Source organism: Panicum virgatum, chromosome 6K (assembly GCF_016808335.1).
Source record: "Panicum virgatum strain AP13 chromosome 6K, P.virgatum_v5, whole genome shotgun sequence".
Classification (NCBI taxonomy): domain Eukaryota; kingdom Viridiplantae; phylum Streptophyta; class Magnoliopsida; order Poales; family Poaceae; genus Panicum; species Panicum virgatum.
The window spans coordinates 1,830,545-1,900,261 of NC_053141.1; the positions used below are offsets into that span (position 1 = coordinate 1,830,545).

General features: G+C 50.6%; 6 protein-coding genes and 1 pseudogene across 7 annotated transcripts; all 7 read right to left on the minus strand.

Moving 5' to 3' along the window:
* Positions 1–9,935: 9,935 nt before the first annotated feature.
* LOC120713850 lies at positions 9,936–10,989 on the minus strand. The gene has a single exon (XM_039999828.1). The coding sequence runs from the start codon at positions 10,633–10,635 to the stop codon at positions 10,108–10,110; it is 528 nt and encodes a 175-aa protein (XP_039855762.1). The 5' UTR covers positions 10,636–10,989; the 3' UTR covers positions 9,936–10,107.
* Positions 10,990–14,500: 3,511 nt separating this feature from the next.
* Positions 14,501–15,173, minus strand: LOC120713852. Its single transcript, XM_039999829.1, has one exon. The coding sequence runs from the start codon at positions 15,115–15,117 to the stop codon at positions 14,713–14,715; it is 405 nt and encodes a 134-aa protein (XP_039855763.1). The 5' UTR covers positions 15,118–15,173; the 3' UTR covers positions 14,501–14,712.
* A 1,931-nt stretch (positions 15,174–17,104) lies between these two features.
* Positions 17,105–18,170, minus strand: LOC120713853. The gene is made up of 2 exons (XM_039999830.1): positions 17,728–18,170; positions 17,105–17,693 (listed from the first exon to the last, which is right to left on the minus strand). The coding sequence occupies exons 1-2, from the start codon at positions 17,791–17,793 to the stop codon at positions 17,232–17,234; spliced, it is 528 nt and encodes a 175-aa protein (XP_039855764.1). The 5' UTR covers positions 17,794–18,170; the 3' UTR covers positions 17,105–17,231.
* Positions 18,171–36,682: 18,512 nt separating this feature from the next.
* LOC120639299 (molybdate-anion transporter-like) lies at positions 36,683–39,491 on the minus strand. The gene is made up of 5 exons (XM_039915268.1): positions 39,488–39,491; positions 39,044–39,351; positions 38,702–38,957; positions 38,072–38,160; positions 36,683–37,938 (listed from the first exon to the last, which is right to left on the minus strand). Exons 1-5 carry the CDS (start codon positions 39,489–39,491, stop codon positions 37,702–37,704), a joined length of 894 nt encoding a protein of 297 aa, XP_039771202.1. The 3' UTR covers positions 36,683–37,701.
* A 9,893-nt stretch (positions 39,492–49,384) lies between these two features.
* On the minus strand, positions 49,385–53,458 carry LOC120711187 (molybdate-anion transporter-like). Of its 2 annotated transcripts, XM_039996643.1 has the most exons (10): positions 53,101–53,458; positions 52,868–53,012; positions 51,926–52,094; positions 51,584–51,839; positions 50,954–51,042; positions 50,638–50,820; positions 50,145–50,230; positions 49,981–50,065; positions 49,735–49,895; positions 49,385–49,618 (listed from the first exon to the last, which is right to left on the minus strand). In XM_039996643.1, exons 1-9 carry the CDS (start codon positions 53,315–53,317, stop codon positions 49,761–49,763), a joined length of 1,365 nt encoding a protein of 454 aa, XP_039852577.1. In that variant the 5' UTR covers positions 53,318–53,458; the 3' UTR covers positions 49,385–49,618; positions 49,735–49,760. The 2 variants fall into 2 exon arrangements, with proteins under 2 accessions (XP_039852577.1, XP_039852576.1); XM_039996642.1 differs by having other exon boundaries at positions 49,385–49,895.
* Positions 53,459–63,110: 9,652 nt separating this feature from the next.
* Positions 63,111–65,041, minus strand: LOC120711191 (beta-carotene isomerase D27, chloroplastic-like). The gene is made up of 5 exons (XM_039996646.1): positions 64,236–65,041; positions 64,048–64,154; positions 63,723–63,818; positions 63,465–63,619; positions 63,111–63,391 (listed from the first exon to the last, which is right to left on the minus strand). The coding sequence occupies exons 1-4, from the start codon at positions 64,808–64,810 to the stop codon at positions 63,573–63,575; spliced, it is 825 nt and encodes a 274-aa protein (XP_039852580.1). The 5' UTR covers positions 64,811–65,041; the 3' UTR covers positions 63,111–63,391; positions 63,465–63,572.
* A 243-nt stretch (positions 65,042–65,284) lies between these two features.
* The window catches only part of LOC120711189, a 4,578-nt pseudogene continuing 145 nt past the window's right edge, over positions 65,285–69,717 (minus strand).

Below are 69,717 nucleotides of genomic sequence, written 5' to 3' on the forward strand. Positions count from 1 at the left end.
CATCGGTTGGCGTAACATCACCGCCATTGCAACTAGCAGCTCCCTACTTCTTCTCCTGGATAGACGTTTTTTCCCCGTCCGGGTGAAGATACCACACATCTCCCTCTTGGTGGTGGCCGCCGCATGCAGCTTAAAATTAAAAGTGCCGACTTGCCGCAACTAGCAGTTGTGACGAATTATGGTTTCACTTGTCTCTTCATAACTCAACTTGGTATTTATATGTACTCCAGATCTTAGATTGCCTAAATTTTAAGATCTTTGCTACCCCTAGACACAACAAATGGGTTGGTGACGCGTTCGTGCTGCAAACTCGGCGGATCCAATAACCCATGCAGCATCTTCTTCTATGGTAGCTTGTGAGTGTGTGTGCGTTGTGAATGTCTGAGTTGTAAGTGTAATCTAAAAAAGATGTGCCCTTTAATTTGCACGTATTTTACAAGTGTCAAACCTGACCAAGTTTTGACCATTCAAAATCCTATATGCAGAAAGTAGGACTACGAGACGGTCAACACACTAAAAGCGAGCCATATATATGTACACCGGCCCTTCCGCAGCTGGCTGGCCTCTCCCAGTAAACCAGGAGACGGGGCTGTAGGTTCAGAAGGTGTCTGCAATGATAAACTAATCCGCAAGTGACGAGCTAGTTTACTAAGATTATCAGGAGCGAGAATCTGGGTAGCTTGGCGTCACGCGAAGAGCTAGCCACTGGCACTTCTTAATCAGGCAACTATACAAGCATGCATGCATCAGATGCAGCATGCAGTAGCTGTCAAGAACATCATGCAATGCAAATCGTCAGTCAGATGCATCTGTCCCATGCAGCAGCAGATCGTCGCGTTCTCCGAACCCATAAAAATACACGCAACAAGTTGGCCACGGGGTCATCATGCATGCATGATCAGCAGGGGCATGGGCTCTCCTCCCATGCATGCTCTAATAATCCTATCGCTAAGGCTAGTCTCAGTCGGAGTATCATCCATACAGTTATATAGATTGAAACCTTAAGAACCGTGCCAGTGAAGTGTCATGGTGATGATCTTCCCTTCATACTCCTCTCTTCTCTCTCCTCATATTATTGGTATATATTAGTAAATTTAATGTTCATGATAATTTTATGACACTCCCACTGAAATTGGCCTAATACAAGCAAAGCTAGTGGACTAGGCTACTGGCCGGGCGGCGGCACAAGAGCCGATGCAAACTCGATTCCGCGTAGGCGGCATTATGTAGAATTACCTTCAGTTGAAACCATGGATGCCGTTAAGAAGTCCTTACTGATAATACATATACTCAATTTGTTTTATTTACATATGGTTGTCTTAATAATATTTGACAAACTTTGACCAATTTTATACAAAGAATACTCCCTTTGTCCCATAATATAGCTACTTCTATAGTTTTTCAGACAGATTAATTAAGAATGGGGAGTAAAAGTCTATATTACCCTTCTTTAGTTAACATACATACACTAATTAAGAGAAAAATTAAGACTTTCCCTATTTAATTAGTTTGCATGCCGATGTGGATGCCATAATTAATTTGCATGTAAGGAGGCGCATTTTAGACCTCGCGTACGAGAAAATTCACTTGGGAACTTAAAAGTAGCTATATTATTAGTGTATAAGATAAAATTTGAATGCTAGAAATAGCTATATTTTGGAACAGAGGGAGTAACAACATTTACAGTACCAAATTTATTTCATTGGACACGCCCTGAAATATATGTTGTTAGTGTATATATTGGATAGTATAGTTGGTGCTATATTTTTCTACAAAATTGGTCAAAGTTAGTCAAGTTTGACTTAAGATAAACATAATACGATATGTAAACAAAAACAATAGGTATATTCAAATCTTTTTTCATAATAAAAACAAATATTCTTCCTAGTTTCCCCAGTAGTCCACAATTTTATTTCTAAATAAGAGCTACGCCATACTACTTCTCTTCTACTACTGTATAACATGGATCGTTTAAGTCTTGTCTAAGAGAAACTTGTTTTTCTTTATCACAAAATAAAGAATGTTGTTAGTAATAATTTTTTAGAACGAACTGACTACCCACACGCCACACCCGTCAGAAGAGTCGAACCCGAATAAGTAGCTTACCTAAATCAAAATCTGACTAGCTATCAAGTTTGTAGAAAAATTGCTCCAGCATCAAATTAGTTTTGTCACATTGGTCATCAAATTAGCTTTGTTACACCCGTATCCTTTATGAAATATATTTTGACAGTGCATTTATTCGTTGTGTCCTTTTTTTTTCCTACATGCACGCTTTGTCAAAATCAAACAACTATTTTTGCTAGGAAAATCAAAGAAAACTAGTAATTAATTAACTAGGACTACGAGCCTCCTCTATCCGCGCCATGCGACGCATGTTATTCTAACAAACGTAGGTGAACGACGATCGTGGAAACGAACGACTTGAAGCTGTGTTTTGGCCGGCCAGCAGCGTCAGATCAGGCGGCACGTAGCCCTGTTTAGTTGGTGAAAAGTTTTGAATTTTGGTACTGTGGCACATTTCATTGTTACTTGACAAATAATGTCTAATCGTAGACTAATTAGGCTTAAAAGATTCATCTCGTGATAATTAATTAGACTATGTAATTAGTTATTTTTTGAACTGTATTTAATCCTTCATGTATGTGTTCAAAGATTCGATGTGATGGGTACATTATAATTTTTTTTGAAACTAAACAGAGTGTGGATGCCTTCTGCAATCTGCACGGCCGTACGGTCTTGGCTGGCGCTGGTGGTTGGTTGCGTTGCATGCATCTGCTTCGTATAGATAGATAGATAGATATGGTGGTGCATCATGCACGGATGATGCATACTACAGGCTACAGCATACGCATGCGTCTAGCGTGCGCCGCCGCGTTGCACGTTCGTCGTGCATCCACGTCGCGATCGCCGCCGACGATCGAGAGCCTAGCGGATATCTACCGTTACATTGTACGTGGTCGTGCTACTCTGCGAGGCGTGAGAGGGTTTTTCTTCTTTTTTCTTTGCTGGCGTGCGTGCGTGCGTGAGACCGATGAAGAGCGGTGTTGATCCGTGGAGCGAGCAACGAGGACACCGCCCCACTTTCCTGGCCGGCCGGCGCAGGCAGCAGCTACAGCGGTTGGTTGGAACGGTCAGGTTCAGCTCACTTGGCCTGCATGCCTAGGAAACCCAAGTCTAGCACCCTAACTTGATCGTGATCCCTGGACCATGCTTCCCCGTGCGGCAGGCCTTAAAAATCAATTCCACACATCCAGTGCCCGGCTTTCTTTCCAAAAAAAAAAAAACATCGAGTGCCCGGCCGGCAACCCGACACGTAAACCGTCCCCGTGCCACACGTACGCGGGTCACGGCCGGACAATGGCGGCCGCTGATAGTCAATTACTGCACAGTGGTGCGGTTAAACGTCTCGTCGTCGTCGGGACCTGTTCGACTGTTTCCCTCACGGTCAATTACTGTACGTTTCTCTGTCGACGATCGATGACCTTGGAGGGGATGGCGATCGAGGAGATACGGACCGGATTTGCGGGCACTTAAACAACGCTCGACGTGCGTGACAGTATCTGTTTAGGGGTAGCCGAGGAGATTCTGCTGCTCGCTCATAAAATTCTTTTTAATTTGCAGGCCCGGCCAACAACGCAAGCAATCCTCTTAGGAAGGCAAACAACAAATAAATATCATCCCTAATCAAAAACTACTTTGGGGGTGTTTAGATGCCCCCAAAACTCCCCCAAAATTCAAACTTTCCATCACATCTCCATCACATTGAAACATTAAATATAGCAAATGACTCATGCATGGAGTACTAAATGTAGGTAAATAAAAAAAACTAATTGCATAGTTTTGATGTACGTTGCGAGACGAATCTTTTGAGCCTAGTTAGGTCATGATAGGACAAAATTTATCACAAACAAACGAAAAGTGCTACAGTGTCCGATGCGCCATTTTCTCCCACTTTTCCAGAGATGTAAACACAGCCTTTGAGGCTTAGCTTTAGTATGCAATAAAACGTCCCTCGTGCTCACTACGCTGGTGGTTCGGTTACCAAGTGGACGTGAGAGGCATCAACGGTCAGACTCGGGCACAGAGTAGTCCTTATGATTCTCCTCAACTATTGGTATAGACCGATTTACCTCCTCCAACTAGAAAACCGGGTGTTTATACTCCTCGAACTATTGAAACCGACCGATGTACCTCTCTAGGTGGTTTTCCATGCGGTTATTAGCTTACAGTATCAGCTGTCCTACGGGACACGACGTCAGCCATGCGAGAGGTAAATTGAATTTTCTCGATAATTTAGGGAGGTCGATTAGGCTTTATAAAAAGTTGTAGAAATATTCAAAATATTTTTTCTACAATAAATATATATTTAAAAATACTAAAATATTATTCAATATTATAAAAATGACAGAAAAAATCTTTTAAGTTAAAAACGATTATAGATATTCCTTTCTTCATTCCCTATGCAACTACTATTAACATAAGTCACAGATTTGTATTGGGAACCTTAGAAAAACTTCTATTCCTTTCTTCCTTCCTTGTACGTAGAGCAGAGCAGAGCACATGCCGAGATACGCGATTCCAGCAGTGGGGGCTCTCACCTGCGGCTGCAGGGTGGCGACCCGTGGTTTGCTGGCAATAGGAGGTAGGGTTTTTTCCCGACCGGTTAGCGGTAACCGCCGGCCTCCGGTTCTGATTTACCGGACCGGTTGGACTGGTAACCGGTTTATACCGGACAAACCCAAATTTAAATTCAAAATTCCCCGCTGCAACGGTTGTAACCGGTATACCAGCCGGTCGGTTTGGCCGGTATACCGGTGACTTGGATGATCCGGTTCGTATCGGCATCCCGGCCGATTACTCCGGTTTACCGGCCGGTTTTGCCGGTTTACCGGCCGGTTTTGCCGGTTTACCGGTTGTTTCGAGCAATTTTCCGACGCTTAAAAAATGGATCCCCGGTGTGAAATAAAAGGAAATTTCGGCATTAGCTATGCACATTTTAATGTAAATGACCCTACCAAAGCAATAATATATAATCATGCATACAAATACAATAATAGTAATAAGCGGGTATACAAATACGGAGTCATACACCTATACACATGAAATGAAAGTTCAACGTAGGAATGGGAAGACCCCCATTTGGGACGCGGTTTGGTATTCGGCGATGGATATCAAAGCGATACCTCGCACTCTAAGCAGCTCAGCCTTGTAGTGTTGCCAAGTTTGGCCCGTCCACGCCGATGTTGTCTGCCATTTCTGAACTAACATAGTATAAAAATGGGGTCTTCCCATTCGTACACCCATCTCGTCGGTGGCTGCATGCTGATGTCAGGAATAGGGTAGTGAAAAGAGTGCCTGGAATTGTTGTGGGAGGAAGAAGAGTGTTGTGGACTGTCATAGTCCGTCGGTCCACCTGTTCTCCTCTGCGAGTGCGGTACTCCATGGTCGGTGTCCTGAGTAGCATGTGTGAACTGAGTCTCCCCTGCAATCAACCAAATTTCATAATTAGTAGTCAATACTCATAGTCAGAAATATGTGTCTATTTATATGTGCAATGTATACCTGTGAAACGAACACCAAGAGCACCACCACTACCAGCAGCAGCAGCATGAGCACCACTACCACCACCTCCAGCATCAGGATTAGCACCGTCACCATCATCACCATCATCGGCCGAGCTGCTATCCTCGGACTCTTGATACGGAGGACTACGCTCACCTTCGCCATCGTCAGTCTCGGTGTCGCTGCTCACTGGTTTTGCTGTTTCTTTGCCTTTTCGACGCTTCGGGTCACCCTTCTTAGGCCCCTTCTGCAACTTTCTCTTCCCTAGGTGAGTGTCACCTATATTTTGATGCGCCCAATCGCTGATGGAATCATTCCCTGTAGCCTCACGTAGATCTGACACGTTTATTTGATCTCTGACAATATGGGACGGGAGAGGGATGTCGTCGTCGTCATCATCCTCGTCCAGAACTGGAGCCCGGTTAGATCTACCATATTCCATCCATTCCCGCACCGGATTTTTTTCATCATAGAAAGAAAGATGGGCTAGCTGGTCAATGAAATCAACTTCTTCACGCATCAGTGGGCCGGAAACCTCCTCAAGTCGGAGACGGAGGTTGTAGTTGACATAGACAAGCTTATTAAGTTTCTTGTGCGACAACCGATTGCGAACCTTTGTATGCAGCAAGGCAAAAGTACTCCAGTTCCGCTCGCATCCACTGGACGAACAATATTGTGAAACAAGCCTCATGGCAAGGTACTGCAGTTTTGGAGTACTTGATCTGAACATCATCCACTAGGACGCTGCACCTGAGCCTCCTCATCTTCTTCATCACCGGGATAGTTTCCCTCCGCTGCAGCCTTCTCCCGTCTCAACCTCTCTCGGGCCCGGTCATCAGTTGCCTTCTTTGCCCTATCCAACTCACGCTGAAAGAAGTCCCACACATCAGGTGGCACATTCCTGCAATGGACCACCTCCGCCCCGCGGTGAGCTAAATGTTGCTTCAATCTTGTTGCACCACCTCCTCCTTTCTGCGTACAACAATAATTGCATCGCCATCCGGGATAAAGATTTTCACCATGTTCCCATACAACATCTCTATCTCTCCCAGACATTTTCTACCTGCATAAATGGACAACAAAAACATCTCAATCAGATAAATAGAATCCTAAATCCTACACCTAAATCCTAAATTAGTACACCTAAATCTTACCTAAAACCAATAACTTTTCAGCCATACACCTAAATGTAACCTAAATCCTAAAACAAATCATCTAATATTCTAAATCATACACCTGAATCTACTCAAAAATTTTGAGCTCTTACCTTCTCTCCCGGTCGGGTCGGTAACCGGCGACACCAACCGGTAAACCGCTCCGACCGGCCGGTAAGCCGGCCGCGCGCACCGGTACGCGCCGGATCCGGGGGGGGGCCGGTAAGCCGGCCAAACTGGGCGGCCAACCGGGCTCGGAGGACGGCTAACCGGCCGCGGGCGTCGGTCGCCTCCTGGGGGACGGCGGGGTGGCGGACAGAGAGCTTCTGCGGGCGGATAGGGAGCGACTGTGGAGCGCGAACCCCCCCGTGACAATGAACCCTATCTAAGCATGCAGACCACCATGGGCCTTAATGAGCCTTCGTATTTTTTCTTTTTCTTTTTTGAAATTACTTCAAAATTCCTCAAACTAGGCTAAATGAACGAATTTTTGAGAAAACTTTACATCATTAGATTCTTCACACCGTGTAGTATTTTTAGGAATTTTCTGGGATTTTTTCATTTTTTTGAATTCAAATTTGAATTTTAAATTATGGCCGGTTTTATACCGGCCGGTTCACAAACCGGGCCGGTCCGGTCCGGTCCGGTTTGACCGGACCGGTTACCGATGGTTTCGAAAACCATGATCGGAGCAGGCGACAGACAGGGGCAACCGAGACTCTCGATAGCCATGGCGCGGAAATGACAAGGATGGCTGTTTGCAGTGAGGGGAGGGGTGCTGAAGCTCGCCTGTTTATTGCAGAGATTGTGGACATAAATAAATTCATCGACAATGGATGGCTGTCGAACTGGCCATAGATTGATTAGACAGAAATTTGCACGGTGATTCATATTCTTTTTGACTTAAAACAAACTTTCTAGGACTTTTGTAATGTTAAATAACATTTTTGTATTTTTAAATGTACATTTATTCCATGAAAAATATTTAGTTTTTTTAAAAAAATTATTTCTACAGCTTTTCTTAAAGTATAGAGGATCTTCCTAAACTACCGTGAAAATTCAATTTATCTTGTTTATAGATGACATGGTGCCATGTAGGACAGTTGATGTGGCGCCACATCAGCCAAAACCACTTTGAAAACTGCCCAAGGAGGTAAATCGGATGGTAGTTCGAGGAGCACAAACATCCGGTTTCCTTGTTGAATGAGGTAAATCAAACTATGGCAACAGCTGAGGGAGGTGGGTAAGACTTTTGGCCATGCCCGTCTTCAGCAGTGCAAATTGGAGAAACTAAAGAGGATTCAAGTTTTTCTTTCTCAAATATTTTTTATATTAAGAAAGAAGAAAAAATTTCGACACGATTTCGTGCGCTGGCTCCCTTTTTGCTAGATTACATGAAGAAGCCCGGGCCAGGTAAATCACAAACGTGATTACTTACAAATTAGACAACCTAATTTAACTGCACCAGCGTCAATCCAGGATTCAGCTCCCTTCCTGATGGCTGCGAGCAGTTGCTGAATCGAACAACGACGCCTCTGGGGACTTTTGCGTTTCTTTCCTTCCAGATTTTCCATTACACGAGAGCAAACAGCGAGTCGAATCCCTTCCTCTTGCATTGCGGTCTAAGCATTGCCCCCGAAGTTGTAGCCAGCGATCATTGGTGGTCAATCGAGCAGGAGGGACAAGCCAGTTGAGGTGCAGGGAACAAGAGAGAGGATGCAAGCTGATGCTGTGTAAGGACAGGACCGACGCATGCTGAGACCAAGGCCACCGACAAAAATGTTGAGCTCAGCCATCGGGAGGAGATCATATATTCACGTGGCAACAACGATAAAGAATTTTGTGGTTGACGGCCGGAGATAAGAACACTCGATTTTTTTTCACCTACGAGCTAGCCAACACATGAAGAAAAATAAGATACGAGGTAGCATATATAGAAACGCATCCATTGTTTCCAATGCAATTGCTAAACTAGTAGCTAGTTAAATAACACATGTAGCACTGCTATTTCGGTGTTACCCTGTTCGATCAATTACCACATCCTCATGTTTCTGAAACTTTCAGAATGTGAGTAGGTAGCTATACCTGCACGAATCAGGCTGCAAGACATACACCTCGAATTTCAGGCACGAATAAGGCTATAAAACATACACCTCGAATTTCAGGAAATGTCGCTGGGCTCAGAGTTCAGACGCTGTGAGCATCAGAGCTGGCTTACAGTTAGGAAAGCAATGGCAAGGCCTATCAAGAGAACAATGCTTCCAGTGGCCAATCTGACACACAAACACACACGGCATCGTTAATGAAAAAGAAATTCCAAAATCTGTAACTTTTCAGTACTAATATCATCTCATAATTGGATGAATAATTGTAAAGTTTGTTTTTGAGGGAATTTGCTAATTCTTTTATTCTCCAAACTCTGGATCAGCAAGATCGCGGTCCAACAAAAGACTTACAAAACTTGGGAGGGGATCAAACCAAACAATCGGTTGATCCGGGTCCTGAAGCAAACCAGAATGAGCTAACTCATGGGCACACTTATTACAAGAACAAGGAACATGAATACTTTCAGGGATAAAATACAGAGACAGCAGCTCTTGTATATCCTTGAAGATGACTCCCCCTGGGCAGAGATCTAGATAACTGGGCTTGATTGCCGTAATTCTGCCAAACTTAGTATGGTACTGCTTGAACTTTTTGTTTTGCACTATCTGAAGTATATGTACAAGGCCCCAAGTAATCATGGGTTGCTACATGGTAATGCGGTGAAGGCGTGTAGTGAAGTCATAGCGTGGCGTCTCAAAAACAATGCATTCAAACAAGGCAGAGTAAGCTGTGCTTTCTTTTTTTGTCAAAAAAAGAAAAAGGAACTGACAGAGAAAGCTGTTAGTTTATCATCCTTGGCCCTCGGCTTTAGCTACCACAAGGTTTTTATGCAAACCTAGATCTTTGAATAGATAGTGCAAATTTAAAGATTTAGAAGAACTGACGTGCCCACGGCTCAACGAATATTTTTTTTTATTCAAAACGTCGAGCAGATGCAAGCGTTCAGTACAACACCCTGATGATCCAAACTGCAAGTAAACATCTCAAACTTGAGGCCATCTTTGTCATGGCACGGGATACGGACATGCGTTTTGACTGTCAGAAAAAGCTGAATCAGGTGGAATATATGTAGCCACAAGATGTTATCTGAATGGAACCAGTGGTGTTATCTGACAAAACTGAACACAATTCATAGAAACGCATCCATTGGATGTTTCCAAAGCAATTGCTAATAAACTAGTTGCTGCTGGTTAAACAACACGATCGAGAATAAAATCACCAGTAGTACATCATAGCACTCCAACTCTACAGATCACAGATTTTTGCCTGCTTGCTTGCTTCCCTAGCTCTCCACCACAGTGGCATCCTCCTCGCTGTCAGTGAGCTCAATCTCGTCCTCCGCATAGCCCAGGGCATTGTACTGACGGATGAGGGCTTGCCCGTAGGCACGGAGCTTGGCATCGATAAAAGTTGAGAGGGCATAGTATTGACGACATTCGGGGGAACGCTTTGCCAGCTGAACAGGGGTGAGGTAGTTGCCGCTCCCGAACGGCCAAGCCACCATATGGTCGATGAGCGCCTTGGGCACCCTGCGCCTGACCACTCTCTTCCTCTTCTTCTTCTTGATCGCCTCCTCCTCCTCTGCCGCCATCTTGGCCTTCATCTCCAGCCAGTGATCCATCCAGATATCCAGGCCACCCGGGATACGCTTGAAACGCATGAGACGAACAGCCGCCACCGCCTCCTTCTTCGCCTTGAGGATCCCGTACCCCTCCTCCGATCTCCTCGTCTTCTTCAGCAGCATCCCGTCCGACGCGCTCCCCTGCAGCTGCAGCTTCCTCTTGATCAGGAGGCGGTCACCGGCGCCCATCCCGCAGCAAGCGTGAGCCCTGGTAGTGGATGGAGATGCTAGTTGCCTCTATCGAGTCTCTCGATCGAAATAGAGCAGAGACCGATCTGGATGGGGGCTATCGACGGAAGAAGAAAAGCTAACAAAAGGTAGCGGCGCCCTGATCCGGTTTTATTGCCAGGCCACCAGGGGAAGCCGGGAACAGGAAGCGCTCGCTGTCGGATTCCGATTCCGATCGCGCGTCATGCCCACGCACCATCCCCAGCCCGTTCTGTCGGACTAGCTCGCACTTGGCCGCGGCGCTCCGCCGGCTCAGAAGAGCGCGAGCTGCTCTGATCCATTCGCCATATGAGCGTGATCGCAGAGAGATGCTGCACGATGCAATCGACGCACGGCGCGCTGAGGCTCACCGACGCACCGTCCCGAGGAAGTCGGCCAGCGGCAGCGCAGCCCGACACGTGCTTGTGGACCTGTGGCGCCCGTGCTCAGCCTCCGGCGCGGCCTCGTCAGTAGTTCGGTGGCGGCGGCGGCAGGGTGCCGTGGTCGCTGTCTCAAGCCTCAACCACGTGCTCGTCCGTTCTGGCGCGGCGGCGGAAAGGCCGTCAGGACGACGGCACGCCCTGAGCGCTGATGAGCTCCGGCGGGCCGCGGCGTCATCGGAGCCTCGGAGGCGGCGTCTGCTGCGATCCCGTGGTGGACGCTATTTGGCATTACCGACCGGGGTGGACGGTATTTGAAATACCAACCACCCGGGGTGGACGGTATTTGAAATACCAACCACCCCTTGGTGCCTTTGGCCCGTTCGATCGGCTTCGTGCGGCTCGGATCGGGTGGATCCGCGGAGGTGGGGCTGCATCGGCAAGTTCGGACGCCAGGGGCGTGGCGCTCCGCCGGCTTGGGCACACCGTACCTGGATATTCCGCGGCGGAGCCCCAGGCCTGGCACCCGCCGCCGAACGACGGGACGTTCGCTCAATGAGGACTGCGTCCGGACGTCAATCGGCGCCTCGCCTGATTCGAACATCGGAAAGGGTGGCAGGGCGGTGGGCGGTGGCCATGCCATGGATGGGCAGGGTGACTACGCCTGGCCGCCTACGGCACGGTAGAGCCCAGCGCCAGCGGGTTGAAGAAGCTCCATTGCAGGTTGTCCGAGGCGCAGCAAGGAGAAGATGAACGGGGATGGGTAACATAATTGCAAATGGATATGGGCATGGATTAACCAAATCCTCCCCAACGGCAACGTGAGCAGCACTGCCATGCGGCGGCGCGGCACGGTGCCGCCCACGCGCGCTCGTGCCACTGGTTGCAGGCACACGGCGTGCAGCGGAGGCTTCGTTTCTCGCGACCAGCTGGGAGGGCTAGCATGTTCAGCACGGCAAGCTGGTCGCGAGGGCTCCGCCGGGAAGCTGGAGGCGGCCTCAACGCGGCGGCGCCACGGCGTGCGCGCGTTGGTTGGTTGGGACTTGGCAGTGACCCCGGGTGTGGTCGGTGTTCCAAATACCGTCCGGGGTGGACGGTATTTGAAATACCGTCCACCCCTGGGTATGTTAGCTCCGTCCGATCAGACATGGACGGCATAGATTTGGCAAGGTTCATGAGCCGTCTTCCTCGTCGGGCATTCAGGCTTCAGGGAGAACAGGGACTGCCGGCATTCAGGCTTGCTTGATGCTCACCTGGTCCGCCGGCGACGATGCCGCTAGTGGCGCCGCGAGCCGATACGAGTCCGTCGGTCTCCGGCGGGGCTGGTCCTCCATGGGGTCTCGCTAGTTTACGGTCAACCGTACGGGAGCCTCCCGTACGGTCGATTTCCCGACAGCAGTTTTTTCCCCTGTTTTTAGAATTTTTTTTGTTGTTTTCCAATTTTAGAAATTTTTTCTAAAAGAAAATTTGGAGAGAGAAATTTTTTTGACGAGAAAAAAAATTAGAAACAAAAATTTGAGAGACAAAAATTGAGAAATTTTGGAAAAAAATTGCATTCAGAATAGAAAAAAATTGGTAAAAAAGTTTTGCATCCGAAAAAATGCTTAGAATAAAAAAATTCATCAAAATCAAAAGGAAAAAAAGTTTGGGTAAAAAATTTGGTCGGTAAAAAAAATTTGATATATAAAAAAAACCTACTCCGGCGTGAAGGGGAGCGGACTCAGGGGAGCGAGCGGCGGCGCTCCTTCGTCCTCCCTGGCGGCAGGATCCGGCTCACGTACTCCTCCTCCTCTCTCTCCGCCTCACGCACTCACAAGGCCGGCCCCCGTACTCCAGCTGCGGCGCACGGCCGCGCGGGGCCTGGCCCTCTACTCTGGCGGCGGCGGCGCGCGGGGCCGGGCCCCTTCTCCGGCGGCGGTGTGCTCGGGCCTGGGACTGGCGGATCCGGCTCCCCAGGCGGATTCGGTGCTCCCTCGGCGGCGGCGGCGCATGGGGGCTAACCCCCTCCTCCTGCGCCGGATCCACACCCATGCGGCCGGAGCCGCGGCGGGGGAGGCAGCCCCCTCCCGTATCGAGCAGCGGCGGGCACGGGGCAGAGCCGGCGTCGCGGCAGCGGCGCTCGACCTCCCCGATGGCGGCGGATCTAGGTGGCGGGGCGAGGCCAGCAGAGCGGGACACGGCGGCTCAAGGGAGGAAGGGGAGCGGGCTCAGGGGAGGGGAGGGAGCGCGGCTCCCGGGGAGGAAGGGGGGCGGCGGCATCGGCGGGGAGGCGCGCCGGCAGCGCACACGGTCGAGATCTGTAGAGAGTGTGGGAGGGAAAGGAAGAGGGAACGGGGAAGGAGAAAGGTGCGGGGAAGGGGGAAGGAAAAAATCGACCGCTAGAGGAGAAAGTTACGGTCGACCTTAAACTCAGTATTGCGTCCTCCATGCCATGCCCATGTAGTACTGTCGGAGTTGAACCGAAGATGACCTGTAACTGCACTACTACTCCCAATATTGCAATTGCATCGTCAGTCAGATAATCAATTTAATTTGGATGCTCGGATTAATACTTGTAATTTTTTAGTTTTGAATTTGTATGCATGTAGATGACATCATCTTTTTTGTCTTTTCTGCATGCATCACACAATCACTCTCCTATTTAGCTAGTATCGCAGCCACAACAATCATACAATTAAATGGGCCGGCCCAACCACGAAAAATATTTGGTTCAGTGTCGGTGCCTTCCCGGCTGAATCTTGCGTCCCCCAGTGCCGGCGCGGTGGGTGCTGGGCGGGGCACCAGCGGGCCTGTGTTTGCCCGGCCACCCCACTCTGCTCTGCCGGTGGAGCCGATCCGGTGGGTCACCGGCGGCCAGATCCGGTCCCTTATCGGCCGCCAGCGTCATGGGGGAGGGTGGTGCTCTTAGCGGCTCTAGTTTGCTCGATCACTCCGCTCAGCTCCATCAGTGGAGCAGGTCCGGAGGGTCGCCGGCGACCAGATCCCCCCAGCGGTTTGCTTCGGTCAGATTTGGAGGAGGCAAGTCCCGCGGTGCTAGCTCCGTCAGCGAGCTCAGCATCTGGCATGGTCGCGTGGTGGCCGCTGGTTTGGGGCTTCATGGGATGGTTGTCTTACTGCGTCGTGAAGATTTGGGTGCGGAAGTTGCAGGCGAAAGTTGTGTTTGGTTCTTCAACCTGTGGCAACGGCGACGTCTGCAGACGGTGTTTACCTCCATGGAGGCATTGCCAAAGCGATTCCCACCTCTCTTGGATTTCCCAGGTGAAAACCTATTCCGGCTAGCGCTGCTATGGGATCCATACTTCTAGTCTGGTCGTGGTGGAGATGCCCCTATCCCTTGCAAGAGGCTTATGAGGAACTGAGGGAAGAATACAGAAGAAGTTTAAAGTTTATTAGTCTTTTTAGCTTTTTCTGTCACTTATATTTTTAATTTCAGATTTGGAGTCTAAGTACTCGTGTAATGATTTAGAGCCTAAGTGCTCTGGTAACTTTTGGTCGTATGTATCCACTTGTGGATATAGAAGTCCGGATTTACATCCTTTATCTAAAAATATAGCATGTAGTGCTGCGCGAGTGATTGAACAGGCCTCGCAAAAAGGGAAAAAGAAAAAGGATATGGGCCGCCAAACAGTCGCCCAACTCATAGTGGGCCGAATCCAGGCCCATCATTGCTAATCATATGCTATTGACCGCTTGAGTCGTCGTCCTCCGAGTCCGAGTCGGGATCGGCCAGCGACCCCACGGCGCCCATGTAGGCGGCGTAATACTCGGCGAGCGCCCCCAGCGCGGCGGCGCGCGCGGCCTGCCTCCGCATCGCCTCCGCCACGGCCTCCCCGCCGGGCTCCGCCGCGTACCGCGCGGCCATCCGCGCGTCCTGCTCCGCCTGCTCCGCCGCCGCGCGGACCGTCGCGAGCCCGTGCGCCTCGGCCCGTGCGGCCACGGCCACGAGCTCCGGGTCCCCCGGCGCGACCTCCCCCGACGCCAGCATCTCGGCCGTGGCCAGCATGGACAGGCGCATCACCTCGGCCCGCTTCGCCTCCAACGCCTCGCGCTTCGCTAGCAGCTGCAGCACCTCCTCGAACGCCATGGATCGGATCTACTACTCTCTAGGTAGGTCCCGAGCCCTGGGTCGCCTTATATGGATGGACAAGACAAAACTAGCAATGCGAGTCCATCTCGGACCCTTCCCGAGTCCTAGCCGAAAGCGGGCCGCGTGAGTTGCATTGTTTGATCGACTCGGACTCGTACGGCACCAGGCCCGCTTTGACATTCCGTTCTACTTATGAATTAAGAATTAAGCATTCTGGAAAACAAAGTTCATTTCTCATTTTCCAAATCCTCCACATTAACTTTTGAATTAAGAAGGTAAAATAGATGATTTGTGACGGTCGAGTTCGTCCCTCAACTTTTGTTTGAAATCAAAAAATCACACACAAGATTTTCTCTGCGTGGAAAATAAAGATGTGGACGTGACAGTGTATATAGAAATACACAAAAAAAACAAAAGACTGGGAACACAAGCTTTATTCATATTTTGAAAATACAAATACAGGTTCTCATATATATGCGCGCTCCATAGCCTGCCATTGGGCAGATCTGACTTGGCGATGTGGTCTTCTGATTCCCGGGGCCTCGAAAAGCACCTAGTTAATTATCTCCGCAAGTTTAGCTTACTGGAGCACCTCCGATTAACCTGCCGCGGTCGTCGTCTTTAGTCTTCACTTCACATTCTCCATGCATGATGATGGTGGTGGTGTAGGTGTGGGCGTCGGCATCGTCCATGGTCTCGTCGGTGTCTATGAGCTGGTGTAGCGCTGTTGGGACATCAACGGCATCCGTCTGTGTCATTCGGCCTCGTCGGTCTCGAACGACGGAGTAGTCTTGGTAGTAGAGGTGGATAGTCGATGCATGGCAGCATGAGCTGGACCGAGTCGATGTCGCAGCTTGGTCGTGGTAGAGACGATCCTCGAGATGCGCAGTTCCCCTAATCAGAATTGAATCGTGAGGGTACAAATTAACCGGGCACCTGGATAGTGCTCCACTTGTGAATATCTTCAAGTACTCCTACTGGTTCTTGCTTGCCATGAGCCCAGGATGTTTACATGCATGTGCATGCAAGGCACGTTCCCTTTCTTGCTGCCCATTGGCCGGCTGCATCTCCCACGCGGCCAGTGCATCCCGCATGCTCATGTGCCTCTGGCTGCCAGCGCGGGGGAGTGAGCGAGGGATTGGCATGATGGCACGGCACTGCGTCTGCGCTCGGCAGCTTCGCGTCTCTGGGCAGTGTCGATCTCTGCAGCCCCTCGATGGGTTCCTCAGCTCCGATCTAGCTCTGGCGGCCCTTGGCAGCAACAGTGAAAGACGGGCTTGTCGAGGATGAACGTGGATCGGAGGACACCGGCGGCCTACTGTCAAATCAATAGCCAGCTCGTGCGATGAGATGAGGATGGACGTGGCGTGGACAACGAGCAGGACATGTGTCACAGCTCCGCTCGGCGACTAAGCCGAGGTGGATGTTGACGACGAGGGGTGCCGCTGCTTCGCCGGCAGCCGAGCCGAAGTAGTCGTCGACGTCTCGACGAAGAGGAGTGCCGCCGCTCCACCGGTGGCCGAGCTGAGGTGGTCGTTGACGTCTCGACGATGAGTGCCGCCGCTCCGCCGGTGGCCGAGCTGAGGTGGTCGTTGGCCGCCGGCGAGTTCGATGATTGCCGGTGATGCCTCGACTCCGGTGCCTGGGCCAGCCCCCATGTTTAACTTCTTGCAGTGGAGGGCACCGCTGGCCTGGCACGGAGGCCTATGACGGATGCTGGCCTTTGCCCGTGGGCTTGATGGAGAGAAGCCCCGGCCGAGAAGGGCCACCGGCAGCTTATGCATCCATAGGTGATGAAGTCCCGCAGAAAGATCCCGTCGGCAGAGAGCTTCATAGTGGTAAGGCATCCATAAGTAGATGCACCTGTTTTCTATATTTTCTTTTATGGAACACGCACTCCTTCGTGCATGCCACTGTAGCTTGTTAGCTTCTCATACAGCACACGTGCACCTGCTAGCTTGTGGTAAGCCACGCATGAATTTGCATGCAAATGCTCGTCAGGCGCCTGACCAGCGAACATGTCTCCGTCTCGGCGCGGCTCCTCGATGTCGGCGACGGCTCCTCGCGGCAGCCTGTCTTTACGCCATCACCTGCCGCCTTGGCATTGCTTCTCATCTTGGCGCCTTCACGGTGGCGCCATTATCCTCGGCGCCGGCTTGGATGCGCAGCGCCGCCGTCGTCGCGCCGCGCTTCGGCATCTTCACAGCGGTGGCGACGTCGGATTGGTGCCGGGCTTGAACGTGGCGTGCCGGCCTCGTCGCCGGGCCGCACTTCGGCGTCTTCGCTTGCCGACTCCGTCTCCTTGCCGATGGTGGACGGTGATCCTGGATGAGTGTCGCCGCCGGCTTGGTGCAAACGACGAGGAAGATGAAGATGATGGAGGGGTCGTCGCCGGCGTGGTGCGAGCCTGCAGGCATGACGAGGAAGACGAAGGCGAGGTCATCACCGGCATGGTGCAGACCCGTGGGCTCGACGAGGAAGACAGAGACGCAAGTGAGGTTGCCACGAGGGGTGTTGCTGTTCCGCCGGCGGCCGGGCCAAGGTGAGGCGGTGGACGTTGATAACGAGCAGGAGGCGCCACGCTGCTGCCTTGTTTCCCATTGTGGATGGAGTCTTGATGGCCGGCTCGACGGTGCCGAAGGTGAAGACCGCCGGCGACCAGAGCGAGTACATGGACGTCAAGGACCATGCGTTAGCCTGGCCATGGTGATGGTGTTGGAGACGCCGTCTGTTTGGGCATGGGCTCCTTGATAGACGCGGCTCGGCCAACGAGCCTCGATGATGACGAGGACGACGGCTGCCGCCGGCGGCATGGTGCAGATGACGAGGAAGACGATGACGAGGTCATCGCCGGTGGTGAAGACTTGGACGAGGATGATCAGCACATGAAGGTGCAGGCGTGATCTCTTTATCTCTCCTCTGTTTCTACTCTTCTTGCGTCGTCTTGTAGATGGATTCTTGATCGATGAAGTAGATGGATCTGACCACAGCAATCTCATCTGCGTGTTCAACGAGCCTAGGTAGATGTGGATGACAAGAGGCAAGGCGGCGCTGCTCGAGCAGATCGATGGGGTCCTAATGGTCCTGCTCCGTGCTCCGGCCCTGGTGAAAACAGAGATCACTTAAACAACAATAAGAATCTCACCAAGGAAGTCGCCGGTGGTCCGAGACGGCGAGCTTGATGGCGGCTGGCGATCTGATGATGGACGGCGAGCTCGACGACGGCCGGCGATCTCTCAACTCTAGTGCGGCCGCCGCATGTTTGACTTCGACGGCGATGGACGAGCACGCCCGCCTTCTTGGCTTCTCCACTCGTCAAGGCGAGCAGGAGGTGCACCGCGTCGGCGTCAGCATCTCCGGCTGGAGGCACGCCTTGGCCCCCGGCTCCTTCCCCTGGCTGCTCTCGTGGAGAAAAAGAAGACCTCCGGCGTGAGCCCCTGGGGACTTTATATAGGCAGGGATTAGGTTATGGTGAGCAGCAGGCTGCGCGTCGTGCGCCGCTACAATTCTGTTGCAATCCTTCCGAGTAAGCCGCACGAGATATACTTAGATTCGTCACCAACCAATCAAAGTGCCACGTGATGAGGAGCTTCTCGAAGCTTCCGGCTAATCCGTACTGGACTGTATGGATAGCTATTGGTTGGCAGCTTATCATGCGTGTAGCAGCACTTGGTAAATAAAATATACGTGTAAGTGTATTTTGGAACCATGCTCGTACGGGAAGCTAGCCCATGCAAGCTTCTTGCTTCTTGGTAAAACACTTGAGCTTAACCCATGACATTTGAATTTATCATGACAAAAATACGTCAAACAACTTTTAAATCAGCCAATTTAGTCCTTCAACTTTTGTTTTTAGATTAAACTTACCCTTATACTAATATAGTACTCCATAATGACAAAAGGCTAATTTAAAAGGTCCTTTTAGCCTTTAGATCCTTCCCTCCTAAATTCTATAGCAGTTTTACTGTTACATTAAAAATATAGTATTTGACCAATGCAAGAAAATCAGTGTAGTGGCATCTATGTATTTAGAAAATGTAGATCACAAGTGTGTTTAATTTGGAATGTAGAATTTTATTTGTCCACGCATCGAATTGTATCACAGCATGAAGTGTAAATTGCTTGTTGCGGAAAGTTGAGCGAACAGCGACACGATAGTGGAGGAGGAGGAGGAGCCAAGGGCAAAAAAAGACTTCTCTTATTTGTCTCATGTCATTCTGGAGTACCACATTACTACAAGGACGAGTTTGATCCAAAAACAAAAGTTAAGGAGTACATTGGTCTATGTAAAAGTTGAGAGAACTTTGACCCTTCGAGCAAAATTAAGAAACCAAATCGCCTATTTTACCAACTAAGAACTTTTCACTTCTCAACTAAATCGAGGGTTACTCCAACCACCTCGATTGCCTGGCTACTACCAACACCCTCTACACCTTCTAGTTGTTGATCTGTGGACGAGGCACCTCTCATTGTCATCATCCTATCTTCCTCCTTCCATCTTATGATCTTGGACACGCTGCTAGACATTGCTTCCGGCGCTCGTGCGGCCAGCCCCATGACCTGCAGTCCCGCATGTCCAGCCCTGAGGCTGTCCACACTCGTTATACTCTATTTTCATCATCTAAAAGAAATATTCTGTTCTAGTCATCAAGATTCTTTCATCTATACTCAGTTTTTCCGTACTCATCGTCCTCTATACCAACTACCAGTTGTGGGGCCCACAAGTTAGATTTTCTAAAAAAGTTTACCCGACGCCCCCTTCCTCCCATACTCTCTCACACACACACTCTTCCTCCCTCAGTCCCACGCCTCCCCTGATTCCTCTCTCCCTCCGCCGACCTCCCTCCTCCCATCCTCCACCACCCTCCCTCCCTCCTTGTTCCTTTCGTCGGCCTCCCTCCCTCCCTCCTCATAGCGAGCAGGGGCCCCACGAGCTCCTCATCCTTCCCGATCGGCAGGGCCCACCTCTGCCGGCCTCGAACTTTGCCGCCATGTGGGGCGGCGGGCGCCGGCAGACGCGTGGGCCGCACGGCGATGTGGACGAGCTGCAGCCCCACCCCCGGTGGTGGGGCTCGCGGTGGCGCGGAGCCGGGCGGAGATGTGGCGTGCGGCGGTGGCGGGTCAACACATGGCAGCGGCTGCGGTTCCGGGCAGCGACGGTGGCTGGCCGGCGCGCGGGGTGGCAACGGAGGCGCAGGGCGGGCGCGGAGGCCTGCGCGGGGCTGGGGTGCGCCCCTCCTCCCTCCCCTCGTGCGAGCACATAGGCAGGATGGGGGCGGAGTCGGACAAACGCGAGGGTGGGGATGGACGCGAGGGCAGGGAGGTTTGGGCTGGAGGCGCCGCACCCCTCCTCCGTGTCGGCAGGAGCTGCAACAGATCCGCCTCCGACACACTGCCGGTAGGGGAGAGGGCTGACAGCCTCCCCACCCGCCCGTCTGTGGAGCTCCTCTACTCCCTCACCGTCAACGCCACTGGATCCGACGGATGAGGACTTCAACGGCGGCTCGATGACGCATCGAGCTGGGGCGCGGCGGAGCTCCGATGGATAGCTTGGTGGGCTCCGGTGAGAGGGATCCCCGAGTGCGCTGGCCTATCGACAGTGAGGTGTCGTCCCCGAGCAAGGAGCGGCGGTGGAACGCGAACAGAGCAGTTGCTTCCGGATGCGAGGTGGGGCCAGCGCAGGGCGTAGAGGATGTCCTGCAGTCCGCTAGATTTACCCCTAGTTTAGATGCAAAATTCAAAATTCCAAAACTATCACATCGAATGAAAATTTTGCATGCATGGAGTATTAAATCTAAATAAAATAAAAAAAACTAATTGCATAGTTTGTTTGTAAATTACGAGACGAATTTAATGAGCCTAGACTATGATTAAACACTAAATTGCTACAGTAAAAATGTGCTAATGATGGATTAAGTAGTCTTAATAAATTCGTCTCATAGTTTCCAGATGAGTTTTATAATTAGTTTTGTAACTAGTCTATGTTTAATGCTCCAAATGTGAAAAAAATTTCTTTCAAAAAATTTACTGAGTGTATCTAAACGAGGCCTTAGCGAACGTCAGTTCGTCCGCAAGCATAGCGGGAGGCTTGCAGTACCCCGGTGCGGGGATCCCTGAATGCTATCATGTACTGGAGGATGGTTTACCGTCCCCTAGTGCGGATAGCCTGAAGCCATCTCTTCTACGAGACCACCCATCCGCTGGAGGATTCACCATTTCTACGTAGAGGACTAAGCATCATGTTCTTCGATGATGACATTAAATGCTGAGAAATCCTCACCGAAAATTATTTTCACTAAAGTGGAATACACGCTGACGTAATTAAATAAATAATAAATATATAACTTTTCATTATTAGAGATGAAATAGATCAAAGAATGGAGAGAATATAATCTAGCGACAAACAAACAAGCATCAGCTTATTGTATTTTTCCCCCAACCACACCTACCAACCGGATCATATTAGAGCAACTCCAGCAATAATTCTGTCGGTGTCCGGATCCTGCGGTCTAGCACCAACTAGTGAATATGCTGCGTGTTCCGGTCTCCAGATGGTTGATGCAAGAAGAAACACAATGACACTGGGTTTATCTTGGTTCCGGCCGATGAGGTCGTACGTCCAGCAGAGGAGTGTGCACTGTATTACTTGCACCGAAGTGCTCGTAGTAGGGGGCACAAGCTGAGGCGAGAGAGGGAGAGAAGCTCCCAGGTCTCAAGGTGTACTAGGAGTGATTGAGGCTAGTGCCAATATTGGTGGAGTGAGTACGTGCGTTCTCGTGGTTCTTTTTCCTTCCGTTCCCCCTCCCCCTTTTTATAGGCTCAAGGAGGAAGGGTTACATGCATGGGGGATCAGTGAGGTCGTCTACTTCCCCCTCCCCCCCGAGAACAGTGGGTCTTCCCTGTCGCCGAGCACTATGGAGCATGGCGTAAGCCGTGGTCATCGTCCTTGCGAATCCTTGCGCCCATGCCCAGAGCGTGTCCCTATCCTGTGGCGCCAGGGGACGGCGTGGTGATAGCTGTAGAAGTGCGCAGAGCCCTACGTCGGATGAGGTGAGGCATCGAGTGGTGCCGAAGACTCCGGTCTTTCCCCGGTCAAAGGCTGTACTGTATCAGAGGGTCGCTGCCGATGCCCGCCGAGGGTCCTGCAAAGGGGAAAAGTACACAAGGTGGGCGGCACAGTGGCGGACGATGACAGGTAAGTCCGTACTGTGCATCGCAGACCTGCCCCGCGCCGGGAATAGCGGGATAGTGGCGGACGCAGGTTGAGGAGACGCCGGTCACGTTCGCTGTGTGGCATGGTGGCCGATGCCAGCTGACACCATCCGACACCGTCTGACACCCGCCCCATGCCACGGACTAGTTGGCGAGTAAATGCGCCCCGTCCCATCGGGCGGTTGGGCCACCCCGAACCTATAGACTATGTCGGTGAAAAATTGCACGGCTTGCTTGGATTTGATCTTGGCGATGGGTCGAGCCTCGATCCACTTGGAGAACTTGTCTGCCGCCACTAGTAAGTGGGTGAAGCCCCCGGGTGCTCTCTGCAGCGGTCCGACGAGATCCAGTCTCCACACGGCAAAAGGCCACGTGATGGGGATGGTCTGCAGAGCATGAGCCGGGAGGTGCGTCTGACGGGCATAGAACTGGCAGCCTTCGCACGTTCGCACGATCTCTGTGGCATCGGCGACCGCGGTTGGCCAGTAGAAACCATGTCGGAACACGTTGCCTACGAGGGTGCGTGGCTCCGCATGATGGCCACATACTCCGGCGTGGATGTCTCGGAGTAGCTCCCTACCCTCGGGGATAGGGATGCATCGTTGCAGGACCCCCGAGGGGCTACGCTTGCAGAGCTCCCTGTCGATCACGACGAAGGACTTGGCTCTCCTAGCGACATGCCGCGCTTGAGCGCGGTCCGAGGGTAGCACCCCTCTGTTGATCCAGTCGAGGTACTGGTCAGGCCAGTCTTGCGAAAGTGGAGCCTCGTCAATCTACATTGCCTCACCCTCGTCCTCCGAGGATACCTCGGTTTCTGTTTTCATGGGCTCGACCTTGTCCACCGAGGGGTTCCCGTCAGAGGGCTCGGCGTTCGAGGGGCCCGGCCCTACTGGATCCTTGAAATCGATGGAGGGCTTGGTGATGTCGCAAGCAAAGATGTTTGGGGGGATGGTGGTCCGCCCTGACGCGATCTTAGCTAGTTCGTTTGCATCCTCATTGTACTTGCGCGGGACATGGTTGAATTCTAGGCCGTCGAACTTGTCTTCGAGGCGGCGCACTACGTTGCAGTATGCCTCCATCTTCGGATCGTGACAACTAGACTCCTTCATCACTTGGTCGATGACGAGCTGAGAGTCACCGCGCACATCGAGGTGCTTGATGCCAAGCTCGATGGCGATGCAGAGGCCACTGAGGAGGGCCTCGTACTCTGCCATGTTGTTGGACGCTGGGAAGTGAAGGCGAATGACGTAGCACATGTGCTCTCCGAGGGGTGAGATGAAAAGGAGGCCGGCACCTGCACCGGTTTTCATCACCGACCCATCGAAGTACATAGTCCAGCATTCTGCTTGAATTCGGGGCGGGGGCAGCTGGGTGTCGGTCCACTCAGCAATGAAATCGGCCAAAATTTGAGATTTGATTGCCTTACGAGGCGCATACATGAGAGTCTCTCCCACGAGTCCCACTGACCACTTGGCAATCCTACCCTCGGCTTCCCTATTGCTGACTATCTCTCCCAGGGGGAAAGGCAAGACCACGGTGACGGGATGGGCCTCGAAGTAGTGGTGCAGCTTGCGCCAAGCCAAGACTATTGCGTATAGCAGTTTCTGAATCTGCGGATACCACGTCTTGGTTTCGGATAATACTTCGCTTATGTAGTACACCGGCCGTTGGACAGGCAAAGCATGGCCCTCCTCCTGTCTTTCCACGACGATCACTGCGCTGACCACCTGGGTCGTCGCGGCTACGTATAAGTAGAGGGGCTCACCGTCCGTTGGTGGTGTTAGGATGGAGGCATGGGTGAGAGACACCTTCAGCCTGTCAAGGGCTTCTTGAGCCTCAGGGGTCCACGTAAAGCGTTCGGTTTTCCTCAAGAGTCGGTACAGAGGCAAGCCCTTCTCACCGAGGCGTGAGATGAACCGACTGAGGGCTGCAAGGCAACCCATGACCCTCTGCACCCCCTTCCGGTCTCGGATTGGTCCCATCCATCTGATGGCCTCGACCTTTTCAGGGTTCGGCTCGATGCCTCGCTGGGAGACAATGAAACCCAAGAGCATGCCTCGAGGCACCCTGAACACGCATTTCTCTGGGTTGAGTTTTACCCCTTTGGCCCTCAGGAAATCGAACGCAATTTTGAGATTGGCTACCAGGTCGCCTGTCTTCCTGGATTTTACAACAATGTCGTCGACATATGCCTCTACGTTCCGCCCGATATGGTCCCCGAACACGTGGAGCATACACCGCTGGTATGTAGCTTCGGCGTTTCTGAGGCCAAAGGGCATCGTGACATAGCAGTACATGCCGAAAGGTGTGATAAAAGAAGTCGTGAGCTGGTCAGATTCTTTTATCTTGATTTGGTGGTAACCAGAGTAGGCATCAAGAAAGGATAAAAGTTCACATCCCGCAGTTGAATCAACAATTTGATCGATACGTGGCAAAGAAAATGGAACTTTTGGACATGCTTTATTTAAACTAGTGTAGTCTACACACATCCTCCAGCTTCCATTCTTTTTCTTCACTAATACATGATTAGCTAGCCAATCGGGATGGAACACCTCCTTGATGAATCCGTCCGCCAGAAGTTTCAGCACCTCCTCGTCGATCACCCGGCGCTTGAGCTCGTCGAAGCGTCACAGGCGCTGCTTCACCGGCTTGGAGATGGGTCGGATATCAAGGGAGTGCTCGGCGACCTCCCTCGGTATGCCAGGCATATCCGAGGGGCTCCACACGAAGATGTCTGCGTTGGTGCGGAGGAAGTCGACGAGCACAACTTCCTATTTACTGTCGAGGGTGGCGCTGATCTTCAACGCCTTGTCATCGGGGTGGCACGGGTCGAGGGGCGCCACCTTGATACCCTCGGCTGGCTCGAAGCTGCCTGCGTGTCGGTGCGTGCAGTCCAAAGCTTCGCTCGCCATCTTGTCGAGGGTGGTGGCGAGGGCCTCGTCCTCTGCTTTGGCCTCGGCACGCTCGACGCACTCGACGTCGCACTCGTAGGCATGCTCGAATGACTGGCCGACGGTGATGACGCCCTTCTTGCCCGGCATCTTCATCTTGAGGTAGGTGTAGTTGGGGACTGCCATGAATTTGGCGTAGCATGGCCGCCCCAATATGGCGTGGTACGGCCCACGAAACCCCACCACCTCGAAGGTGAGTACTTCCTTACGGAAATTTGCGGGAGTGCCGAAGCAGACGGGCAAGCCGATCTGCCCGAGGGGTTGGACTCACTTCCCTGGCGCGACGCCGTGGAATGGCAAAACGATGGGGTGCAGCTTGTCCAAGCCAATCCCCATGAGCTCGAGGGTGTGGGCGTACAGAATGTTGAGGCTACTGCCCCCATCCATGAGCACCTTGGAGAACCGGGTGTTGCCGATGATGGGATCCACGACGAGCGGGTACAGGCCCGGATTCGGGATGTAGTTGGGATGATCATCGCGGCTGAAGGAGATCGTATCCTCCGACCAGTCGAGGTAGGCTGGCATAGCCCTTGTGACAGAGAAGACCTCTCGGCGCTCTCGCTTGCGCTGCCGAGCGGTCATGTTCGCCGTAGGACCGCCGAAGATGAAGAAAACGTTCTCCACCGAGGCGTAGCCGTCGCCGACCTTGTCATCCTCGTCCTTTTCCTTCTTGGCCTCGTCCTTGCAGCCGAGACGGTTGAAGTACTTGTGGAGCATGTCACACTCTTCGAGGGTGTGATTGACCCTGCCCTTGTGATAAGGGCATGGCTTCTTGAGCATGTCGTCGAATAGGCCACCGCCGCCTCGAGGGGGGCCTCGAGGACCTTTACCATCAGGGGTGACGATGAGGGCCTCGTCTGAGTCCTCCTCTTGCCCCTGACCGCGTTGGTTAGACGGGCCTTTCTTCTTGCCCCGCTTCGGCTTCTTCGAGTTGTTCTTGGGATTGCTGCCCTCAGCGGGCGTGTCCACCTTGCGCTTTACTTTGTTGCCGTCGAAGATGGCACCGACTGCTTCTTCGCCAGAGGCAAAGTTGGTCACCACGTCAAACAGCTCGTTCGCGCTAGAAGGTGGGTTTCGCCCCAGCTCGCGCACGAGGTCCCTGCACGTCGTGCCCAGATGAAAGGCACTAATGACTTCGGAGTCCTTGACGCTGGGGAGCTCGGTGCATTGCTTCTAGAAGCAACGGATGTAGTCCTGCAGAGGCTCATTGGGTTGCTGTCAGCACCCTCGGAGATCCCAGGAGTTCCCCGTGTACATGTACGTGCCCTGTAAGTTTCCCACAAAAATCTTGAACAGATCAGCCTAGTCGTGGATCTGGTTGGGCGGAAGATGTTCGAGCCAGGTGCTTGCATAGTCTGCGAGATGCAGGGGAAGGTTGCAAATGATGACTGCATCATCATTCGCGCCACCCAGCTGGCATGCCAGGCGGTAGTCGTTGAGACAGAGCCCGGAATCTGTCTCCCCCGAGTACTTGGTGAGTGTGGTGGGCTGCCGAAAGCATGGGGGGAAAGGTGCGGCGCGGATTTCCCGGCTGAACACACGAGTGCTCGGAGGCTCCAGTGATGGGTTTCTATCCTCCTTGCGATAGTAGCATCCACCACGTCGAGGGTGGTAGCCGTGAGCGGCACCATCCTCCTTTTTCTGGTTCAGGACGTTGCGGGTGTCGCCGTCGTGGGCGTTGCCGCGCGTGTCCCGAAGTCGATCCATCATTGGAGTCAGCTTGACACGATCGTGTACCGAGGGTACCCTCGCCCTGTTTGCTGGTGGGGTATGCACTGAGGCCTCATGGTCCTGCTGTGCCACTCCATTAGCTCTCGCCGAGGCCATAGAGCGCAGTCGAGGCGCGGAACTCTCGGCCTGTTGTACTGTAGCTTACTCGAGGAGCGCCTGTGCCTCCTTGCGCAGGTTGCGGCCCTCGGGCGTGGACGGTTCGGGCATTGCACGGATCAGGATTACTGCAGCGGTGATCTTCTGGCTGGCCCTGGGTAACGCCAAGGGGCTTCCTTCGCAGCCCTCCGCCAGGATCCGCTCCCGGGCAACACGTCCTGACTCCCGAGCTCCCGTACCATGGCCGGTGTGTCCTTGCTCGAGCGCGTAGCGTAGCTTCTGTGTTTGCCGACGCTCCTCGTCGAGCTTGGCTTCAAGCTCTCGGAGTTGCGCCAGCTGTGCCTGCTGCTCCGCCACGTTTGCCGGGGTGGATGGCCCAGGTGCCGTAGTTGGTCTTGCCGCGCCCGTCGCGGCGCGAGTTGCGTCTGCCGCGACGTCATCATCGTCGTGGGGCTCTCCTATTACAGCGATGAAGCACTCCCGAGTCGGATCGTAGTCCCCCTCACTGGAGTCATCAGAATAGGCGAGGCAATAGTCTGCCGCAGCCTGAAATGACAAGAAAGCTTCCAGATCACGGATCCCGGAGTAATCCCACTCTAGGTTCGCGTGACCTTGCTCGGGGATAGACCCCTCGTCCGAGGAGACAGGATATGAGCTGTCAGGTGTTGACGCGATGAAGTTGCGGATTGAAAGCAGGTGATGCCCGGGCAAATACTCATACGCGCTCATGTTGGTGCTGACAGATGACGCGTAGGTCATGGCCGAGGACCGGATCCCATAAGGGAGGGGCGGCGGCCTTGACCCGTCTCCCGTCAGCGTCGTTGTCGGTGTTGATGGCGAAGGGGCGGTGTCTCCCCCATGGCGCCAGTTCGTGGCACGCTCACCTCGACCCACGCAGGGGGGCTAGGGGGTGCCACTATGCGCCGTTCGATGCGCGCTTGCCGTGCGTGCCGACCCGTGCGGCCCTGGCGTCGTGGTGGCGGTGCCGGGACATCGGGGCTGGCTCTGGGCGGGTGGCGCTCCATGAGGTAACCGTTGCCGGTTGCCCGGAACTCGAGGCTCCCGAACCAGATCATGTACCCAGCTGGGAACGGATCCGAAACGCCCATCAGAAATGGGTTTGATCTGCCCGCCATCTGGAGAATATGTTGCGTGTCCCGGTCTCCTGATGGTTGATGCAAGAAGAAACACAATGACACCGGGTTTATCCTGGTTCCGGCCGATGAGGCCGTACGTCCAGCAGAGGAGTGTGCACTGTATTACTTGCACCGAAGTGCTCGTAGTAGGGGGTACAAGCTAAGGCGAGAGAGGGAGAGAAGCTCCCAGGTCTCAAGGTGTACTAGGAGTGATTGAGGCGATTGCCAATATCGGTGGAGTGAGTACGTGCGTTCTCGTGGTTCTTTTTCCTTCCGTTCCCCCTCCCCCTTTTATAGGCTCAAGGAGGAAGTGTTACATGCATAGGGGATCATTGAGGTCATATACTTCTCCCCCTCCCCCCCATGGTCCGGAGGAGAATAGTGGGTCTTTCCTGTCGCCGAGCACTGTGGAGCATAGCGTAAGTCGTGGTCATCGTCCTTGCGAATCCTTGCGCCCATGCCCGGAGCGCGTCTCTATCCTGTGGCACCAGGGGACGGTGTGGTGATAGCTGTAGAAGTGCGCAGAGCCCTATGTCGGATGAGGTGAGGCGTCGAGTGGTGTTGTAGACTCCGGTCTTTCCCCGGTCAAAGTCTGTACTGTGTCCGAGGGTCGCTGCCCACGCCCATCGAGGGTCCTGCAAAGGGGAAAAGTACACAAGGTGGGTGGCACAGTGTTGGACTGTGACAGGCAAGTCCGTACTGTGCGTCGCAGACCTGCCCCGCGCCAGGAATAGCGGCACAGTGGCGGACACAGGTTGAGGAGATGCCGGTCACGTTCGCTGTGTGGCATGGTGGCTGACGCCAGCTGACGCCGTCCGACACCGTCTGACACCCGCCCCACGCCGCGGACTAGTTGGCGAGTAAATGTGCCCAGTCCCGTCGGGTGGTTGGGCCGCCTCCTCAGTCTGCCGAGGGGGGCTCGAGCGAGGCGGAGTTTCCCCCGTGCCGAGGGCCCGCGGAGGGCTCTACTGAGGGAGCCTCGAGCGAGGTGGAGATCACTCCGCGGCTGTTGAGGCCTCGGATGGACCGTACCGTGGCGTTGGTCCGTGGGCCAAGTGTGTACTTCGAGATTCTCGTGCCCGAAGAGAATTTGGGCCATATGCTGGGCTGTGTTTTGCGTCGCTATTTGGGGGGAGTTTTAGTCCTAGGTTAGGGTGCCCCATAGTTATGGTACCCGACAAATTCCTAAATCACACCCTCCAAATACTACATGAGGGTTTCGCCTCTATTTTTAAAGTCTTTCAAATTTACTTCATCTCCAGCCATAGCCCTCGATTTTAACTTACATTAGGGGTCTTCCTAGAAACCCCCTAGATATTAGACCTGATGATCATGGGCTGCCCGACCCAACCAACCCGACCCGACCCGCCCAAAAAAAACAACCCGAGGAATGTATGGGCCGGGCTTGACCATAAATTTTCGACCCGCCATAAAAGTCGGGCCAGGTACGGGCCGAAATTTTTGATCCAAAACCCGAAAAAATCCAACCCAACCTGAAAATTACACATGAAAACTGACCCGACCACGTTCTGGGTCGGGCTCGGGCCAAAAAATCCAGCCCGATGGTCGGGTCGGGCACGGACCGAATGGAAAAAAAAACACAACAGGCCGAACCTGACCTGACCCAAATTGGATCCAATCCGGTGAATGATCAGGTCTACTAGGAATAGAGGGTGGAAGAGGGAATTTGGAGGCCTCTCCAAAATTGAGAATCTAGTAGAGAGTCAACTAGAGTATATTCTTTTGTTTACTAGAACATTCCGTGTGCTTTGCGCGCCATATCATGATAACATTATAGATATAGACGTGGCCAAGAATAGAATTGGATGTGCTAGTGAAGTCTCGATATTTTGTTCAATCAGAGAGATGTGGTTACAATTATCCCACGGGCTCCAGGTACAAGTAGCTCACAGTACACACATGTATAAATTTGAGGTGTTAAGCTGAGCTAGTGAGGTTTGAACATCATATACAGGAATGTGCTCTTCAATTGGCGCACATTAGATTGGACACTTGCACTTCTCAGCACAAGACCTAATACAGAGAAAATATTCATTTTAAATCAGTACCTGATAGATAAATGATTCCAAGCATTGCCCAAGAGATTGAACCATTTGTCCGCAGGGAAGTAAAACCATGCATCTCTCTCCTAGCAGATCCTGAAAAGAACCTTCTTCTGAAACTATGAAAAGATGACTGCCAACAAAGATGATGATGAACTTGCTAACAGGTTATAATTTGAGCCCTTAAAATGAAGGAAAAGAATTGCGAGGCAAAATCTTTGAAGTTGGCATGCTGCTTGAAATCTGATACATCCATTTTTATGGCAAAAAGATTGCATAAGTAGGCATCTCACTATTAAAGGCATTCATACAAGCAGATAACATATCACTGTAAAAGGCATTTCTACAGTAGAAAGATTGCATAATTAGGCATCTCAGTGTATACATGAAATGGTATCATAAGATAATTACATTCATGAGTAATCTATCGCTATAGAAGGCACCTACTAACCTACTTCTGAAGATGATTGCATTCATGAATAATTCTGTGTGCATTCTACAAATCATTGATCAAAGCATGAGTGGCTATAGCAGCCTATTGCAAAAACATAAGGGTTGATGTCTCCTAGCATTAGAATACATTTCTAAGGTTTTCTATTGAGAAAAGTACACCAGTAATCCCTAAATTTGTTTTGGTGTGTCATCTAGGTCCCTGAACTCTTAAAATGTATTTTTAGATTCTGAACTTGTTCCAAGATGTCACATAGGTCCATAATATCTCAAAATGTTTTTTTTTCTTCACAAACTTGTCCCGCTGTGTCATGCAGGTCCCTAAACTCTTAAAATGTTATTTTTAATTTAATATAAATATTATTTTACTGCTTTAAGTTAATGAATATTTTGCTACTTTAAATTTAATAAAATTACTATTTTGATTTTTATTGAGAATACGAACAAATTATCTTAATAAATTTATTAAAAACGCATACAAAATATAAATAGTTAGTAGGAAATATTCAGGATTAGCATTGATAATTCTATATGTTAAATGAGAATACTACCATATCCACCGTTGATATCAAATGATCTAGATTAACCCATGGAGTATGATTATTAACAAGCAGCTAATTCATAATTAAAATGATCTTAGTGGGAAGATTTCTAAATGAATCGGCACAATAGTTTAATAAATAGTTCATTTTGATACAATTAACTAATGGCAATTTTCAAGGATATGAAAATTCATCTTAAAAGTTTAGGGATCAAAATGACACATTAAGACAAATTTGGGAATCTAAGGATGTATCTTAAGAGTTTAGAGACCCGAGTGCCCAATCCGAACAAATTTAGAGATCTAAAATTGTATTTTGAGAGTTTAAAGATCTAGATGGCCTCAAGACAACTTTAAAAACTGCCCATGTATTTTACTCTTCTCTATTCTAGCATTATATTTTCCTAAGCCTAACTTTTTATTAATCGCATTCTCGGTACGACCTTAGTGTACTCAAGCCTATGCCTAGCATATGAAACAAACATTTAATGAGAAAAGGATGAGAGAGGATTGAGAGATGGCTAGAGGCGGTCACGCTCGTGCTCTGCACCTGTGCGCCCAGGGTTTACCTAACCGGTGGAACCGGTCCAGTTTGACCGGTTACCGGTCAAACCGGTCTGGTCCGGTTCCAGTTTGGGCCGATACTAAACCAGCCCAAATTTAAAATTTAAATTTAAATTCAAAAAAATGAAAAATTCTCAAAAAATTCCTAAAAATACTTTAAGGTGCGACGAATTTAATGGAGTCAAATTTTCTCAAAAATTCGTTCATTTAGTATATTTTGCGGGGATTTGAAGTTAAACAAAAAAACGTGCATACAAAAGTATACAAATACAATGTAAAAGTAGTACAAAAGAGGGTTAGATGATTCATTTAGACTAAAATATGTTATACAAACATTTATTTAATATACTTTGCGGGCATTTAAATTTAAACCAAAAAAGAAAAAAATTGAATTTGACCGGTTACCAGGCAAACCGGCCGGTATACCGGTACGAACCGGTTAAACTGCGCCATTTAAATTCAAATTTAAATTCCACCGGTTCCAACCGGTAACCAGTCCAACCGGTCCGGTAAACCGAAACCGGTGGTCGGCGGTTTGGGTCAACCAGTCGGATATTAAAACCCTGTGTGCGCCACCCATCTCTCTCTCAAAAAAAAAAAAAACTGTGCGCCACTCCTCCACCCATTGGCTGCGTGCTCTGAGCGCTCCCGAGCTGACGTGGTGACGCGCGAAGGGGTCAAGCGGTGCGGGAAATGCGGCTGTGCGTGGAGGAGCTAGCGGTCTTTTACAAACCCAGATACTCTAAGGCCGTGTTTAGTTCTATACCCTGTAAACGCAAAAAATTTTACGAAAGAATTTTGCCAATTTAAAATACTAAATGAAGTCTATTTATAAATTTTTTTTTACAGATGGGTTGTAAATCGCGAGATAAATCTAATGATACTAATTAATCCATGATTAAGTAATAATTAGCAAATGGCTACTGTAGCATCACTGTTGCAAATCATAGATTAAGTAGGTTCATTAGATTCGTCTAGTGATTTACAGCTCATCTATGCAAAAAGTTTTGTAAATAGACTTCATTTAGTACTCCATGCATGTGTCGAAATATTTGATGTGACAATTTTTTTTTGTGTTTTTGCGTTTAGGAACTAAACAAACCCTAAACTAAAGATAAACCTCTTTAGTTGCTGAGCAAACAGCCACTTAAGCTTATCCTTAGCCAGCCAAGTCCCCGCCTCTTCTTCAGAGCAGCCAGGCCCTCCCTGGCTCCATCCACCCACCGCAGGCAGGCTCTATACTTGTAGTGGGATAGAGGACTCCCTCCGGCCTCTCGGAATTGCCTCGCCGGCGTCGCCGCCTTATCTCCCCTCAGCGCCTGTCGGGTTCACCCTAGCCGCGCCGGTTGTCACCCACTGCCTTGCCTGGTCAGCTCGGCTCCTACCTCCTTTCCTCCTGTTTTTTCTCGCCCCTCCTACCTCTGCGCCCTTTTCTTCTCTCCCCAATCTACAGTAGATTAGGTTCCTCTGATTTTGAGCTATCTTTGCGCGGAGTGTAATTATCTTCTCTTTTCTTGGGTACTTGTTTCTAGACCTGCACAGCTCTCAAATTCCCTCTATCCATCTGGATTGGGTACAATCACTGCGCATAAAGCTCGAAATTGCTAATCTTTTACTTTTGTCCATATTTCTCTTACTGATACCAAACTACTCCTGCACTAGCCTGCCTGCTAGATCTGTAGGACCGACAGGCTCAGGTTGAGACTATTGTGAGTTGTGAACCGCAAGCACCATATGTGCTTTCTTCTGTTTTCTGGCGATGCACAACTACACACCGGTAGGCACGGTCAAATTTAAGCAACAAGTGGTTGCCACTTTCTGCATGACTTAGTACCTGCAAATTTTCATTTTTCTCTCCTGAGTCCATTACATTACTAACTTGTACGCGTGTGCCTTTGATGGGAGTAGGAAATACAGAAGTAATTTTATGACAAAGCAAATCCCTATCTTTCTTTCCCTAAAAAAGAATAAAGCAAACAAAAAAAGAAAGAAAAATGCTAACTTTCTGTTTTACATGTTCAAATAATGACACTAATTTAACCCAAAAGGAAACCACATATACACTTGGTCCATTTTTCATGTTTTAGAAGACTATTTGGGCACTATTTTTCCAAGTCTCCTACTACCTGCTGGGTGACTCATTGCCCCCAGGGCCCAAGGGTTTTATGCTTTTTTCAAATCGGAATATCATATTCCATTAACCGGGCATCAGTTCAGTGCCCAAAGTAAAAAAAAAAAAAATCTCGACCCCTGCGGGTAAGACCTCCCCGAGGAATTGACTGAAAGGTAGAAGATTTTTCTCTTCCAAAGGGTCGAGAAAAGGCCACTAACCCCGGCTATAGAAAATAGCATAACGAGTGGCCTTTTTGGAGAATGGGGAGTCAAACTCCCGACCTGCAGGTTGCCCGACTGCAACCCTACCAGTGAGCTACGCACACACTCCCTTCAGTGCCCCAAGTAGCACCATAGCAATCCTGTTCATGGGCTACAGAGTTAGTTATTTGTTGAGCAAAGAGTGTACTCCCTCCGTTCCAAAATGTAGGTCGTTTTAATTTTTCTAGATTCATATATTTTGCTATGTACCTAGACATATGTTATATCTAGGTGCATAGCAAATACTATAAATCTAAAAAAACCAAAACGACCTACATTTTGGAACGGAGGAAGTACTTATTAATGAATTCTCTGAAGTTAAGTTAATATTAAGCCAAGGAGCGATCCGGTTCATTTTATGCTGAAGAAGCAAGTTAACATGGAATCAGTCGTGATCATCCATCATAGTTCTAATTTCTAATTCATTCAGAGGGACTAAACTGGAAACTGTAAGAATTCACTTTTCTTATAGAACTTTCTGAACGGTTGTAAGTTCTGAGTTCTGACTATGCAGGACATTGCAGCCTTGACTGTCTGCCTCCTTTTTTAAAAGAAAGTTCCTGCCTAATTGATTTTATTAGTTAACTTACTGACTGCATTTTTCTCTTGACTGGTACAAAAAAAAAATATGGTAGACTATATAATTTCAGAATTGATGCATCCAAATTTAAATCCAAAGCTGCACACAGAGACACTGGTGGCAATCTAAATTCTAGCACAAACAGTAGTTGTCTATGATAGAAGATAATGTGCTACAGCTGAAAATGTTGCCAATATGTACACTACAGAGTCCGCAGTCTTGTTGGATTTGGAACAAATTCAGAAACAGCATTGGGAATACATGTTTCGCATCTTGTTAACAGAATAATTGCCATGAGAACAAGAACAAAACTTGTTTTTGTGACTACTATTATGAGTAACATGCAAACAAGACCTACTGCCTGTCTTCATTCACTGGAGAAGTTTTCCTGGGGGCGCTGGCTGCCCGAGTAACATTGCAGTCTCAACTAAAGTTTTCCTGGACCTTCTGGCGCTGATTCCTCATCTGACTCAGCAGCCAGGTGAGTGAACTGCCTGTTTGGTACAGAGGGTCCATGCTTGGAACACGAACACAGCCTCCAAATTCAGCTGACTCTGAAGTTATGAGATGGGATTTGTGATTTGGAGTTGAATTTGTGTCCATCATCGGAGCTTGAATATATACTTGACGCTCATATCCCTGTTTCAGCTTATCGGATTCTGCTGTAAGCTCTGTCAGATACTCTAATGCAATTTGCAGAAGTCGCGAACCTTTGGCCTTGGAGGGTTGAGGAAGCACAGATCTTAGCACGTCATGCCCGTTCTGACCAGCTGGTATGGGGCTAGATTGTCTACTGGCGGAAGCTGAAGGGACATTCTGATCTTTCAAGTTGTTCTCAAGTTCAGCACCTGCGGTTCCTTCGCTGCTTTGTAATAATCTCTCAAGATGAATAGCAGTGGAGTCAATCTCTCTCTCGAGCTGTCTAATCCTTTCTGCTACTTGTAACATGACACCGTTCTCACTGATTTTGGTATGGCCAGGTATCATTGCTCGAATCCTTGCTCGAACATCATTTCTCATATGCCTAGACTGTGCCCTTTCACTCAAGTTGCACCTAAGCATGTACAGAATGTTGAAGATTTAGTTAGCTGGGTTCAAGATACAGGGAACGCGAGATGAGTTAATTTACAGTAAGCTGATCATTTAGAAATAGTGGTCTAATACCCCATTGACAAGACAAGTTTTTTTTTGCTGCATCCATGGAATTAACTACCGAAGAAGCAAGGCACTGATTTGTGTGGTTGTGCAGTTCATCAGGTGAAAGCAAAGTGCAATTATGTCACTTCAAAAAAAAAAGTACAATTATGTCAGTGCAGCGTAATCATCTAGTTTGTATACTCAGGTTTTGCCGACTAATTTTCTTCAGATTTAGTGCTCTTCCTCTTATTATAGTGCAGAGAAGTTTGTGCAGCTTCTTATAATCGTATACTGCTATGTATGTTGACAAACCTTGTTTTCTATGTTGTAAGCAAGTTGTGAGAAGCTGAGCAATCCTCCATTCTTGTGTGGAATTTCAAGAAACGCAGAGGTAAACGTACCATGCCTTGTTTTCCGTCGGCGTCTTGCTTGGGCGGGGTTGAGGATTGTCTATCTTCTTTGCGGTTTGCTTCTCCGCCGCCTTAGGTCGCCTGCTTCCTGTCACCTCCGCCACCTTGGCTTGCCCCCTATCCGCCGCCTTTGCTTGGCCGGGAAGAGCACCGGAGCTCTGTCTGCACGCAGGGAAGAAGACATGATTAGCTGGTTTCTGCACCCGGCAAGGATTCAAGAATATCAGCAGAGGAGGAACATCTCATTCAAATTCAAGAAATGTGAACCAAGAACGGCGTCAAGCAGAGCACGTGCGTACTCCTGATTTGCACACCCAGCAACCAGCATCCAGCAAGGGTTGAAGAAAATCGGCAAGAATGTCAAGAAACTACACCCTGATTCAAGAAATACCAGAAGTAGCAAGAAATCGAAAACCCAGAATGCCGGAAAGCAGAACGCTAGCGGCTTACTCATGAATTCCACACCCGGGAAGGATTCAAGAAACCGGGCAAAAAATTCAAGAAACAACACCCGGCAAGGATTCAAGAATACCAGCAGCAGCAAGAAACCCAGAACTCCAGCAAGAAGAATCCATGAAGCGCGGCAAAACACCTTCCAAGAAACACTTACCCGGGAAGGATTCAAGAACCCGGCAAAAATTTCAAGAAACAGCACCCGGCAAGGATTCAAGAATACCAGCAGCCACAAGAAATCCAGAACGCTGGCAAGAAGAATCCATGAATCGCGGCAAAACACCGTCCAAGAAACAATTACCGCTCTTGTTCCTGAGAGAATCTGCTGGCGGCTCCGTCCGCTTCGGTCCTCTGCCTCTTCCTTGCGGAGGGATAATGCGGATTACTCTCGCTGCTGCCCGTCATCTCTGTCATGTTGCTCTCCAAACAGAGGAGCGATACCCTGGGAGCCCTTTCTAGTTAATCGGAGGAGATGGAGTAGGAGAGGGAGGCCGGTGTTCTTGGAACGGAGGCGAGCAGGCTATAGGATCGCAAGGAAGACGACGGGGTTTTAGAGGGAAGAAGCCGTGCGATTCTAACATGTTCTGGGCCGAATGTTGCCTTGGAATGGATTTCGAGATATGAGCCCACGTCAGAATAAAGGCCCAGGCCCGTTGTGCCGTCGTCCTCCAATCCAATCCAGAGGCCAGAGCAAAGCGAAACAGACAGAGGCGGCAGTAGCAAGCTCGCTTTGGATTCATTATTATTATTATTATTAACATAGGGGTGTCACTCTGACAAAAATAAGGTGCTCACACGTCTTAAGCCTATCCAAGCATTGTATTACTGGCACAAAAAAAAGGCCAAGAACAAATTGGCATTTACAAGGCACAAAAAATGTACTGTCAAACCAAAATTGTGGCATACCTAAATGTAGCCTTTGAGATATTGTGGCATACCTGGTAATCAAAAGCTACAATAGACAATGCGAGTCCAGCACCAATGTAAGCTATTGTCAGGCTGTTCTCATTCTGAAAAGGAGCTGTGGCTCCATGAAACCATGGAAAACCAGCGCTTCCGAGCATTCTTGATGCCAAGAAACAGGGGTAAATTACTGACAGTTGAGCATACCTTCCGTCAGCCTGTGCCAATCAACAGATCTATGAGTAGTTGACTACGATAGCACAGCTTCAGCCTACAGTTTCTGGGAAAACAAATCACACAGAACAGCAGGGAGAAAACTAGCATGAAAAGAACATCAGTACAGACTAATACCACTATGGTTGGTGCCCAGAGAAACCAAAAGGATGAGACAGCAAAATGGATGCTTGCTTGAGCTAAGACCAGGATCAGTACTCTTCTGTCTGAAACACAATGATTGCGGTCAGAAATTTTAATGGAACATGTAAGCAGTGAAAAACTTGACCTGCAACTGAAGTAACAATCATGATTTGCTAGTTCATATTGTGAGAGATGGAAAGGCTGCATCCCTTGATACATTTTTCATATCACAGAAAGCTCTTATAAATTGACTAACGCAATTCCCGATATGCTAAATTTATTTCGACAAACCCATAAGTATGTAGCTGTGCACCAATAGAGTATTGGATCATATTTATTTACAACTATATCTGATGCTATAAAATATTCATTGGCAATATTCACCAAGTCAATGGCAATATCTTTAAAAGGTTACAGAACTGCATATGCGATATGATGATATCGTAAAGTCTAGTACAGAAAGCTCAAAAGTTTCAAGTACAATGCCATCAAACATTGAGCAGCTTATATTTCTTAGTCACATCATCTAAATATTCATGACCTTATTTATCAAATAGAAATAGAGCTGCATCAACAGAAATGAGAAAGAAAGCACTGAAGCAAGCAAGATGACTCACCACTCACCTCTGAGGACGAGAGCAAAAAATGTTTTTTGGTAGTTCCCAATGGCAGATGCATGCTGAGTGGTACTTGATGCATTTCTGATATATAGAATCCCAACTACTGATAGTGTGGCTGCAAATGCATAGGGAAGCAAGAAGCCACTGTCATCATTACTAACCATTACATTTGTGATTTCTTGACTTCCAATTAGGGACACTGATTCAAAGAATGTCATCAGCCAGAAGGTATCAAACAGCAAATCTTGCTTCTGGTCTTGCTGAAAAAAAGGCAGGGTAAAGCAATTAATAACTCGTAAAACATAAATAACTCAGTAATAGCACACAGCGTTTCAAACACACAAACCTTCTCATGCTCCACCACAAGCCATGTCTCAAAACAGAAAGAGAACGCCAAAGAGGCAAGAGCCAGAATGAAATTGTTGATCCATGCACAACGAAGCGCACTGAAACTCTTTAAGGTACCAACTGCAAGCTGAAGTACCCAGTAAAATATGCAAACCCTCCGTGGTCCTCTATAAACATCAGAGGAAGAATTGTTATAGCGGCTATTGGAAGGACAAAAAGCATAGATATCTGTATTACATGACAGTAACTGCTGGACCAAAGGATTAAGTGCAGCTGACAGGGAAAACGAATCTACAAACACACAAACTTAAGTATGCCAAGGTGTATATTATTCCCCACAAATCCTACCTGACCTATATATCATCCAAACATCATAATGAGGCATCCGCCTAGGTTTATGACTTCAGGATTTTTATGCTGTACCCAGAACAATTTTATGTACCCATAGTTTTAGTGGACACATGAGGCCTTATGATACATAAAATTAATAGCTAGGTGGTATACCAGGAAACATATGGACTGCTGGATTCAGAGATACAGGTGCAGATATCGGTTGCCAATCACTCCCCAACACAAAATGGCAATTCACAAGACCATGAACAGATCTCTAGACTACAGTGATCAGCTGAGAGGAACTAGTTCAACCAAACGTTTGTAAATAGAATATGCACCTAATATTCACGGCCTGGCTTCATACCAAAAACTGACACTGATAACAGCACCAAGTTAGTAAGTTTCTCTGTTTAAACACCGGATGTTGTGGCATACCTAAATGTTGCCTTTGAGATATTGTGGCATACCTGGTAATTATAAGCTACAATAGACAATGCGAGTCCAGCACCAATGTAAGCTATTGTCAGGCTGTTCTCATTCTGAAAAGGAGCTGTGGCTCCATGAAACCATGGAAAACCAGCGCTTCCGAGCATTCTTGATGCCAAGAAACAGGGGTAAATTACTGACAGTTGAGCATACCTTCCGTCAGCCTGTGCCAATCAACAGATCTATGAGTAGTTGAGTTACGATAGCACAGCTTCAGCCTAGAGTTTCTGGGAACACCAATCACACAGAACAACTGGGAGAAAACTAGCAGGAAAAGAACATAAATACATACAATACCACTATGGTTGGTGCCCAGAGAAACCAGAAGGCTGAAAGAGCAAAATGGATGCTTGCTTGAGCTAAGACCAGGATCAGTACTCTTTTGTCTGAAACACAATGACTGCTGTCAGAATTTTTAATGGAACATGTAAGCACTTCAAAACTTGACCAGGCGGGGCTGCATCGCCTAGCTCGGACACCGGGGGCGTGGTGCTCCGCCGGCTCGGGCACACCGTACCTGGAGCCGAAGACGGAGGATTCCGCAGCGGAGCCCCAGGCCTGGCACCCGCGGCCTGTTGAAATTAACCCTCAATCGATCACCATCATGTACATAGCTTTAGTTAGTTGGTTCTTTTACTAATTTTAGCTATTAGCTGCACGTTCTGGTGCATGCTACGTGAGCCTGACGCATGCTGCTTTCGTGCGGGGCGCGTCCGAGTCCTAGGGACGTCGTGCGGTGGTGCGGAGGCTGCGGGATGGTGCGGTCAGTTAGCGACGTGCTCACCGCACGTTCCGGGAGATTAGCTCCCACGTTTGCTTTGTTGTTTCTTTAAATTCCTAGGTAATACAACAGAAAACGCTGCCGCATTTTGCAGCACCAAAAACACCTGTGTCCACTGTGTTCTTGCGTGCGTTCTCTGGAGCTCACCGGCGATCGGAATTCCGGTGATCTCCGACATTTGGTACCAGAGCGGTTATGTTCTCGGCGACCATGTCGGCCGCGTCTGCGCTGGTGATCGGCGGGCGCTCGCCATCCCCGCCACCGCGCCGCCGAGCCTCGCCATCTCCAGCGCCGCGCCGCGGACGTCATCGCGGCGAAGTCATCATCGAGCGCATCAAGGAAGGCGGCGGCGGCTCCGTGCAGTACCCTATGCTCATGCGCACCAACTACCAGGAATGGGTGTTGTTGATGCGCGTGAACATGCAGGCGCAGGGCATATGGCATGCCGTCGAGCCGGAGGAAGACGAAGTCATCGAGTACCGCGAGGATCGCCTCGCGCTCGCCGCCATACTGCTCGCCGTCCCCGCCGACATGCTCGGCTCCCTCGCGCGCAAGCGGACTGCGTGCTCGGCGTGGGAGGCGGTGAAGACTATCCGCGGCGGCATCCAGCGCATCCGCGACGCCAACGCCAAGCAGCTCTTGAAGGAGTTCAATGACATCGCCTTCAAGGCCGGCGAGAGCATCGACGACTTCTCCATGCGCATCGTCAGGCTCGCCAACCAAGTGCGCATCCTCGGCTGGAACCTCACCGACGCTGAGGTCGTGACGAAGATGCTCGAGGTCGTTCCCGACCACCTATCGCAGGTCGCCATCGCCATCGAAACCCTCCTCGACGTCGACACCATGAGCATTGAGGAGGTGGTGGGGCGACTACGTCAAGTGGAGGAACGCAGGAAGAAGAAGGCCTCGCCGGCGACATCTCCGGCGGACCCAACCTACGACAAGCAGGGCAGGCTACTTCTCAGTGAGAAGGAATGGCTTGCAAGGCTCAAGATTCGCGGGGACGACGGGGGCAGCGGCTCCAACACCGGCGGCAAGAAGCCCGGCAAGACCCGACGCGGTCGCGGCGGCGGCAAACCCCGGCGGCGGCGGAGGGGCGACGCGGGACCCCAACAAGCCGCCGAGCACCCCCTGCTTCAAGTGCGACAAAGTTGGGCATTGGTCTCGCTATTGCCCCAACAAGCCCAAGAAGGAGCAGGCCAATCTGGCCCAAGGTGAGGAAGACGAGTCCAGCTTACTAATGGCCCATGCCTCTGTCGTCGCTGCGGCCGGCCACTCTACCTCTCCGACGCCGCCGCCGTCACGCTGCCGCATCGACCTCAACAAGGAGCGCGTCTTCGCCCATCTTGGCCCTCACACAGATCCGAATCCCCACCGATGGGCTCTGGATACTGGGGCCACGAACCACATGACCGGGGAGAGGAGCGCCTTCTCCGAGCTCGACGTCAACATCCATGGAACCGTCCATTTCGGTGACGGATCTGTGGTGGCTATCGAGGGGTGCGGCTCCGTCGTCTTCAACTGCAAGAATGGAGAGCACCGCGCCCTCACTGGCGTCTACTTCATCCCGAGGCTGCAGGCAAACATCATCAGCCTCGGTCAACTGGAGGAGGCCGGCTGTCGCATCGTCCTCGACGCCGGCGTCCTCAGCATCCACGAACCCGGGGGGAAACTGCTGACGCGGGTGAAGCGCTCACCCACGCGCCTCTACTTGCTAGAGCTCAACACCGGGCGTCCGGTGTGCCTCTCCGCCCGGAGCACCGAGACAGCCTGGCGCTGGCACTCCCGATATGGCCACGTCAGCTTCCAGTCGCTGCGCCGTCTCGCTCACCATGGCATGGTGCGCGGCTTGCCGCCGTTGGAGCAGATCGAACAAGTCTGTGACGCCTGCCTCGCCGGCAATCATCGCCGCAGCCCCTTCCCCGAGCAAGCACACCGACGCGCGATCAGCCTCCTCGACCTCGTCCACGGGGACCTCTATGGACCCATCTCTCCCACAACTCCGAGCGGCAACAAGTACTTCTTGCTGCTCGTCGACGGTCTCAGTCGCTACATGTGGCTGGTGTTGCTGCCAAGCAAGGATCACGCCGCGTCTGCGATCAAGAACTTCCAGGCCGGCGTTGAGGTGGAGACTGGGCGGAAGTTGAAGGTCCTCCGCACTGATCGTGGGGGGGAATTCACCTCTGTTGAGTTTGGCAGGTATTGTGCGGAGCGCGGCGTGCACCGGCAGCTCACCGCTCCTTATTCCCCGCAGCAGAATGGGGTGGTGGAACGCCGGAACCAGAGTGTCGTGGCCATGGCGCGCTGCATGCTCAAAGCCAAGAACCTGCCTGGATACTTCTGGGGGGAAGCCGTCACCACCGCTATGCACATCCTGAACAGAGCGCCGACGCATGCGCTCGACGGCAAGACGCCGTTTGAAGCCTGGCACGGAGAGCGACCACATGTCCACTACTTCAGGACCTTTGGGTGCATCGGCCACGTCAAGAACAAACGCCCAGGGCTAAAGAAGCTGGAGGATCGCAGCAGTCTGATGATCTTCATCGGCTACGAGAGCGGATCCAAGGCGTACCGCTTCTACGACCCCAACGCCGAGCGTGTCGTCATCTCCAGGGACGCTGTCTTCGACGAGGCCGGGGCGTGGAAGTGGAAGGACGATGGCGCAGAGGCCTCCGACACGGGGACCTTCACCATCGAGTACACGGAGGAGTACATCCCGGTGGCGCCAACAATAGAGCACGGGAGTGCAACTCCGCGCACCCCGTCTCCAGCCGACGTTCCTGCAACGCCTGAACACGACGCTCCGGCCATGCCTGAACACGACGCTCCGGCCACGCCTGAACACGATGCTCCGGCCACACCAGTCCAGTTCATCTCCCCTCCACCGGACGACGAGATGGACCTGGATGATGACCATGACGACGCCCCACTGCGGTTTTGCGCCATCGACAACATCATCGGCGCCAGAACCACGCCGCCCGGGCTGGCCACGCGGAACCTCGACGTCGAGCTCCACTTCACCTCCGCGGAGGAGCCAGCCACGTTCGCCGCAGCAGAGCACGAGCCGTGCTGGAGAGCCGCCATGACAGAGGAGATGACGACCATCACCGACAACGCCACCTGGGAGCTTGTCGAGCTCCCGACGGGGCTCCGCCCCATCGGCCTCAAGTGGGTCTACAAGGTGAAGCGTGACGAGCACGGGGACATCGTCCGGCATAAGGCGCGGCTGGTGGCTAAGGGGTACGCCCAGCGCGCCGGCGTCGACTACGACGAAGTGTTTGCCCCCGTGGCGCGCATGGAGTCTGTACGCCTGATGCTGGCTGTGGCGGCGCACCAAGGCTGGGAGGTCCATCACATGGACGTGAAGAGCGCGTTCCTCAATGGCGAGCTCAAGGAGGAGGTCTACGTCGTGCAGCCGCCCGGCTACGTCATCAAGGGCGCCGAGCTCAAGGTCTTGCGCCTGCGTAAGGCACTGTACGGCCTCAAGCAGACACCCAGGGCCTGGAATGCCAAGTTCGACGCCACCATGTTGGCACTTGGCTTCCAGAGGAGCAGCTCAGAGCACGATGTGTACACATGTGTACAGGGTGAGCACCGGCTCATCGTCGGAGTCTACGTCGACGATCTAGTGATAACTGGGGGCAGCAACATCAACATCCACCAGTTCAAGGCCGAGATGCGGGAAGTTTTCTGCATGAGCGATCTTGGTCTTCTCTCCTACTATCTCGGCATCGAGGTCCACCAGAGCGACAACGGCATCACGCTCCGTCAAGCCGTCTACGCCGACAAGCTTCTGGAGCGCGGCGGGATGCAGGACTGCAACCCTGCCTTGGCGCCCATGGAGTCCCGCCTCAAGCTGAGCAAGGAGAGTATCACTCCAGCCGTCAACGCCGCGGAGTATAGGTGGATCATTGGTGGACTCCGGTATCTGGTGCACACCCGGCCGGACCTCGCCTACGCGGTGGGGTACCTAAGCCGGTTCATGGAGTCGCCACATGAGGAGCATCTGGCCGCGGTGAAGCGAGTACTTCGGTATCTCGCTGGAACACGCGGCTATGGGCTGCACTATAGGAGAAAGAAGGGCGATGCACTGAAGCTAATCGGCTACAGCGACGCCGACATGGCCGGGGACATCGATTCCCGGAAGAGCACATGCGGCGTCATCTTCTTCCTCGGAGACAGTCCGATCACTTGGCAATCAACCAAGCAAAAGGTCGTTGCTCTGTCCTCATGTGAGGCAGAGTACATCGCGGCGGCTGTCGCCGCATGCCAGGGCGTCTGGCTTGCTCGTCTCCTCGGCGACCTCGTCGGGCTGGAGCTTGCAGTGCCGGAGATCATGGTGGACAACATGTCTGCTATCGCCCTCACCAAGAACCCGGTGTTCCATGACCGTTCGAAGCACATCGACGTGCGCTACCACTACATCAGGGAGTGCATCGAACGGGGCAGGGTCATCATCGACTACATCGAGACAAAGATGCAGCTCGCGGACGTCCTCACCAAGGCGCTCGGGCGCGTCCGCTTTCAGGAGTTGCGCGTCAGGATCGGCGTCAAGGATATTCCAGGTGATCTGATCAAGGCTTAGGGGGGAAAATGTTGAAATTAACCCTCAATCGATCACCATCATGTACATAGCTTTAGTTAGTTGGTTCTTTTACTAATTTTAGCTATTAGCTGCACGTTCTGGTGCATGCTACGTGAGCCTGACGCACGCTGCGTTCGTGCGGGGCGCGTCCGAGTCCTAGGGACGTCGTGCGGTGGTGCGGAGGCTGCGGGATGGCGCGGTCAGTTAGCGACGTGCTCACCGCACATTCCGGGAGATTAGCTCCCACGTTTGCTTTATTGTTTCTTTAAATTCCTAGGCAATACAACAGAAAACGCTGCCGCATTTTGCAGCACCAAAACACCTGTGTCCACTGTGTTCTTGCGTGCGTTCTCAGGAGCTCACCGGCGATCGGAATTCCGGTGATCTCCGACACGGCCGAACGACGGGACGTTCGCTCAATGAGGGCTGCGTCCGAACGTCCATCGGCGCCTCGCCTGATTCGAACGCCGGAAAGCGCGGCAGGGCGGTGGCCATGCCATGGATGGGCAGGGTGACTACGCCTGGCCGCCGACGGCACGGTAGAGCCCAGAACCAGAGGGTTGAAGGCGCTATTGCAAGCTGTCCAAGGCGCAGCAAGGAGAAGAGGAATGGGGTGGCGGAGCAGCATTGCCCGGCGGTGGCGCGGCACGGTGTCGCCCACACGCGCTCGTGCCGCTGATGGCAGGCACACGGCGTGCAGCGGAGGCTTCGTTTCTCGCGACCAGCTGGGAGGGCTAGCATGTTCAGCACGGCAAGCTGGTCGCGAGGGCTCCGCCGGGAAGCTGGAGGCGGCCTCAACGCGGCGGCGCCACGGCGTGCGCGCGTCGGTTGGTTGGGACTTGGCAGTGACCCCGGGTGTGGTCGGTGTTCCAAATACCGTCCGGGGTGGACGGTATTTGAAATACCGTCCACCCCTGGGTACGTTAGCTCCGTCCGATCAGATATTGACGGCACAGATTTGGCAAGCGTCAGGAGTCGTCTTCCTCGTCAGGCATTCAGGCTTCAGGGAGAGCAGGGTCCGCCAGCATTCAGGCTTGCTTGATGCTCACCCGGTCCGCCGGCGAAGACGTCGCTGGCGGCGCCGCGAGCCGAGACGAGTCCGTCGATCTCCGGCGGGGCTGGTCCTCCATGCCTTGCGCATATGCATAGCGCCGCCCGGGAGCGAGCTCGGGAGCTAGCTGAGAGAGAATGATATGCAGGATTTCTCTCGTCTAGCTTCGATTTAGCAGCCGAATGGAATGTTGCCTTGGAATGGATTTCGAGACACCGAGATCACGTCAGAACACCAAGCGTCAGGGTCGCAAGGACTCGCATTCCGGCATTCGTACTGTCGAGTAGAACCGAAGACGATCTGCAACTGCAGCACTGCACTCCTACTCCATAGATTGCAATTGCATCGTCAGTCAGATAATCAGTTTGTGAACAGACGTTCTGAGAAGACTCTAAAACTAAGCAAAGCAAAGCGAAACAGAGGCGGCAGTAGCTCACTTTGAAGGCATCATCTGCAGCCTGATTCAACGCCAGCAGAGGCAGCAGGGATTCAGATTTAGAAACGTACGTGCACACCGTGGTGGGTTGGATTCAGATTCAAGCCCGGGTGATCGATCCAGAGAAGGCGTCTGCTACCACTTCCTTCCCATACTCCTCTGCTTGTGATCTTCAGAGAAGCAGCGCGTGTCGATGTGAACAGAGGTCCTGAAATTCAGCCAAATGCACTGCAATTTTCAGCTATTGCAGGCTTGCAGCCAGGCTTCCTGCAGCGGCAGCTAAGCGCCGGGACAGGCGCGAGGTTCAAGAACAAGGAATGGAGCCCGCCCGCCGGAACGCGCGACGCTCCGGCGGAGGCATGGCACCAAGCGTCGGCCGGCATGCTTTTGTTCACCCCCAGGCCGGGGTGGTCGTCGTCTCAAACGCGTGTTCGTCCGTGCGGCGGCGGCGGCGGATGCCAGGCCGTCAGGACGAAGGCGAGGGAAGGTAGGAAAGGTCTGAGAGCGGGGGAACTCTGGCGTGCCGCGGCGCGAACAGGAGGCGGCGCCCACTGCGATCCCGGGGGTGGACGGTGTTTCGGATACCGACCGGGTGGACGGTATTTGAAATACCGTCCACCCCTGGGCTTCATGAGGCCCGTCCGATCGGCTTCGTACGGCTAAAATCGGGTGGATTCGGGGAGTCGGCTGCTTCGTCGAGCTCGGACGCTGCGGGCCTGACGCTCCGCCGGAGACGGAAGCGTCCGCGGCGGAGCCGCACGGCTGCACGCACGCGTGACGACGAGACGTTCGCAAGAGAGAGGGCTGCGTCCGCACGGCCGCCGGCTCCTCGCTTGATTCGAACGCCGCCGGAAGGGCGCGGCAGGGCGGTGGCCATGCAAGCCATGGATGGGGAGGGTGACCACGCACACGCCGTGCGCGGCGACTCTAGGCTGTTGAGATAGCTACGCCACTCATGGCTGGGATGCACACGACGTGGAACGGAGGCCGAGTTTCTCGCCATCAACTGGGACTCTGGGAGGGACGGCGGCGCGGCGGAAGCAGCTCACCGGCGGCACGGCTGGGCTGTCATGGCAGCTGTTCAGGTTTCACGCGGGAGCTGGGCTCTGCGCGTCCTCGCGTAGTCATGTCCAGCACGGCGAGCTGGGTGCGAGAGCTCTGCGAGGAAGCTGGAGGATGCGGGAGGCGGCCTGGACGCGGCGGCGCCATGGCGTGCACGCGGTGGTCGGGACGGCGGGTGCGGTCGGTATTCGAAATACGGTCCGGGGTGGACGGTATTTGAAACACCGTCCACCCCCTGGGCACGTTAGCTCCGTCCGATCAGACATCGACGGCCCAGATTTGGCAAGGTTCATGAGTCGTCTTCCTCGCCAGGCTCAGGGGAAGCAGCGGGGCTTGATGCTCACCCGGTCCGCCGGCGATGATGGCCACCGCGGCGCGAGCCGCGCCCGCGCCCAACCTCCAGCGGGGCTGGTTCTCGATGGCTCAATGCCGCGTGCATCTGCAAGCACCGCCCAGGCTAGGGGCGAGCTGAGCCTTCTGAAAGTCTGATCAACCTGAAGATGCATAAGTTGGTGTTCAGCTGCCGGCGCTTCCTCCTCTCGTCGGCCGTCACGCTCGCCGCCGCCACCGCCAGCTGCTACTGCCGGCCTTGGCCCGCTCCCGGGCTACCGCTGGTACGCGGGCACGCGGCCGGCCGGGCACGGGCCTGCGCCGGCGTCGCACCCCTGCTCCCGCTCCCGCTGTGGAATGCACTCAAGGACGTGTGCTGCCGGGAGCTGGAGTGCCGGTGCAAGGCGCTGCGGGAGCTTGAGGAAAGGTAGCCATGGCCTGAGCGCGTAGGAGCTCCGGCGAGCCGCGGCGTGAATTGGAGGCGGCGTCTGTTGCGGCTCTGGGGGTGGCCGGTGTTTCGGATGCCGACCGGGCGTACCGTTCACCCCTTGGGTCCCTGAGGCCCGTCTGATCGGCATCGTGCGGCTCAGATCGGGTGGATCCAGTGAGTCAGGCTGCCTCGCCGAGCTCAGGGCAGGCCGGCAGGGCTTCGAAAGCCGGAAGGGCGCGGCAGGTGCGGCCGGTCGCCATGGTTGGGGAGGGTGAAGCGCGGTTGCGGACTCGCACGTTGGCCGGGCCTCCGGAGGGATAAGAGGCGGCGCGATCACGGCGTTCCTCGCCGTCACCATCAGGGAATGGCTGGTCGATGTTTTTTCTCTCCCACACACGCCGCGCTGACTGACTGGCGGCGGCAGAAGCTCGCCACCAGGCCGGGGCGCCGTCCGAGGAAAAAGAAAAACCTGCCGCGGCTGTCATCGGCATGCATGGCAGCTGTTCAGGTTCATGTTCATACACGGCACGGTGATAGCTGCTTACGAGGGCTCGGCGAGGAAGAAGAAGCTGGAGGATGCAGGAGCAGGCCTGAACGCGGCGGCGTCTGATCGGGCATTCGAGGCCCACATACGATGACTTTCATGAGTCGTCTTACTCGTCAGGCTCAAGGGAAACCGCAGGGGCTTGATATCTAGCTGTTTTACAGCCTGCAGCGACGGCAGAGCGATCTGAAGCTATTGCAACGCGAACAAACAGCTTCTTATTACTGTGTCGCAAAATAAGGTGCTCGCATTTCTTAAGTTTATATATACATAAGCAACGTATTACTGGCGATGGCGGACCAAAAATGAACAGCATTTCTTTATTTTTTTCCCCTCAAAAAGCGAAGAACGATTTGGTATTTACAATGCACCAAAAATGTACTGTCAAAGCAAAATTTACATCACCAGTCACGGTATATTGAAAGAAAACTTTCTGGCTACATCAAAAGTATACATAATGTGTGAGCGTCGACCGTCAAATGGAACCATTATCTTCTGAACACAAAACCATGTCCTGCACCTACCTTCCCATGCGCTGCACAAGCGATCACCGACCAATGGTGTTAACATCAGTTTCCAGACGTGGGGGGGAGTTGACGAAAATGTGAGGTACTAGCATGCTACAAAATCGCCTGTAAGCTGTATGCGTGCCTGTAGTCTTGGATGCCCCGGAGCGCCTACAAGCTCCGGCCATTCTGGCGAGTGTGCTTCCTCCACCGCCTCAGCATGTGAATGCAACCCCCAGCTCCTAACAGGCCGCAGGATGCAAGACCCAGAATGGTTGAATTTGCAATGCTTCGAGGGTGGGTGTCCTGCAGGGGGAAAGGAATGGCTGTCACCACTGCGTGGACATCTGGGCACAGAAAATCTTCACTGATAAGGACCCCAGATGGTTACCTGTAGTAGGAAAACAAAGATAGCAGCATTTGCTAATGACAGCGAAAAGCTCATCATGCCCCCACGCAGCTCATTTGGCAGGTACCTGCAGTGATGCCAGTTTTGTAAACAGAACGTAGTGTGTAAGTAACTTAAACTCGATTGTACTTGGACCAGCAACTCACATTGTTCTCAATCTCGCTAGTGAAGGTAAAATAAATCCTACAGATGCATGGAAGATGCAGAACAGTATCACCAATGTTCCAATCTCCTGTTCAAAGGACAAATGTTATGGTTGGCAGGATCCATCGGTGAAATAAGAAATAGCAACAGGTGGCACGTGGCAGGTTAGGAACAATAGTATTATGAGTCTTGCGATGAACTGTAATTAGATTGGATTTCTATCTATAAACAACCAATTTAATAGGTAACTTGGACTCCCTCACCCTCGCTGCGCCTTGCCCCTAACATCTGGTATTCAGAGCTAGCCTGACGCTCCTGCTGCTATGGATCCTCTAGAGGAACAAGACAAAATCACCAAGTTGTGGGCCCAGATAAAATAACTCAGCAATTATTGGATGCCCTTATCTCCCCCTCTCTCCTATGTTTGGTCAAGAGACCTTGCCACTAACAACAAACTTAAGTACAACAACACTTCTTAGAGATATTGTGGCATACCTGGTAATCATAAGCTACAATAGACAATGCAAGTCCAGCACCAATGAAAGCTATTGTCAGGCTGTCCTCATTCTGGAAAGGAGCTGTGGCTCCATAAAACCATGGAAAACTAGCGCTTCCAAGCATTCTTGATGCCAAGAAACAGGGGTAAATTACTGACAGTTGAGCATACCTTCCGTCAGCCTGTGCCAATCAACAGATCTATGAGTAGTTGACTACGATAGCACAGCTTCAGCCTACAGTTTCTGGGAAAACAAATCACACAGAACAGCAGGGAGAAAACTAGCAGGAAAAGAACATCAGTACAGACTAATACCACTATGGTTGGTGCCCAGAGAAACCAAAAGGCTGAGACAGCAAAATGGATGCTTGCTTGAGCTAAGACCAGGATCAGTACTCTTTTGTCTGAAACACAATGATTGCGGTCAGAAATTTTAATGGAACATGTAAGCAGTGAAAAACTTGACCTGCAACTGAAGTAACAATCATGATTTGCTAGTTCATATTGTGAGAGATGGAAAGGCTGCATCCCTTGATACATTTTTCATATCACAGAAAGCTCTTATAAATTGACTAACGCAATTCCCGATATGCTAAATTTATTTCGACAAACCCATAAGTATGTAGCTGTGCACCAATAGAGTATTGGATCATATTTATTTACAACTATATCTGATGCTATAAAATATTCATTGGCAATATTCACCAAGTCAATGGCAATATCTTTAAAAGGTTACAGAACTGCATATGCGATATGATGATATCGTAAAGTCTAGTACAGAAAGCTCAAAAGTTTCAAGTACAATGCCATCAAACATTGGGCAGCTTATATTTCTTAGTCACATCATCTAGATATTCATGACCTTATTTATCAAATAGAAATAGAGCTGCATCAACAGAAATGAGAAAGAAAGCACTGAAGCAAGCAAGATGACTCACCACTCACCTCTGAGGACATGAGCAAAAAATGATTTTTGGTAGCTCCCAATGGCAGATGCATGCTGAGTGGTACTTGATGCATTTCTGATATACAGAATCCCAACTACTGATAGTGTGGCTGCAAATGCATAGGGAAGCAAGAAGCCACTGTCATCATTACTAACCATTACATTTGTGATTTCTTGACTTCCAATTAGGGACACTGATTCAAAGAATGTCATCAGCCAGAAGGTATCAAACAGCAAATCTTGCTTCTGGTCTTGCTGAAAAAAAGGCAGGGTAAAGCAATTAATAACTCGTAAAACATAAATAACTCAGTAATAGCACACAGCGTTTCAAACACACAAACCTTCTCATGCTCCACCACAAGCCATGTCTCAAAACAGAAAGAGAACGCCAAAGAGGCAAGAGCCAGAATGAAATTGTTGATCCATGCACAACGAAGCGCACTGAAACTCTTTAAGGTACCAACTGCAAGCTGAAGTACCCAGTAAAATATGCAAACCCTCCGTGGTCCTCTATAAACATCAGAGGAAGAATTGTTATAGCGGCTATTGGAAGGACAAAAAGCATAGATATCTGTATTACATGACAGTAACTGCTGGACCAAAGGATTAAGTGCAGCTGACAGGGAAAACGAATCTACAAACACACAAACTTAAGTATGCCAAGGTGTATATTATTCCCCACAAATCCTACCTGACCTATATATCATCCAAACATCATAATGAGGCATCCGCCTAGGTTTATGACTTCAGGATTTTTATGCTGTACCCAGAACAATTTTATGTACCCATAGTTTTAGTGGACACATGAGGCCTTATGATACATAAAATTAATAGCTAGTGAACTAGGTGGTATACCAGGAAACATATGCCACTGCTGGATTCAGAGATACAGGTGCAGATATCGGTTGCCAATCACTCCCCAACACAAAATGGCAATTCACAAGACCATGAACAGATCTCTAGACTACAGTGATCAGCTGACAGGAACTAGTTCAACCAAACGTTTGTAAATAGAATATGCACCTAATATTCACGGCCTGGCTTCATACCAAAAACTGACACTGATAACAGCACCAAGTTAGTAAGTTTCTCTGTTTAAACACCGGAATGAGGTAAATATCGTTTTGGTTCGCATTACTATATCACACCAACCAATATGGGGGTAATTGAACTAGCTGTGCAAAATGCTACACCACCTAAATTAAACTCAAGCTCTTAAACTCTAAATGAAAACTCGTCGTCCTGAAAAAAAATCAGCAAAATCATTCGTCCCCAAAGCTTACATTTTCTCGGAGATGACGCCAGAAATGGCACCGGGGAATAGCGCAGCTGCAGCGGTAGCGGCAAGGCGCGCGGCCATCTGGTCCCTGCCAAGCCCACAGCGCACGAACTCATCCTCCCCGAACACGGACTGGATCCCCTCGACCACTGCACGACAACAACAACCAGCACCACGCCATTAGGCTCGGCACGACAGAAGGCCAGGATACCGGAGGGCGGCGCGGTAGCTGCTCACCGGACGCGAGGGCGAAGAGGAGGAGGAAGGCGCGGCGGAACCGGAGGAAGGGGCCGGCGCCCGAGTCGAAGGGCGAAGGGGAGGGCCCGGCCGCGTGCGCCGCGGGCCTCGCGGAGAAGTAAGGGAGGAGGAGCACGGCGGCGAGGCCCGCGACGGAGAGCAGCGGGTAGGCGAGCGGGGTGAGCGCCCACTCCTCCCGCTCGATCACCACCCCCATCGCCGGGGCTCCGCCTCCTCGGGATCCGCGGCTGGGTCGCAGGCAGAGGCAGTAGTCGGAGGCGGGGGGCGCCGGGTGGGGCCGGACGGCGGAGTGGTGGGCATCGCCGACGAGATAGACGGGGGGAGACGGGGAGAGGAACTATGGTGGGAGTGGGGCGAGCTATGAGAAGTTGGGCTCCTTGGGCCAAGATTATTGATGGGCTTGTGCCAGATTTTGAATTCTCGGCCCATATTCGTAGATAGACCAGGTTTCTTAACTAAATCACTTTCTCCGACTCTAAAAAAAAATCACTTTCTCATAGCTCCAATTATCACGGGCTAATTAAAATAAATATAAAAAAGCTTAAGCTAATAACTACAATTATCTATCTAACACCCTCTTTCATCTATTAAATATTTTAATATATTTTTTTAACCAAATTTTTTTCTAATTTATATAAAACCATAAAAACATTTCTTGGTACAAAGACTGCTGGGTTTACCAGCTTGCAAGGCGACACAACACAACAGAACAAAAAACAAAGAGCTACCAAGTCTCAAAGACTAGACAGAAGTTAGAAAAAAAAAACTTCAGTGGCATGCTGCCGTGTCTTCAGAACAAACACCTCCGCTAAACTTGCCAAGCGTTCTCTTGTTTCACCTAGTTTCATCGATCTTCCACATGTAGCAACAACACCCATTGCATCGGCGTCATGAGTCGTGGCGCCGACCCCTTTCAAAATCGCAATCCGTTTCCCGAGGAGTCTAAATGTGAAAATCTTTTGCAAGGGTTAAATTGTAAAAAAATACAGAAATCAGAGTGACACAAGAGAAAAAATATATTCTAACACATACTCTAAAATACATATTTTTCATTATCTAGTTGCAATAGATTTTATTTGCATCCATGTGTATTTGATATATATTTAATTGTACTATTTATTTATGAATTGGTATTCTTATGTCTTCTATTATACATGAATACATGGTGACACATATCGTGGGTAGTATTTTTATATAAACAATAATATAAATAGTATATTGAAATAATAGAAATAGTAATTTAGAATTTTATATTGGTGCCCTTTAATATTTTGTTATAAATTATATAATCTAAATTTAGATTAGGGAATAATTTAACTTTTAATAATGACATAATTAGATAATTTATATGTAAATATAGGGGTTATTTGCAATATTTTTATAATGGCATTGGTGGGTAATTTACATGAAGATTAGAGAGTTACTTTAGATTTTTTTATAATGGTAGAGGTGGGTAATTTAGATTAGACAAAATTTAGATACATGTTTAGGGGTTTACTTTAATCTATTTTTCATAATGATAGATATGGGTAATTTATTAGAAAAGATAACATATTCAATGACTATTATGATTAGTCGAATTGGTGGCCGAATGCTTCTGATTTTTATGAGAATTTCTCTATTTTTTTAGAGGTGTCCATCTGAAATCCTAGGTGGCTTCACGAGGATGCTTAAACAGAGGTTCCAATTAGTAATAGGAAGATTCCAACATAGGAGCGGGGCATCTTTTAGGATCTTCTATTTGCAGATTTTTGCTGAGTTGAGTAGGATTGGCCTTTTTTTAAAAAAAAAGTTTGATGCCATGTTTATCTAAATAAAGGACATAAAGTAAGGTTAGGCTTGGCTTGGCTTATTACGACTTATTTCCTCTCACACAATACTATTCAATCTACCAGCAGTACTATTCATTCTACCAGCCGAACAGTCTCTAGCTAAGAACGTACGTACTCCTATATCTATATGTCGGTTCAGTACAAATAATATACTATACATAGTGGTAGCAATTAAGTTGTATAGATCCCATACACACGGCCGGTGATCAGTACAAATATCCCAGTGACGAGCTGCAGTTGATCCATCCAACACGGCACGCGACCGGGGAAGACGATGGATGCCGTATGTTGCGCGCTAGCTAGCTACTAAACCTTTAGCTATGGAGATCGATGGTACGCGACGCGCGACCGACCAAGAGAATGGTACGCGACGCGCGACCGACCAAGAGAATGTGTAGACATTCTCGGCTGCTGTTCCTGTCCATCTTCACTTCGCTGTCTGGAGGGAACGCGACGCAGCTGCCGTCTCGTCAAAATTCACTGTCCTCTCGCTCCCAGGGCCGTACCGGCAAATTCGAGGGGCCTGTGCGAAACAATGGACTGGGCCCTAGTGGCCTAATGCAGGATCGCGAATACCGAGCGATAGCAGCCGGCAAGCGCGATGTGCTGTGTGAAAGCACAAATGTTAGAAGTCACACGTGTGACTGGCAGTTAAATCATCACAAAAGGTCTAATAACTATTTTTTTGTTCCGGAATAATTTCTTTTATTGCTGGAACAATTGTTATTGTTTGAGCAACAAAATTTTTTTCCAAAAAAAGTTTGTTTTAACAACAAAGCATTGAGGGGCCTGGTTTATTAGGCCGATTTTAGGTTCAAAATATGGAATCCTGGAGAGGTTGTGGTGCTGTGATATGTCCACTCGAGATCACACACCTGACCCCGAGTAACACCTATGTAAAAGGAAGTGATAAGTGATACGCCTACAATGATTTATCTTTTAGGAGCAATTTGGGCCATATTTTGCTACAAATTGGATCAATAATTAACTAAATTAAAGTATTTACATGACTATATGTAATGTATATCTAATATTTTGGGGGCCCTTCAAATTCGGGGGCCTGTGCGGTCGCACGGCCCGCACGTGCTTAGATACGGGCCTGCTCGCTCCCATCCAATGGCAGTACAAAAATCGATCTTTAATTTGCTGATCGAGAGGACAAAAGAAAGTTGATACGCAACAACGCCGCAGTCGATATAGGATGAACAAACAAACAAACATTAGCGTCGTAGCTACCTACACTGCATGATGCAAGCCCCAGGTGATCGATGAACTGAGCGTCCCAGTTATCGTTGACGCCTTCCTCGGTTGTTCATCGCCTTCGCCTTCGCTGACTAATATAATCACCTTCCTGCTGCCTGGACTCACCGTCGGCTCTCTATCTCTATCTCCCTCGCTAGCCGCTGTACGTTATTTCCTCTCTAGCTAGCCATTAGCAGGAGCAAGCTAGCTAGCTAGCTCCACAGATCGACCGCGCGTGTGGCTGGTGATCGTGATCGGTAGCAAGGACGATCGATCGATCGACATGCTGCTTCCGACGGCGCGGACGCCGCACCACCACCCGGGCTGCAGCAGCAAGGCGCCGGCGGATGATGGCGCGTCGGTGGGGGACCTCAAGAGAGGGAACCCGGCGGCGGCGGCGGGCCGGCGGGAGGAAGCGGTGGTCGTCATCGCCGAGGCCGCCGTGGACGTGTGCCTCACGGCGGCGGCCGTGGCCGGCGCGGCGCTGCTGGCGTGGTGGGCCGTCGCGTTCCACCCCGCCTACGCCCACCTCTGGATGGTGCCCGTCGGCCTCGTGCTCGCCTGCACCCCGCCCCTCGTCTGCCTCGCGCTCCGCTTCTCCGGCGACGGCGGCCAAGCAGGCTCCGCGGGCGCGCCGCCGCCGTTGGCCGCCGTGGTCGTCCACAAGTAGTGCGTGCGTCGTCATTCGATCAATTTCAATTGGGGTTGGGAGTGTATATAGTGTATATATATGTTGCATATATCCTAAAAAAAAGAAAAAAAAAACTTGAGATTTCGGTCGACCGGAAATACTGTGTACAAAGAGTCAGAGATCATATAGATGGAGATCTCCTGTTGTGGTGCTTTAATTAGTTTGAAAAGAATAAATTATCGTATTTTTTATGGGATTTGTACTTTGGTACCTTTTTATGTTTTTTTTTCAGAATTGTACTTTTCATGAGAGGGAGGGAATATATGTTAACCTTTGTTCAACTAAAAAATACAAGTTATTTTATTCAGTTTAATTTGTGCACGTTTGCCTCTATACAACAGATTGCATTGCTCGCGAAGAATTCCATGGTGGGCTGAAGAAGAGGAGATAAATGGAAGGTTTCCTAACTTCATTTACACTGTTCCTTTCCTACAGTAGAGTAGTAGTAGATCACTTGGCGATTCGTTGCGTTCGTGCTCTGCTCATCTTTGATGTGAGGTCGATATGATATGATTATGCAGGCAGTCACCAGTGGCGGCTCATGTGGGCATGGAAACCCCCCGTGCCGGTCTCATCTGGGCGAGAGACCAAACTGGATTACTAGACCGTGGCTTTGGCGGCTTGATCAAGCTAGCAGCTGTAACAAAGCTTTCCCTAAGTTACTACCCTGGCTTCGTGTGAACTTTTAACTGATGCAGCTTTCAACCGTCACAGATTTTTCACCTAAAGAACAATGAAGTCAGAGAACCCCGGCTGCCATGACGCTTCCTAAAGTTCTCTTGATTCCTTTTGAATTTGCAGTGACCTGTCCTTTTTGCTCTAATTTTTACATCATTATGATCCAATGATGCGCTGTTCATTTTTGCCACGACCCCGAATGCAACTTCTTCCTCTTAGTCTCTTCCATGTCTCTATTAACTCCGTCCAGCTTAACCTTTTCTACACAGCTTTACCTATGATGGGTATTCCTCAGTTTATCTCAACTTATTGTCAGACCAATGAACTGTGTCAACGGTTCCTACCGTCGAGATCTGTAACACCCGGTTTATAAAAGAACATAAACCGAGCAATCATATACGTGCCAGGATCAAGTCACACGTATATACAACAGAATGAACAGCATATCACAGCACATATCACGAATAAGACATAATAAATCGAAATACGAATGTTATTTATTACAAAAAATGACATAAATGTCTGATACAGCGGAAGCGAAGTACAAAATACGAAAAAGCTCTCCGAAGCTGAAGCAGGGCGCCACAGGGACGTCGACTGGGAGACGAAGCACCTAGAAGTCCTCGTAGTCCTGGTAGCGCTGGACGAACTCCCTCGTGTCGGCAGGAACTGAGCAGCAGTAGCGTAGCCAAGAGGAAAAAGTAGAGAAGAGGCAAGAGTGAGTACACAACTTGTACTCAACAAGTATAACACAAACTATGAGGCTCTAGGCTGGCTGACTCAACTGCATTAGCTTTTAAGTGTTGGCAAGATTTTATTAAAGCTATTTACTACGAGTTGATGAATTACCATTAACCCAGTTACATAGTAATTAATCAGAATTAATTAAGAAACTACTAGGAAACAAACCAAACCAAGCCACCAAGGTAACCCCGAGAAGCACCTCCCTCGTCGGAAGGAGATAACTTCACTAATCAAAAGGAGGATCTGGGCCGCTCATAACCGTGAGCACGGCTAGTATACCAGTTTTACACTCTGCAGAGGTTGCACATCTTTACCCACAAGTCGTGAGCTACGCCAGTTGTTCATCACACTTCCTTAGGTGAGATGGCCAGCGACTCACTACGAGGCCTTAAAAAAAAACTCGTTGGTAAGGCGTAACCGCGAGAGTTAGGTCGGCGACGATGGGGCCCACCTCCAGGACGAAGCGGTATGCGCCGATCTGAGCCGTTGGATCTTGATCGCGCGGCTCGGGCGAAGCGGTACGCGATTTCTAATCCTGCGCGCCGATCTCAGATCGGACGGCCAAGGGCTGCTGGGCGTTCGGGCGGCGGCGCAACCGGTGGCGCGCGGCGGCGCTCTGCGGCAAGGTCGCCGGAGATGGCGAAAAGGGTGCTGCGGGGCTCAATTTGAGGCGCGGTTCAGCCCAGGAGGTTCATCACGCCATGCGTGATTCACCTGATGCAACATATGAGCACGGGGAGGCTCGGAGAGAGTTGCTCGGCAGCGAGGCGGGTCGGCGGCATACCGGTGACAAATTTCGCACGGGACAGGGACAGGCCGAGGCAAGAAGAGGCGCGGGGAGGTTCGTTACCGCGGCGCGAAGGTCCGGGGAGGCGTAGAGGAGGGAGAGTGGCGGTGCAGAGGTGGATCCGCGGCAGCACGGCGGCGTGGCGTCAAACAGCGGAGCTCTTCCACGGGGCAGCGGGGCCGAGGTCGGAGGCTGCGTGCTCGGGGAAGCTTGTGGACTCCGGGCTGAGCTCCTCCTGCGGCTCGCGGTGGTGGAGGCGCCAGGGAGCACCGGGAATGCGGCGGCGCTGACCTCTGCTCCGAGCCACGGCACGACGGGGCGCTAGGGTTGGGAGCTGTGGATGGCGTTGGGGGTGCTGCGGCACAGAAATGGCGCAGCCGCGTTTAAAGGCGATGTGCCGAGGATTTCGGAGGCGGTTTATGGCAGGGAGTCGCCAGAGATCACGGCAATGATCTCAGCGCGGTCGTTGCGGGCGAGCTGAAGGAGGAAGGCAGCTCTGACAGGGTGGGGTCGTCGGGTCAGTGGCAGCGGGGAGAACGGCGCGCGCGGCCTGGGCTGCGAAGGAGACTGGACCGGACCGGGATGGGCTGGAGCGGGGCGTGGCGCTGGGCCGTGTGCGAGCGGACCGGGGGGGAAAGGGAGATGGGCCGCGGGCGTGCGGGTGGCGGCCGTGCGGGAGAGGTGGGAGCGGGCGCTGGGCTGGGCGCGTGGGCGAGAGGGTGTTGGGCCAGCGCGGAAGAGGGAACTGGCCATGGGCCGGACTGGGCCGTGAGTTCGGGTTCCGCGTGGGAGTGGGCTGAGCGGGATGAGAGGGAGGGCTGGGCTGACTTGGGTTGAGGGTTTTGGGCTTCCTTTCCTTTTTCTTCTTCTATTTCTTTTCCTTTCTAACTCTAGTTCTAATTCCTATTCAAACCCAACCAAACTAGTTGAATTCAAAGTTGAATTTGAATTCAACTCAAACACTCAAACAGTAAAATAAATGCACCAGCATGAATGCAACATTAAAAGTAGACCTATGATAAAAATTTTATTACTTAAGGAACAAAATTTAGATTAAATGCAAGCTAAGCAAAATAAATCCTTAGAAAATTAAATAAAGCCAATTAAATTTATTATTAACTAGGAAAATTAAGTTAGGGTGTTACAAGATCCCAAGTTTATGCTCACCAATAATACTAGGGATAGGACTTTTCATGCTGTTTAACACAGTTCCCCCTAAACGTTTTATGGAGATGTACAATGTAAGCTTTTAACATATATAGGGTCTCCCAGTCTGTGAGCTCTCCACTTAAAGCAGCCATACAGTGCTTCCTTTTAAGTGTGTTGAGAATTGAGATTGCTCTCACCTTCACCTTGTAAATGCATATACTGAGCATGTCTTTAAGCCTAGAGTTTGTCAATATTACTGTCAGGTTCCTTTTGTACTGATGCTCTTTCTATGAAACTTAACACTGCATACAACTTCCTCAAAAGGTACAGTGTGATAAGATGATTGCTTTTTAGGTTAGCCAATGGTCATAAGGCTTGGAAGGCACCATTAAGTTCCCTTTACCCCGAAATCACTGTATTACTGTTTCCACTGTACTCAAAACTGGCAAAACTTGGGACTTCATTTTGCTAGAGTATTCAGGATACACTAAAAAGGCCGCGCAGCGTTGCGGCGCGTGACCTGTTTTTTAACTTTTATTTGTATTATATGAAACTTTGTATATTATTTTGTTGATGTTTTTTTTAAAGAAGGGGTAAGATAGTTTATTAGGGAGGGCGGAGCGCAATTAGTGTGTTAATGTATTTTCGAAAACATGTTTTAATTAGTAGACGCATTATTTTTTTTAGGATGTAGTGGTTATATTAAAATATGTTGCATTATTGTGGACGCATCATGAGAAGCCATAGAAGAATGGTGATCGAATTGTATGTATAGTGTTGCTATTGTAGTAGTAACGATTGGAACGTATTCTAGTTGGTGTAAATTTATTTAATACGTGGAATAACAATGTACGTAGTTTGATGTATTTTTTTTAGGATTGTAACGTAGGTGGGATGAATATGCCAATTCATTATCTTCTCATTATTTTTGTTCGGAGGTCAGTGCTGCAGTTTTTCCTTTTTTTTCTTTTTTTCCCTTGTTTTCTCTTTTTTCTCTTTTTTCTCTTTTTTTCTTTCACCCTTTTCCTTTTCCTATTTTCTTTTTTCTCTCTATCTCTCTCTTTCTCCCTCTTTTTTATTTCTCCCTACCTATCTTCTCCCTCGTCCTCTCCCTCTCGATCTCCGCCGCCCTCTCCCCCTCCGCCGCGCTCTCCGCCGCGCAGCGTTGCTGCGCATGACCTGATTTTTAACTTTTATTTGTATTATATGAAATTTTGTATATTATTTCAAATAATACAGCTATTACATTTGTTGATGTTTTTTTGTGGTGAAAGAAGAGGTAAGATAGTTTATTATGGAGAGCGGAGCACAATTAGTCCGATACTTAATGCATTTGCGAAAACATATTGTGATTAGTAGACGTATTATTTTTTTAGAAAGTTGTGGTTATATTAAAATATGATGTGTTATTGTGGAGGTAGCATGAGAAGTTCTAGAAAAATGATGATCAAATTGTAGGTATAGGGTTGCTATTGTAGGGCTCCTCCGTGAGGGGCAGGGCTCGGCTGTCAGCTTGTGGATCCGGCGTGTGATTCTAGTGAGCCTCTTGCAATTGGGTCCCATTTCGGTGACGTGCCCTTGTACCATTGGTTGCCATGATGTGGAAGGGTAAATGCCTTGTGCCGTCAGTGAGCTTGGCCTTGGCCATCGCATCGCTCATTCGCTCCTCGATTCCGTCCTCCTCACCCAATCACGGTCAATGAGCGAGAGCGGCAGAGAAAGGGTGAGAGGGAAAGAAGGCAAGGCGAGCGGCTGGAGCACAGCATCAGGCCCCGGCGGCAGCTGGGCACAAGGCACCAGCGATGATGGCTTCCCGGTGCAGGGCAGCGGCGGCCAACGATTAGCTTGGTTCGACAGTTCTTGGCCGCGGCGTCGGTGGCGCCGGGCTCCAGAGCTACCACGAGAGCGCCACAGTCCCTCCCTCTCCCAGTTTCTCTCTCGCGCCGGCGGCGGGTCCCCTCCCCTCCCGCGGGGGGCGGCTCCGCAGGCGCCGGATCCGGCGAGGACGCGGCCGGACGCGGCGGCGGGCGCGGTGGCAGGCGGACGGCGGCGCGGGACCTCCACGGCGGCGACGGGGCGGGCATGGTGGCCATGGCGGGTCCGCACGGGGCCATGGCGGCCGTGGCAGCCTCGAGGGCGCCTGGACGCGGCCCTAGAGCTCCCTCACGGCAGGATCCGCGCCGGGCGCGGCGTCTCCTCCCTCCCGGGCGGCGCCTCCCTCTCCGGCCATGGAGGTAGCGGCGGTGGCGGCACGAGGCCGCGCCGCCCCGGCCCTCCTCCCTCCTCGGCTGTGAGCGCCGCGCCGCCCCGCCCCGGCCCACCTCGCCCCCTTCTTCTCCATCCGCGAGCGCGCAGCCTCGAGCGGCCCGGACCTCGCTGCGGCAGCGTGGCCTCGAGCTCGGCCGGCGTGGCGCGGCGGTGTGGCCTCGAGCTGTGCCCACGCGGCCTCGAGCTCAGCGGGGCCACGGGCGACGGCGACGAGCTCGCGGCGGCGACGTACGGGCCTCGGCGTCTGGCCGCCCTTTCTCTCCCTCTCCCTCTATCTCTCTCTCCTGCGGCGGTCGGATCCGGCTCCGGGGAGCCGTGACCAGGCGGCCGGACCTCAGGCCGGCTGCGGGCGCGCGGCGCCCTGCGGGGCATGAGGAGCCTCGGGCCTGCGCTGCGAGGAGCCGGCGGGGCGTGGCCTCGCCCAGCGGCGGCGAGGAGCGGGCCGCGGGGAGGATGGGCTCGGCCAGCTGCCGGCCGTTGGTCGCCGGATGGACGGGCACGATTTTTTTTTTTGATGACGTGGCCACGCTCTCCTTCCTTCTTTTGGTGCGGAAATCGTATTATAAGACAAGATATATGCAGCAATTCCTTTTCTTTGTTATTCTGCAAAAAAAATGCTATTGCATGATAAAAGCATCATCTTGTTCATTTTGGTTCGCAGTCACACCAATGCGCAGAAACCAGCCCGTCAACTGTAATTACACACATGTATATATAATCTGCTCTGTACTGGTTCAGAACCACAACAACTCTGTAACTGCAGTTACAAGCTACACTATGTACATTCTGTATAGAAATTAATGTTACTGCCGCACCAATCCAATGTCCGCGTGCAAATTTTCTCGATCTCAAGCCAACAGCTTCCTAGCTAGGAACAATCTGCAAGTAACGATAACAAGCCGAATCAGAGTTCAGTGCAGCACCAACAAAGCGCAATCGAACCGATCTTTACCTGTTACTATGTACTATGAAGCTTCAGCTGTGGTTTCTCTGAAGTTTCCCTGACAAAGCAGAATGCGCGCTGGACCTGAACTCGACTCTGCGATGAGCTCCCCGTCGTCTACTGAAGTTTGGGGCAGATTGGGGCAGAAGGCGTGGACATGGAACCTGAAGAAACAAACAGAAGGAGCAACATGTATAAGTACAACCGTTTTGCAAGTGCAGCCCTTCAGTGTTGGGTGTTCTTGTTGGTGGTTTTGGAAGCACTCACAGAGGTTTGGATAGCAAGGTTGCTTGGACGCTGGATCCTCTTCCAAGGGAGGTGGCACCTGACCATATATCATCTCGCAGCTCATGTCTTCAAAATCTGCAGAGATATGGTCGGACAATAATGTGCGATCTATGATCAGCTAGAATGATGGATGATTCTGAAAGGCAAAAGAAAGCCCAACGATTCGCCCGAACGTAACACAGCATGGATGTCAATTGTCAAGTGAACTGAAAACTGAATGAACAAGGCCATTTCTGCACTTTCAGGCAGTGAACTGAAAACTGGAATGAAAATGAATTGGTGTCAGCAAGGGAGAGCTTGTTACTTGGATTCATGGTGAGGGGGAGTCCAAACTCGTTGGTGAAGAAGTCCTGCGTCGGGATCTTGCACATGTTGACGCACATCCCGACGCACCCGCTGTTCTCCAGGTACCTGCTCGTACGTTTCCAGTTCTTATTTCCATTAGGATCGATCTACAGTATGTACAAGAGATCCCTTCGTTTAATTTACTACCTGCATTTCTTGATGAGCACCCCGCTCTTCTGCTTGACGCCGTTGACCTCCACCTCGATGACCTCCGAGGGGCCGACGAGCCAGTGGAAGAAGGGGACGGTGAGCGCGGCGTTGAACTCGCACGCCCAGCGCGTCGGCGGGAAGAGCTTCCGGAACTGCTCCGGCGCGCCGGGGGGGAGCATGGAGAGGAGCACCTCGCGCACGGCCTCCTGCTGCTGCGCGCGCGTCCGCCCCACCATCACGCGCCGCGACACGTCCACGAAGCTCGCGTAGTCCCACTCCCACACCGCCTTCTCCTTCTCCGTCTCCGGCGCCGCCGGCTGCTGCTTCCTCTTGCCGCCGCCACCGGCGGCCGCGTACTTCTCCATCTTGCGCGCGAACAGCCCCATGAACGCGCGCTCCAGCGGGCCGTCGCGGTACTCCGTCTTCTCCCCCATCGGCGCCGGCGCCGTCGCCGCGCACCGCACCGTGGCGCCGGCCCCGGCGCGGCGCTTCTTCAGCCTTGCTGGCGCCCTCCCCGCCGGCGTACCTGCGCGCGCGGCGAAGCAGAGCTCCATGGGCCGCGCTGCTGCCATCGCTCGATCGATCGGCCGTAATCTGCCGGAGTTGCTGCACCAGCTGTCACTGCGTGCGCCTGCGCTGGCTGCTGGCCGGGCGTGCCGTGTCCTCGCCTTGTTGGCTGCGCCGAGATGGATGGCCGCGCTGTGAGGCTGCGAGGACGACACCGTGGCCGCGGCGGCGGCCGGTGGTGCCTGGTGAGTTCTTCCAGGTGGCACGACGGCCACAACAACTAGCGCGGGGTTTGGATATCGTGCGCCATCGATGGGCGGAGACGAGGCGTGTGGTGTCCACGGCCACGGCCAGGAGAAGAGATAAAATGGGCCAGATTGAGACCAAAGCTGGTTTTCGAGGAAGCAGGGTTATTGCCAGGCCCAGCCCAACAGCAACATGTCTTCCTATTTGTACATTTCAGGTGCTCAAGAAATGTACAAATAGGAAGTCATGTTGCTGAAACAAAAATCCACATGTATGCAATGATAGATACCAAGGAAACTCAGTACCGAACAGGTCCAATAACACAGGAAACAAAGCATGGTTCATCCAACCCTAATCATGATGTTACACGCTGCAGCTCCTTGCTGTGATATACAGTATAAAACATTGACCTGACCCTGCAATCCAAGACACAGAGCATGGTTCATCCAAGGCTATGCTGAAGATTAATCATAACACGCTATCTTTATTCAGATAAATTATCAGCATGGATGGCACAGCCTGCAGTGCTCCACAGCAGTCAGCTTAACTGTAGGCAGAACTTTATCCTGGATGTATGTTCTGATAGCCATGGCACCTCTACGAGCTTCCATGACAAAATCCTTATCCCACTCAGCACACCCGGCGCCAGGCGGTAGGATGTCGCACTTGGGATCACCGAAAGTGGTGTCCAGTTTAAGGCAAACAAGTGACTTGGCGTTCTTGAGAATATAGCATGTTAGCTCAACCAAGCTCTTGGCTGAGTAGAAACCTTTGATCTCCATGCTCTTGAGGCAGCCATGGTGCTGTTCAGGCATCTGCCTCAGCTGTGACGAACCTCCGAAAATAGTCTCATGCTCTATAGTTGCAGGATTGAATGAAAACTGCCTTACATCCAACAGCCAAGTCTTCAAGGAGGGAGAAGCATCAAGAAAAGAAATGAGAGAAAAATAATCATAGGATGGTGGAGAAATTGACAGGTGCTTGAGGAATAGGAATTTGGTAGGCAGCATTGGTGTAGCGACCCTCTGCAAGATAAAAGGCGTCTCAGATTAATTAATAATTAATACAAATGGTATGACTACCGTGATATGTCTAAACAACTAAAGTTTAAGGAAAAGTATACCTCATGACTCGAACCGATGGAAAGAGTCTCGAGTTTTGGCATATTGGACGGCAATTCTGCACGGGCATAACAGATGAAATCTGAACCTGAACGGACCATGCTCAGGTTCTTCATTTGCAATGTTTCTCCAAGTGAGACCTTTATTGCCCTCGGTCCTTTTTCAAGGATAAAACTGGAGAGATTTCGAGCTTTGCTCTCTATCACCCGCAGCTCCCAGCAAAGAGAAACCTTCAAGCACTGGAACTGCAGCAGCATGCAAGGTATCTTCAGGCATATTATCTCATGGCAGGCAATCAGGTCTAACCGCTTCAAAGCAGGAGAGTTAGAAAGAAAGTACTCTAACTCATCCCCCAAAATATGCACAGAATGCAGGCACAGACTCGTTAGCTTTCTCATGGGACCTAGTTCAGCTGCGGGATGGAAGGCACAGTCGGAAAGTTGAAGAAACCGGATAGAGTTTCAAACCCCATCAGATAAAAGTGTGCATGGGACGTTGTACTTCATATTGTCTTCATCACATAGCTTAAGGGTGAGTTCTTCAATCCCGGGTGTAACAGCAATCTGAAGCCAACTGTCGAGATAATTACAGGCATCGTAAATACTTTCAAGCTCGAATATCTTAATGCCAATGCCTGTGTGATTCCTAATGATGTTGTCAATTATGCAGCTCAATTTCTTGTCAGGTGCATTTGCCTTTGAATAAAGGATGGGCCTACTCAAGGTGAGAATGGGATGGCATCTCCAGGAACGTAGAAAGGCGTGAGACAAGCAAGCAGCACGAGCAGCATCACGCAGTGGCAATAGGGAATGTATATGGTGCCAAATGTACTGCGTGCACACACATGGAGAAAAGTTAAACGTTGGGATTGTAAACCCAAGCGGTTACTCGTCAGAAAAAGAAAAACAACAGAGCCAAATGGCAGTAATATTCCACCCCAGGTAACTTTCAACATAGGCGCACATGCTGTATTGCATTAGATAGGTAGATATTGCAGTGGATTGTAAAACATGAAAACCATTGCATAGAAAATTCCCCCATTCATGTTACTTGGGCTTTCTGACAAAAAACGAGATGCTAATGGTTGCACTGATTAAATACTACGAAATATAGTCCTACTTGCACTAGAGCACAAGGTAATCAACAACATGGATTCATATGCATTGTTTTCAACCAAAATGCACAAGGCAGTGCTTAATCATACAATAGCATTTTATAAATAGGCCCAAATTAGCAAAGGGTGAGTACACCTGAATACTAAAACTAAGCCCCAAATTGCCTATACATCACTGTTCCGGGCCGAATTACTACTGTAGCACTAGTTTGTTTATGGTGTTAGATACACATTAACCTTTGTAACTAAGATATAAGAGACAATGGATCAAAAAGACCATAAAGATAAAAAAAAACATCATGAGACGACATGCAAATTTAAGTAGCATAATAACAAACATAGCACTTCAGCTTGAATTGTGAACCTAGTTGACAATCAATGCTAACAGGAATTTGGTTACAGCACAACACATCACATAGGACTAATGCAAAACCACTTATGCTGAGTTGCCAAGACTTGTCATTTTTCTTATTCTAGAATGAACATGCAAACTTAGCGAGTTAGGCCTGCTCATCTTCCTGTTCTAATCATATATCCCTCCCAACTGCTTGTAATGGAGATCAAAAGTTAGAGTTGATGTACTTAATTGATGCCTGCAATGTCCTATGGCCATTGACCAGCCTAAAAGACAGTATTAATTTAAGGAAAGTGCATCAGCACAAAGACAGACATAATTTTACAAACTATAGGCTTAAAAGACATTCTCAAAATGATTTATGGGGTGAAGGTGATTGAAATCTCAACGCCTAAGAACAAGCACTACATGACTGCTTTTAATCTGGAGGATTAAAGGTTCTGGTGAAGCTGCTACTGTAACAATCCTCTCTAGAGAGGTTAGCAAAATCGTATTCGCATCTCCCCAGTATCGGCAAAGCGAAAAGCTCACAGTGTGGGAGATCCTATGTTAAAATTTTCCTTGAAAGAACATTGTAAATCTCTTTTGGACATTTAGGGGAAACTATATCAAAGAGCATCAACAGTCCTATGCCTCATATCGTTCGTACACTCAAGCTCTAGAGTCTAGACAGTATTAAGAATGGCACATTTTAATCTGAGAAGTTGAGATAATTTGAGGTGGACAAGGAAGGCATGTAATAGCTATGGCGGAGACTAAGAGCAAATCACACAGTCAGGTTTTTGGTAAAAATACGGCACAGCAGTGGATTTTGTGTACCATAATCACAGCAAAAGGAAAACAAGCCACTTCATATTCTAGAGAACTTAAACGAACTGTAGGAAGTCTACTATTTATCAAGAAAACATGGGATTTAAGGCTCATGACAGACAGTTCTACATTGGAATTAAAGCTGCAACATTTTTTAGGAAGAAAGCTGTAACTGTTTTTTTTTCTGTTTGTTGAGATGAAAGCAGCAGCAGTTTAAACAATGGCAAGTTACTAAAGGGCCGCTTGGTTCGACGCTGATGGCAGCCCGACCAATCTTTTGCTCACTGGCTGGGGAGAGCGGGTGTGTTTGGATCATTAATCACTGGCGTGCCAACCTCCCACACGCAGCAGCTAGTTGCTTTTCACGCCAACACGGGCACGTTGTGGGTTGGAGCTCGCCAACTATTTGGCTAGCCGATGGATTGGCAAGGCTGGTGTTGGTACAATCCAAACTGCACCTAAATTAGGAGTGCAGGACCGCGAAAAATTGCAAGGCCGCTTGGTTCTCTGTTCATTGATAATATTTGGCTAACATAGTTCAAAAAATTTTGTGTGGCTAGAGCTGCCACGGCGATATTATGCTTGAAGCCTACCATCATCAAAATTTATATCAGATTACCTCTGCAAGCGCTGGGATTGAACATCTCATTCTTTTGGCAGCTTTGGAATCACCATGACCGTCTTGTTGGCAGGGCAAGCCCTTTCTTTTAGGCAAAATTTGCTCTAGGACACCGTTAGGCAAAATTTGCTCCAGCAAAGACACACTTGTAACGGTGTTCCAGAGCAAATTTTGCCTTTCTTTTATCCACTGCAGCAATCGATCCATCTGCATAATCCAACAAGGAAGGTTATGATAGCCTATCCCAGAATCGATCCATCTTGAAGTCAGGAGGAAACGGAAACGAGCGAATGCACACACTACCATTCTCTCAGACTAGTACCAAGCCGGCTCACAGATAAAAAAGATGAAATTTTTTTTCATGAACTGAAGAAACAGGCATGGGTTAGAGATGAGATGCCGGGGAGTGCTGAGAGAGAGGAGGGCTCACTGAGGGGTCGGCTTCGCCGTCGACGCGGCTGCCGGTCACGCCGCAGGGGCGTGAGCCGCCGCAGCGCCAGCAGCCCCATGGCGGCTGAAGCAGACGACGATACCTCCTTCCCCGGGTGGATCACGCCGGGAAATCGGCTACAATTCCGTCGCGCACTCCGTCAGATTTCGGGACTGCCAAACCCTAGCCACCCTGTTGTTGCTTTGGCTTTGAACTCGATTTCGATTCGACCATAAAAAAGGAAATACGGTGAATACGGGATGGCAGGGGAAATTGC

Coding starts and splice junctions, on each gene's coding strand:
- LOC120713852 (XM_039999829.1), bottom strand. CDS start 15,117: ATGGCGTTCGAGGAGGTGCTGCAGCTGCTAGCGAAGCGCGAGGCGTTG.
- LOC120711191 (XM_039996646.1), bottom strand. CDS start 64,810: ATGGCAGCAGCGCGGCCCATGGAGCTCTGCTTCGCCGCGCGCGCAGGT. Junction 64,155..64,235: donor GTGCTCATCAAGAAATGCAG/GTAGTAAATTAA, acceptor ACGTACGAGCAG/GTACCTGGAGAACAGCGGGT. Junction 63,819..64,047: donor CCCCCTCACCATGAATCCAA/GTAACAAGCTCT, acceptor ATATCTCTGCAG/ATTTTGAAGACATGAGCTGC.
- LOC120639299 (XM_039915268.1), bottom strand. Junction 38,161..38,701: donor TTTTGCTCTCGTCCTCAGAG/GTGAGTGGTGAG, acceptor ATTGTGTTTCAG/ACAGAAGAGTACTGATCCTG. Junction 37,939..38,071: donor TCTGGGCACCAACCATAGTG/GTATTAGTCTGT, acceptor TGATTGGCACAG/GCTGACGGAAGGTATGCTCA.
- LOC120711187 (XM_039996643.1), bottom strand. CDS start 53,317: ATGGGGGTGGTGATCGAGCGGGAGGAGTGGGCGCTCACCCCGCTCGCC. Junction 52,095..52,867: donor GGCGTCATCTCCGAGAAAAT/GTAAGCTTTGGG, acceptor TGATGTTTATAG/AGGACCACGGAGGGTTTGCA. Junction 50,231..50,637: donor TTGTAGCTTATGATTACCAG/GTATGCCACAAT, acceptor TCCTTTGAACAG/GAGATTGGAACATTGGTGAT.
- LOC120713853 (XM_039999830.1), bottom strand. CDS start 17,793: ATGTACTCGCTCTGGTCGCCGGCGGTCTTCACCTTCGGCACCGTCGAG. Junction 17,694..17,727: donor AGCCGGCCATCAAGACTCCA/TCCACAATGGGA, acceptor CAGCGTGGCGCC/TCCTGCTCGTTATCAACGTC.
- LOC120713850 (XM_039999828.1), bottom strand. CDS start 10,635: ATGGGCGCCGGTGACCGCCTCCTGATCAAGAGGAAGCTGCAGCTGCAG.